Raw genomic sequence first — 72089 nt, 5'->3', positions numbered from 1 at the left:
ATACTATAGATAATTTGCACCTTCTTCCTGCATCAATTCATTCTTTTTCTATTTACTTATTTATATTGTATTTTGATTTGTATTTACATTGATTTTTGATGTATTGATTTTACTGTTAGCAAAATATTATAGATAACTTGCACCTTCTTCTTGCATCAATTCATTCTTTTCCTTTTTACTTATTTATATAGCACACTTACCCTTCCCTAGGAATTAGACATGCATTCAAGAAAGATGGAAAGGAGAACAATTTGAGTGGAAAGTACAATTGAGGCAGAAGGTGTTATAGCTCACATGATAGTGAGTGAGTAAGGATGTATAATCCTCTTAGAGAAAAGAGAGAAGAAATAATTGGAGATAGCATACATGGTTATTATCTATGTAACTAAAATTTTCTGATTGTGTTGAGATAAGTTATACAATATATAATCTGTTTTATATATACATAAATATATAATATTTGTTATATATTTATATGTTGTAAACAGACTAATATGTATTCTGTTATATAATTCTTCTCTGAAAACAGAACATTTCAATTGCATAAATAGATATTTTACCCATGTATACGATAAAGACTTATGGTAGGATACACAATTATATATATAATTGGAGTATAATATGATATATACATACACACACAAAATTGTATATATATATAATATATATATATACACATATAGTCTTCAGTTACATGTATTTACACATATGTGTACATATATGCACACATACATATATATGAGATTATATAGAAACATGCCATTGCTATAGTTTGAAAGCCTAATGAAAGGATTCCCTGCCACTTCCACTTTAACTATCCTGTTACAGAAAATACTGAAAAAACCTGGACTGAATCACTGATGGAAGAACCAATCAGCACTCAGAGGTCTTGGAGTGTTGAGGCTTTATTTCACACTGGCAGACTCAGGGGAGTAATCTCCCAAAAGTCTGAGCCCCAAATAAAGGCAAAGGGAGCAATATATATCTTTCTGCTTCTGTATCTATAACATTCCTTCCTGCACAGCAAGCAAGCAGGGAAGTGGGAGGGAGTTTAGGGAGTGAACCTAGGGAACCGGTGCTCAGTAGAGTGGGAAACCAAGGGAGTGATTTTTGTTGTTGTTTGTGTTGAGGAGGGGGATAAGACAGACTTCGTTTTCGAGGGCATCATCACCCTGGTTTATGACAGGGTCATAATGGCTCCACATATACATGAACTGTATGGAGGAAATGCGTTCCTTCATAAAGTTAATGAACCAGTTTAATATGCAGGGTCCCACTAATAGTTTAAGGAACAGCAGAATCGCTGGCCCAGCAAGGCCAGTTAGAAGAGTTGTTAGCCATGGATTTCATTCAATCCATCCCTGGAACCAAGACCTTTTATTTTCTAACATTTTATTCTTACACTGGATGTTTTCTTTTACTTTGGCTAGAGAGCTCCTAACTATGACAGACTTATTGGCATAAAAACAACAATCTTCTCCAAGGGCTACAAGTAAGCCTCCCTGTGACATGAACAGGAGGTCCAGTCCCCTATGATTTTGCAACACCACTTCAGCCAGGGAATCAATTTGATCTTGCAGCTGAATCATGGTGGTTTCAAGCTGCTCTAAATCTTGATCAACTTCCTCTGTTAGGGCAGTGAACCTTAAGACTACTTTTATTAGAGCCACTGTGTGTACTGCAGCTGATCCAGCCACACTGAAATCAACTAGAGCAGCGATCAGCAAAGGGGCAGCCTGTTCCGCCTAGGAAATCTCACAGGGGGAAAGGAGGTAGCTATCTTCAGGCCCACTATGCACTTTATGACTTTTGTACAGTTAAACATTACAGAGAGGTACTTTAGAAATGCAGGCTGAGACTTGAGTTCAGCTAGGAGAGACAGGTAAGCACAGCAGAACAACTTAACGATTACCCAACAGACAATGGAAAGGGCAACTTTTTTGAAGGATGGTCTAGTCCAGGGGTGCAACAGCAGAGAGTCCAATCCCCAGAATAGGAGACACCACTCCGATGAGAGCCAGGATCCACAACATGCAGGTGTCCATTAGTCAGAGGGCAATTGTCAGATGCGGAGGCAGAGAGGATTCTGGAGGTCTGGCTGAGCCACTGATATGCTTCTTTGTCAGGATGATGGGCCCTTTTCACTCTGAAATGATGGACCCCCAGAGTGATGCCTGCAACCTTGAGGGCAGTAGGAGTAGTTCGAGCAACAATGTGGGGGCCAGTCCACTGAGGTTTGAGGGTTTTTATTTCCCAATCTTTGATCCAGACTGAGTCCCCAGCCTGGAAGGAATGTACTGAGGTTCCTAGAGAGTTCGGGGCTCTTTCTATGCTGCATTGTTGTAGTTTATTTAGGGTGGCTCCCAAGGCTTGGAGCTGCTTTCTTGCTCCTTTATTTCTAATTTGGTGTAGGTTCCCTGGGATGCTTCCTAGACATGGGGAGGACATCCACACCCTAATTCAAAAGGGGAAAAACCTTGAGTTCCAGATGTGCAGTGAGCATGCAGGAGAGCCAGGGGCAGTAAATCTGGACACAGGAGGCCAGTTTCATGGAAAAATTTAGCTAGGTTTCCTTTGAGGGTGCAATTCATTTGCTCTACTTTCCCTGAACTCTGTGGCCTGTACACAGTGTGAAGTTTCCAGGTAATGTTGAGGTATTTAGGTAACATTTGCAATACATCTGCTACAAAGATCAGCCCATTATCACTGTGGATTGTGGACGGTAGGCTTAACCATGGCACAATTTCTCTGAGGAGGGCTTTGGCTACCTCCCAGCTCTGTTCTGTTCTGGTTGGGAAGGCTTCAACCCAGCCAGTGTGTACACTATTACTAGGAGGTATCTGAGTCCCCTGCTTGGCTGGACATCTGTGAAGTCTATCTCAAGCTCTTCAAAGGGGGCAACTCCTGCTCTTTGGACACCAGGTGGGAGTTGTGGCATAAGTCAAACATTATTTCTGGCACATGTTACATACTGTTGTTCACTTACTGCTCGGCCTAACACTGGCAACTGGCTGATGTAGTATTGCTTTTTGAGGAGGGCTTCCAGTGCAGTTTTTCCTAGGTGGGTGAACTGATGGTATTTGCTGACTAGTGGCTTCCCAGTTGCAGTTGGGACAAAGATACATTTGTGTGGCAGCATCCACCATCCGTTTTCAGTTAAAGTGGCTCTTTCAGTTATGGCCTAGTCTTTCTCCTTTTCAGTGTACTTGGATAGAGAGGCCTCTACCAGGGGTGTTCGGGCCATAGTGAGGGAAGGATCTCTCCCTGCCTCCTTACTGGCTGCTGCTTTGGCAGCTTCATTTGCCATTTGATTCCCCTGTGCTATAGGGTTGTTTTTCTTTTGATGTTCTTTGCAATGCAGACTTGTACTTTTTTCTCTACGAAGAGATCGAAGGGACTATTTTATATCTGGCAGGCCTAGGGCTGGTGCCTGTTGTGAAGCAGCTTTTATTTCCAGGAAGATGGCTCTTGCCTCTTTTGTCTAGACAGGGGCTTTCAGTCTGCTCCACACCCCAACAGGAGGTTGCAGAGGGGCCTTGCCATTGTTGAGAATTCAGGAATCCATATTTTTGCAGAACCTGGTGGTCCCTAGGAATTCTCGCATGCCCCTACCCCACCTCATCCTGGGCTGGGGCAAGGAGTAAACGACCATTTTCTTCTTTGACTTCATTGCCTTTTCTTCCTGGGTGAGGAGGAAGTCTAAGTACTGGACTTGCTGTTGGCAGATTTGTGCCTTTTCTTATGAGCTTGGTTTCCTGAGTCTGCCAGGAATTGCAGGAGGGCCTTTGTGCCTTTTGCACAATTTTCCTGGGTGTCACCGGCAAAGAGGAGGTCATCTACATACCACAGGAGGGCGCAGCTTGTGGCATCTCTCAGAAAGCTGGCTAGGTCTGCATCCAATGCCTCTCCAAAGAGAGTGGATGAGTTCTTGGACCCTTGTGGAAGCCGTGTCCAGGTTAACTGCATCTGCCACCCCGTGTCTGGTTCAGTCCATTCAAAGGCAAACAAGAGCTGGCTTTGAGGGGCAAGCCAGAGGCAGAAAAAGGCATTCTTTAAATCTAGGCAAGTGAACCATTTGGCAGTCCCCGGGATCTGGCTGAGGAGGCTGTACAGGTTTGGAACCACTGGTTGTAAAGAAACCATCATTTTGTTAATGCCTTGCAGGTCTTGTACTGGCCGGTACCCTCCTTCTGGCTTCTTGATTGGTAGAAGCGGGGTGTTCCAGGGCGGCTGACAGTCAATTAGAATACCTGCTTCTTTGAGTCTAATCAGGTGTTCCTGGATTCCTGCTCTTGCCTCTTGTGAGAGAGGGTACTGCCACTGTCTTTGTGGCTGGGCCCCAGAGTCAATTGTACAATGACAGGGGCTCAGTTGTGAGCAAGTCCAGGTGGGTTGTCTTCAGTCCATACTGAAGGGAAGGCAGCTCTGAATTCAGGTGGGCTACTTGAGAGGGTCTGGGCAGAGTAAAACCTCTATTCCTCTTCCCTGGGTGTGGTTATTGCCAGTAAGAGCGACCCTGGCTCATCTTGGCCTGGGCTAGTTTGAGGCTGTTGTGTCCAGTTGGTTCAAAGTTATTTGGGCTCCGAGCTTTGAGAGTATATCTCGGACAAGGAGGGAAATGGGGCACTCAAGCAGGTAGAGAAACTCATGTCAAACCTTGTGGCCTCCAAGTTCACATTGGCAGGCTTGGCAAAGGTGTTGCTGGACTGCTTTCGTCCTAGTGGCTCTGAGAATAGTTGCAGTCCTTTTACTGAGAGGGGCTACAGGGAGGGTAACCGCAGAGTGTTCTGCCCCTCTGTCAACCATAAAAATCATGTTTTGGCACCCTACTTTCATTCTGATCTTGGGCTCATGGGGGCCGAGTGCAAGAGAGCCTGGTCCTTGTCAGTCTGAGTCTGCTCCTGCCAGGCTAATGAGCCTTTACCCGTGGGGCTCTTCCCGGCAGTGACTGGGCCTCAGGGCTTTGCCTTGGTTGGGGCATTCATTCTTCAAATGCCCCTTTTTCTTTACAGTAAGCACATTGGTCCTTGGCTAAGGGGGTCCTGGGCTTCTCCCCTCTTGGTGGCTGGCTTCTCTCAGCTTTCTGCCCATCTCTCTCTTTCAAGGCAGCTGCCAGGAGACTGGCCTTTTTCCTCATTTTCCTTTCAGCCTCTCTGTCAGTTTGAACTTCTCTGTTTAGATATACTTTCTTGGCAATTTCAGTCAGCTGAGTGATATTCATCCTTATGAAGCCTTCACATTTTTGGAGGTTTCATCTGATGTCTGGGACAGATTGGGCCACGAATTAGGTGTTGACCATCTGTTGGCTATCTTGTGCCTCATATCAAAAGGGGTACATTTGTGATAAGCTTCACACAGCCTTTCATAATAGCCCCCAGGAGACTCTTCTGGTTGTTGAGTGACTGAAGAAAGTTTAGTCATATTCATAGGCTTTTTGGACCCAGCTTTGATCCCCTGGAGGAGGGCGTCCTGATATTGGTGGATCTGGTGCTGTCCCTTAGGGGTGGTGAAGTCCTTCTTGGGGTGCTCCTCAGGGACAGTAATTTCAGCCTATGCACCCCGACCAAGGACTCCGGCTGCCTCCTCTTTTCCATTGTGAACACGGTGCAGAGAAGCTGTTGACAGTTTTTTTTAGGTTGTCTGATGGATTTGGAAGAGGGATTACATAAGATCAACCAGGGTTTGTGGCTTTTCTGATGAGGTGTCAGTTGTGGAGAAGGGTTGATAGTAAAACATGGATTGGCTGGGCTGGATGGTCCCATACTTATTATATGTCTTTCAGGCCCTGCATCTCTTGCATTAGCAGCTGAAGGGCACCTGCTCCCAGGCGAGAATGCAGTCTGGCTGCTAGTCTGGGGGAGAGTGGGTTCACTGGTTCTGGAGTTAGCATGGAGGCTGATGGCGGCAGGGTATCAGGGACCTGCGGCTGGGTGCTGACAGCCTTGAAGGCACATAAGGTGGGGGCACTATTAGCTCTTCCTCCGGGTCACCAGTAAAAATTTGTGGAGGCTCAGGCTTCTATTGACTCTTTGCAGACTTCTGTTGATTCTTTGCAGTTTTCTTTGTTGAGGTAACTAATACCCTACCTGTCCTTGCCTGTTGCAAGTGAATTGCACCCAAGGGGGAAGAGTCTGGGCAACTTCTAACCAGGTGTTAAGTTTTGGGAGCTGATTAGGATGACCTGGATCTCTAGGCATTACCTGTCTGGCTCGGCGGATTGTTGGGATATCTAGGGTTCCTGCTGGAGGTCACCTACACTAAAGGTGGACAATACAGATTCACACAGGGTTTTCAATCTGCCAGGAGTTAATTTTACTCTGTAGTTTTCTGAAAATCCCTTCCTGAAATTTTTGATCATAGTGCCAAGGACTGTGGGTTTACTATGCCCTGACCCCAAGACATGTTCGTGGACAGTGCTGCGACAACAGACAAGTGAGGGTTTCCTCCTCTAGAGAGGAGACCAGTCAGATGCCCATCCATTCACGCTCCTCGTGCAGACTTTGGCCAACCTTGGCTAAGGTGCACCTGTATAAGTCCCAGGCCAGGTCAGCCAAAGCTAAATCACCGATATGCTGTGACAGCTGACAGCACATGCAGATGAGGGCCCACGCAGATTCTGTAGCACAGGCCATGGAATCACAGATTCAGTGCAGACTGAATGACTTCAGCCACCCTGCACACTCACTCACTCACACACACACACACACACACACACACACACACACACAGGCAGACCAGAGTTTAAACATTCCCCCCTGAGAATGCCTACCTGTGAGACTTCTAATAAGTCTCTGGGAGGTGATCAGTCTCCCCTTCCACCATAAAGGATGGGACTGTCTGGGTCAGGTGCCCCGGGGCCTTACCAGATTCGACGTCAGAACCAGGTCCTCACCTGCCAAGCCTCCTTGAGTCCAGTGGTAACAGCGGAGCGGCGCTGGTCCTGGGCAACCGTGTGGAAGACTGCGAAAAGATCAGGCAGGGCACACCTTCTCCATTGTCATCTCCTGTTCCATCACTGCCCTGCCATTGCCCCAAACCGGTGGCAATGATGGGCCAGCGCGGTTGGGTTTCCTGGTCAGGGAAACAAATGTTATGGAAAATACTGAAAAAACCTGGACTGGATCACCGACAGAAAAAACCAAGCAGCACTAGGAGGTCTTGGAGGATTGAGGCTTTATTTCACACTGGAGGACTCAGAGGGGAGTAATCTCCCAAAAGTCTGAGCCCCGAACAAAGGCAAAGGGAGCAATATGTATCTCTCTGCTTCCGTGTCTATAACATTCCTTCATGCACAGCAAGCGAGCAGGCAAGGGGGAGGGAGTTTAGGGAGTGAATCTTGGGAAATGGTGCTCGGCAGAGCGGGAAACCAAGGGCGTGCTTTTGTGTGTGTGTGTTGAGGAGTGGGGTAAGACAGAGGGGTGCAACCTGGGCTAAATTGCTGTCCTTGTAAATCTTTCCCTATCAATCCTAAAAATCAAGCGCCTCCATAAAGATTTCCTTAATCACTCCAAATGCAGGTGACTTCTCCTTTACTGAATTCCTAATGCATGTGTTACCAGTTCCACAATATTTAGCACCTGATTACATCTGTTTTATTATCCTCCAAGGTCTATTTGTAGCAATTTTTGTAACAATTGTTCCCCAAAACGTTAAACTTTTGTCCCTCCACATCACACATACAACAGATTTTCCATAAAGTCTAGTTAACTTAGGTTTGTGAAAAGTTACAAGTTGCATAATAATGAGTGGATTTACACAATATGTCCCTTTGGTTAAGTAGACTTACTTCTCAGTTAAAATCTTTAGAAAGGGTAACAGTGTATGAAGGATTATAACCCGCTGAGACTTTAGCATAAATCTGTAGACCCTATCTAATCTGTCAAAAAAATAAAAGGAATAAGGCAAGAGAGGATATGAGGACTTCAATCTCCAGAAGACATTTTTTCTCAGTGAAATTTCTTCGCTTAGTTTGACAGTTAGATATTTTCCATACAGAAAAAATATTAGGTGTTTTGAAAACTAAGCATGGTATTTTATGTAAATTTTATACCACTATCTGGCAATTCCACCTGGAAAGAAAGGTAAACATGTTGGCTCAAACAATTACCCTATTATCTCAGAGTAATACTAAAAGTATAAACCAACTTTTTACCCTGACTGATTAGAAATACCTTCACCCATTTTGCTAGCTCCCAGCTCCCCAGAAACACCATAAGGGTCTTGATGCTAGATAATCATATGAATTTGCTTCATACTAGTGTTGCATGGATGATAGAAATTTGTGTTCATTGTTGAAAATTTTCACTCATTTCCTACATAATTAAAGAGAATGAGGTAATTCTTCAAAATTCATCATCTGTGTTGTAAAAAGAGTCAAAGGTTAGGTAAGCATAGATTGAGAGGATGAAAACATTAGAAGTGGTAGTTGGTGTCACTTGAATGCTAGAGTAATCGAGTTCATCAACGCAGGACAAACTGAGGGGCACACCTTGTCTCTGGAGGGACATGATCCCAAAGTGCCAAAATTACTCCTTTTCACATCTATTTAAATAGATCTTAGTCACCTGGCCACATGTAGCTTAGAGGGATGCTGGGGAATATAGTTATTATCTGGGGTGTCGTATGCTCTGACAAAACATGGTGTTCTATTACTAAAGATAGAAAGGGAAATGGAAATGGAGGGATCTACCAGTCTGTGTTACAGAGTATGAACTCTATGAACACAGAGGTTGACTCTGAAAAATGTGAGTGGCCAGTGTTTCAAATCAGTGTCAAAGGTCTGGAGAATTAGAACTTGACCAAGTCAGAATTGATATCTAAAGAAATCCAGTCTGGCAAATAAGGTAGAATAACAAGACATAGTAGTCCTTTTAGATATGTGTCACTGTTCTGGCTCTAAGTTGTCTGTCTTGTTCAGAACAAAATTCCAGTTGTATTATAGTTATCTATTTGCTGTACAACAAACAAATCCAATACTTACCAGCATAAGACAACAAATATTTATTATGTCAAACAGTTTCTATGGGTTAGGAGTCTAGGAGTGGGTGAACTGGTTTGTTCTGGCTAAGACTCTCTTAGGAGGTTTCATTCAAGATTCAACCTGGGCTGCAGTCATTTGAAGACTTGACTAAGATAGGAGAACCAACTTCCAAAATGGCTCACCAATATGGTTATTAGAGGATACAGTTCTCTTCCATATGGACCTCTTCTCATGACACAGTAGGTGGATTAGCCCAGATTGAGTGATCCAAGATAGAGGAGGAAGTCACTGCTTTTAATGACTTAGTTTCTGAAGTCACATACTATCTTTTTTGCTTCAAGCTATTCATCAGTAGCAAGTCACTAAGTCTGCACATACTCAGGGAAGGGGAATTAGACCACACCTCTTAAAGGAAGCGTTATAAAAGAATTTGTGGGCATACTTAAAACCACCTCTCCAGCCAATTACTCAGCCAATTACAACAATCTAGCCTCTAAGTGAGAGGGATGATGAGCTAAAAGCAAGGGATTTAGGCACCCAAAAGCCAAGCTGACTTGAATCCAGGGCAGGAAATTAGCTTCCAAAAGGGAAATAGAGTTTAATTTGCTACCTAAACTAAGGAGTTGATAATCGATGAACATATTCAAGTTTGTTGTAGAGAACAGGAAGAACAGCAAGTTAGTGGATACAGACTTGCCCAGAGAGTAACCCTGTGTATACTGTATACTGGGTCATTTAAAACAATAAAACTAACGGAATGGTTTCCTAATGTAGTTCTAGGCTAGGTCAATGACGAGTCCTGGACAAGAAGCAGCAAGTTCAGTACCTTCAGAACTGGCAACAATGGGACTGGGGAAGTAAGAATTGACAGCGATGACTTTCTAATATACAGATAAGCAAAATGTTGAGATAAATACTGGTACTATAATATACTTGGATGTATGCAGATGCATGATATAAAAGTGCCATTAATAAAATACATTGATAATATGTGAATCTTAATATTGTGTTCATCTTAATATTGTTACTCAAAGGTAATCCAGGGCCATTGGTGACTTTTATAATTAACTCCACCTGGAGTTAGAGAATATAAATAGAATTCACTGAATTAGTAATTACAATTACATGGAAAGAATCTTAGAGTATTGGTACAAAGCAAAATATAGTAGTGTCATGCTGTCCATCCCTTTCCAGGACCTACCCTGGTTTACACATAGTAATAAAGAGTAGTAAGTGATAAGGGGAAGAAAGTTACTACAAATTCCCTGGCTCTCTCATGACCACTGCTTCCTGTCTTGGTTGCATATAGGTAGGATATCCAAATCTGTTGCCACAACGATGCCATCATCACAACTCTACCACCACAATGAGGGGAGAAGAGAGTTTGACAGATTCTGTCACTACTGCTCAGGTAGTGTTGCAATTATTCATGCTATTTTAGCAAATAAATAATATTGTCTAGTGTACATTTTTAGTCTTCATTTATCCACACTCTGTAACTTCAATTTCAACATCTTCTAGTAAATCATCACAACTTTAATGAGGGTAAACCTAGTGGCCAACAGAGGAAGTTTGTAAGGAACTCTCAAGGGAAGGGGTATGTGGAGACAATGAGAGTTCACTAGCCTGTTATATGCATTCAGGGAGTGTGATTCAAAAAGGTTAGCCCCTCCCTAAAAGGAATCATAGCTAATTGTTGTGAGATGAAAAAGATGCAAACAGTATTCTAATCTCTGGAATTCACCTCTTCATTGAAATATTCCCAGAGGATGGTTTCTAGTTTGGAAGAGACCTTAATAATACCTCCATTCTCTGCTGCACAACACATCCTTGATGCAGCCTGATTGAAATAATTTTGTCTAAATATTTTTCGATTGGGCAGAGGTCTTATCTCATTCAAATTTGTTCTGCAATAGTCCACAGAATACAACAGTTTTCTCTTATAACCAAAGAAGGAGGCAGAGAAAATCTGTCAGATAATCAGGGGTCTGAAAATATATTGTGTAAGAAAAAGTTTGAACAAATGTCTTCATCATTTATTTGGTGATGATCACTGCTACTGGCATACATTTTTTCAGTTACTTTGACAAAAAGATGCTTAAATGTTGGTGAAGTAATGGATGAGGAAGGAAATCATGAAAAATATAAATCAAATTCATACTTATGAAATCTCACTTTCAAATCACTGCTCAATTTTTGTTGTCAAAATATTCATGGTAGCACATTCCTTCCTCATTTCTTTTCTTTCTTTCCATCCTCTTGTATCAAGTTCCTGGACTCTGTCCACTAACTTTTATTCTGAATTCCTTGCAGTGTCCTCACAATTGTCTATATATCAAAGGGTGCTACTATTCCCTAGAAAGTTTGGAAATAGCCTGTATGTGAGCAACTTTGTATTTAACCATGTGCCATGAAGAGAAATTTTTGTTTCCTCTTTCTCCTTAATATGTCATTCTTCTTTATCTAGTTGCTTGAATCAGGTTCTCATTCCCTTCCCATTGCTGAAGAACTATATTTTTTATTCCTTTTGCAGTATACATACAGTTGATCTAACAATATCTTTATTCTGATTAAGCTAGAGTCTAGAAAGAGGTGTTTCTCAAACTCCTACACTTTCTTTTCAGTATGACTCCTATAACATATGTATTTGCTCACTTCAGATAGAAAGACAAATACAATACTTTCCTTAAAAGTTATAGACCTAGCCCTTTGGCTTCTACACTCCTTTGGTTCAGGCTAGTGGAATTTTCATCTTTTGGAGTTATTCTTTATAATTCTTGGTTCACTGTCATAGGAAAATATCCTGGCTACTTCCAGTTCAATGTTTTTTCCACATTAAAGACAGTCCTCTTCTTTCCTAAGCAGTTCAGTCTTTGAAATACGTTTGAGAATTGAACATCTGCACTTATTTTTAGTGGCAGGTACAAGGTGGAAAAGAGTGTTTCAAAAGAGCTAAACTTTCGAATCTGGAAGGAGAAAGAACATGTCCAAGAACAGGGCAAATTTCTCTTGTTCCTAAGGTCTGGGGAAATCAGTCCAAGCATTTGTTATCCCATAGGTGCTTTGGCCTTATCTGAGTTAAGGCACAGTGGCAAGGGGAATTATTGGGGCAAGGCAGGACTTGCTAGATACACCTAGAGGAGAAGTAAGGTAAAGATTTATCTTCCCTGGCCACCATAGTAAAAGCAGAGTGGATCCTTTTCTAGTACCCCTCCCCCTACTTTTTGTCACATGACACTCCATAAGACTCCCTAAAAGGCTATTCAACCACCTGCTTGCTGACTGCTCATAACTTGGCACTCTAGCAGCAAACAGGTGTGAGTTTGGGGAAGAGCTAAGTTCTTGAGCCGTAGTACAGTGTACCTATTGGAGCCACTTTCTTCTGAAATAAGCCAGATCTAAGCTCCATCCTTGTTTAGTAAAAGCAGAGACTTAGAGTGGGTATAAAGGAGACATCAGACACAAATGGCTAGAGGTTGGCTAGGAAGACAACTTCCTTTTGCATTTAAAGTCTTTCAGGTCAGTGGTCCCTCATCATCTTTGAAATAAAAACCAAACAGTTTAGTATACAAGGATTTTCATGATCAGGTCTCATCTCAATTCCCCAACATACCTGTTCACCACTCAACCACTGCACCCTAATCTGTAGTATTCCATACTACTTTAAATTCTAGAACATGGCCATGCTGCTTGACACAATCTTTCTACATGGTTCTAAATCTGTCCTTGAGATCCTTGTGCCCTACCCCATTACTTTAATCTGTCTACATCCTACTCATCTCCTAGAATTTAGTTCACATACCACATTCCCAGAAAGCCCTTTCTTGACCTTGCAGGGTACTGAATAATCATTCTTTCCTCCTAAATGTTCCTATATAGTGACCTCTTCTAATCTCTCTTTACATATTTACCACATTAGATCATATTGCCTATTTTTAAAATGACCTCCCATTGGGCCGAGGTCATTTTTGAGAAGGACTGACTTTGTGTAAACCCCAGAACTTTACATATAATAAATGTTAACAAATATTTACTGAACACATGAGAATATAATGTTTAATTGGAAGACAGAATATTGTAAGATATTGGATTCTGATCATGCCTAGAGAATTATTAACAATTGAGATAGTGGATGATAGATCTTAAAACAAATTAAAATTACAAAATACATTTGTTCACCTGCATTAATTGAATTAAATTGAGCATTTGGGAATAAATTAATGGCTTGGTCTTCATATCAAACTAGTATATTCAGTTGCACTTCATTTCATTTTTGTAAAGCATTTAGAATGCAGTGTCACACAATAAGTTATCAATAAAATTATTACCTATATGGCCATTTCATCTATACATTGTAATCCCCTTGAGGGTAAACATTATGCCTTGTAGACTTTGTGGCAGATAGTAGGTGCCTAATATATACTGAATAAATGGAGGAACTGAAAATCAATAATACTTAAAATAATTACCATTTATTGAGTACTTCCTATATGCTCAAAATTTTCTGGGTGTTTTCTTAGATAACTACCTATATTTGTCCTGTTTTGTAGAAGAGGGGCCTGACAGGCAGAGAAATCACATAATTTCCCAACATCAAACACCTGGAGATTACACCATGCACATTGGCTCTTGACTCTGTGTTTCCAACTACCACATCTGTGGACCTCCCTGCAACTATTCCATTATACTCTCTACCTTCCCTCCTGTTACTATGGATGAACTATCCACAGTCCTGTTTCATAATCATTTCCACATTTCTTTTTAGTACATTATCACTTATCTTTGCATCATTAAGAAATATCCCATTGTTTAGTTTGGCCAGTATTTTAAAAAATTTAAATGAATGGAATTATACTTTATGTTATTTTGTGAGTTGTTTTTTCCCATCAATATCTCTAAATTTCATTTCATTTCTGCTATTATGTGTAGATGTACTGCATTCATTTTAAATACTATAAAGCTACAGAATATTCCATTAATTGAGTGAGCAACAGTTTATTCACCTGTGCTATTGTTGATGGATATTTATTTCCAATTCGGAGGTATTAGGGATGGAGCTACAATGCTCATTCTTGTGCAATTATCTCAGTGCATACATGCATGAGTTTGAGGGTACATATCTGGTAGTGATATTGCTAGATCGTAGAATATGTATATGGTCATGCTCACTACACATTGCCTAACAATTTTCAAACTTACTGTATCAATTTACATTTCCACTAGTAGTGCATGGAAATTCCTGTGACTCTGTATTTATGCTAACCCTAGATATTCCCAGAATTTTTATTTTTATTTTTTTTTGCCAACCTTGTAGGCATATAGTGTTTCATAGTTTAGAGACTAGTTATAAGATTGAACACCTTTTCATGTATAAATAATTTCTGTTTTGAACTCTGTGAAGTGCTTAATCATGTCATTTGTCCACCTTTTTCTATTAGATTGTCACTCTTTTCCTACTGATTTTTCAAAGTTCTTTATATATTAATCATATTAGTTCTTTGCTGGTTAAACCTGTTGGAAATTGACTTTTCTACTCTGGCTTGTCTTCTCATTTTCTTTACTTTGTCTTTGATGTTCCTATGCCTTTGGGTTTGGTCAGTGGGAGGCATAAGCAAGAGCTTGGACTACAGAGGAAGAAGGAACCATTGTTCTTTCTATTCTCTACCTTCCCTGCTTCATTGCTTAGTTTTTGGCAACATCTGTGTCACTCCGTGTCACTTAATGACCCCAAGTCTCACTGGGAAACTTCTCCCAAGTTTACTTCTCCCTGGGCTCTGGCAACACTATTTCTTTCTCTTGTTCTTGGAGCTCTGTTGAGAATAACAAATGCCAACTGCTGCTGATCTCTGGATTTCTCACCATCCTTTGTTCATTCTCAGTCTCTCTTTCTTTTGTTTTTTGTCACAAAATGTAATTCTATCTTGTTTTTCTTTTTTTTTTACTTCAAAAGGCATCATTGTTATTGCTGTCACTGTTTTATAGAATCAGTATCAGTTAAGGTTTACATACATGTTTATCATTTTATTTGCCTAGACTTTCCATGAGGGACCACTCCTTCTGTTTTGGAATGTATGCTTTGGAATACCCTTCTCTGAGGATTTATCAGTGGCAAACAATCTCAGTTTTTCACCAGAAATGTCTTTTTCTCACTGTGATTTTTCTAGCAGCAATATGACATGTAATTTACCTACCATAAATTTCTCCCACTTGAGATGTATAAGTCAATGCTTTTTAGTATATTTATAGAATAGTACCACAATTTGTTTATAATAAAAAGCTGAAAACATCCCAGATGTCCTTCAGCAGCATGTGGGTGGCTCTGAGCCTTGACTCTTGCCCACCTTGCCCTCCAGGCTTTGTATATTTTCCTGTTTTAACATACTCCCTCAGAGCAAAAACACCTTTGTCTTGCTTGTACTTTGCATTATCTCTAAATTCTAGGTCTTCCCAGATCTGGCAGTTTCCTTCCTTATTGATAGCATGATATCCTTCCTTATTATAAAATAAATATTTAATTTATTTAAATATTTTTCAGATAAAAATTCCAGTAGTTCTAATTGCTCACAGTAGGAGGGTTAGTCCTACTAAACCACTGCTTCGTTTCCAGAAGTGTCTTATTCTGTCTTGAGCCCATTTAGGTCACCCATATGCTTGTTTGCCCTCTAACTTTTCACCCTTTCCCCACTCTGATGTAAACTGCAAGGAGCTGATGCCTGTAAGCTGCATTTCCCCTGCTCCCTGTCAGCTTGCTTTTCACTGGGGTTAGCCAGAGAGACATTAGTGAGAGAGTATATGGTGAGAGGAAAGAGGCAAGAGGTTTCCCTCTACTTTTTCCTTTCTTAGGCAGCCTCTCCAGTATTAGCTGTGTCTTCCCCATGACTTCAGGTCCCACCACACAACTGACAAATCAAAAACTCTATAGAGTCCAAGAGATCCAAAATAAAAGGTTTATTGAGCATTACAGATGCTAGCCAGAATAAGGACTAAATTCTGGGTCAGAAGCTCCTGCTTCATCAGCAGCAATATCAGTTAACAGAAAAAACTTGTCCACCAGACTCAAGAAATAGGGCACATTTATGCCGGGTCTCAAGGAAAGAAAGTTCTTTAAATTCACATTGGCTATAGATAAAGAAGATGAGCTAATGCAAAGCAGGGAAAGTCCTAGGATGGGAGTTAGTCTGTAGAGGTGACCCATAAGTTGGTTACTGATGATGGTCACCCACTGGTCACACACAAGGGGGATGCAGGTGTCCTGGGATATTTTAGGTGCTCCTTGAAATGACTTCATCCAGGAACATGTCTGATTTAGCCATGGCTTATAGCTGTTGACTGATTATCTTTCCTGTCTCTCTCTCTCATTCTCTGGCCATTATGTCACTTAATGTAGGACATTTAAGAATTTTTTGCCTTGTCACATTGCTTCCATCTTTGGCCTCCTTTAGGTGGCTTCTGTAGTGGTTTTAAACCCTGCTGGACTGGACTTTCTTCCGGGCTCTGGTAATACCACTGTCTTCTATTACTCCTTTACTTATATGGGTGGGAAGAGCTTCTTCCAGTTGCTAATCTCTGGATTGTCTTACTGTCCCCCATTAAGATTTCTTTGTTCATCTATCATCAGTCCCCTATATTAAATTAACACACTGTGAAATACTTAGAATCATTTCTGTTTTCTGACTATATCTTCATTGGTATACCACTAAAAATTTTTACCAGGCTGTGACACAAAACTGAACCCAAGTTTGGCTGACAAGTATTGGTGAAAAGGATTTCATTATTCAGGAAGCCAGCAACCCAGGAAGATGATGGGCTAGCATCCCAAACTATCTCCGAATTGAGTTTAAGATGAGAGGGTTTTAAAGTAAAACTTATTGGGAAACAATGGGGGCTACATGCAGAATCAGCATTTAATCAATGTCTTCAGTAGCTTGTGGGCAGACTTGCTGGGTCAAGGAAACTCTGGGCTTCAAAATTGCCTCAAGAACGGATTGTCCTTATCTGTGGTTTCTAGAGGACTCCAGATGAAATTCCTGGAACTCAGAAATGTCTAGTTAATGTTTCACAAGACAGCATAAAGGTTTGATTTCTTAGCTTGTTTAAAAATGGAGTGAGTTGGGTCTTTTTAACGGCCTCTAATAGAACCAATTCACCCCCACTACTCCACTGAAACTCTTGAGAGACTGACTATACAAACAGACAATGGTCAGATCATATATGACAATAGGACTCTGACCCACCACCAATGTGGCAACTAGTCCAGGAAGGCAAACCACAACCTTTGCAGCAACTGGCCCAGAAAGTCAGGACTTGATCAATGATTGCCAGCTTCCCTAATTTCTGTCCCCCCTTCTAACTCATACCAACCAGAGAAAGCCATAAAGGATCCTAAAACTATTCACGTAGGAGTATCCCATTTAAACTAATCCACTTCTCGCATCTCCTCTAATGCCCACAGCCTCTAATCAAAGCAGTTCTGAAGCCTCCTCTTTTTCTCACTGTAAAACTATCCAACTCTTCTGCAAGATTTAGAGTATCTGCCAAATGTAGGTGATGCTGGCTTCTTCTCTTGCTATTTATTTATTTACTTTTATTCTTTATTTTTTCAGGTATTATTGATATACACTCTTATGAAGATTTCACATGAAAAAACAATGTGGTTACTATAGTCATCCCTGTTATCATGTCCCCCCAATACTTCACTGCAGTCAATGCCCATCAGTGCAGTAAGATCCCACAGAGTCACTATTTGCCTTCGCTGTGCTGCACTATCTTCCATCTCATCCCCACAAAACCATGTGTGCCAAGCATAATACCCCTGAAACCCTTCTCCCTCCTTTTGCACCTGCTCTCCCTCATCCCTCCCCTTTGGTAAATGCTAGTCCCTTCTCGGAGCTCCTGAGACTGTTGCTGTTTTGTTCCTTCAGTTTTGTTTTGTTGTTATACTCCACAAATGAGGGAAATCAATTGGTACTTGTCTTTCTTCACCTGGCTTATTTCATTGAGCATAATATCCTCCAGCTCCATCTGTGTTGTTGCAAATTGAAGAATTTGTTTTTTCTTATGGCTGAGTACTATTTCACTCTGTATATGCATGCACCACCTCTTCTTTAGCCATTCTTCTACGGATGGACACTTAGGTTGCTTCCATCACTTAGCTATTGTAAATAGTACTGCAGTAAACACAGGGGTGCATATGTCTTTTTGAATCTAAGAAATTATATTTTTGGGTAAATTCATAGGAGTGGAATTCTTGGGTCAAAGGGTATTTTTATTTTCAGTTTTTTGAGGAACCTTCATAATGCTTTCCACAATGGTTGAATTAGCTTACATTCCCACTAGAAATGCAAGAGGGTTTCCCTTTTTCCACATCCTAGCCAGCATTTGCTCTTCTTAGTCTTTTTGATACTGGCCATCCTAAATGGTGTGAGGTGATATCTCATTGTGGTTTTTTTTGCATTTTCCTGATAATTAGTGATGTAGAGCATCTTTTCATGTGCCTGTTAGCCATGTGAATTTCTTCTTTGGAGAAATGTCTGTTCATATGATATGCCCAATTTATAATTGGGTTATTTGCTTTTTGGGTGTTGAGGTGTGTGAGTTCTTTATATATTTTGGAAGTTAACCCCTTGTCAGATATGTTATTTACAAATATATTCTCCCATACTGTAGGATGCTGTTTTGTTCTGTTGATGATGTCCTTTGCCGTTCAGAAGCTTTTAAGTTTGATGTAGTCCCATGTGTTCATATTTGCTTTTGTTCCCCTTGCTCAAGGAGATTCATTCAGAAAAAGTTGCTCATATTTATATTCAAGAGATTTTTGCCCATGTTATCTTCTAAGAGTTTTATGGTTTCATGACTTATATTCAGGTCTTTGATCCATTTTGAGTTTACTTTTGTGTATGGGGATAGACAATAATCCAGTTTCATTCTCTTGCATGTAGCTGTCCACTTTTAACAACACCAGCTGTTGAAGAGGCTGTCATTTCCCCATTGTATGCCCATAGATCCTTTAGTGCATATTAATTGACCATATATGCTTGGGTTTATAGCAGAAATCTATAGTCTGTTCCACTGGTCGATGTGTCTGTTGTTGTGCCAGTACCAAATTGTCTTGATTACTGTGGCTTCGTAGCAGAGCTTGAAGTTGGGGAGCGTAATCCCTGCAGCTTTATTCCTCCTTCTCAGGAATGCTTTGGCTATTCAGGGTCTTTTGTTGTTCCATATGACTTTTAGAATGAATTTCTCTAGTTCATTGAAGAATGCTGTTGGTATTTTGATAGGAATTGCATTGAATCTGCAGACTGCTTTAGGCAGGATGGCCGTTTTGACAATATTAATTTATCCTATCCAGGAGCATGGGATGTGTTTCCATTTATTGGTATATTCTTTAATTTCTCTCATGAGTGCCTTTTAGTTTTAAGAGTATACATCTTTTACTGCCTTGGTTAGGTTTATTCTTAGGTATTTCATTTATTTTGATGCAATTGTGAATGGAATTGCTTTCCTGGTTTCTCTTTCTGTTAGTTCATTGTTAGTATATAGGAATGCCACAGATTTATGAGTATTAATTTTGTATCCTGAAACTTTGCTGAATTCAGATATTAGATCTAGTAGTTTTGGAGTGGATTTTTTAAGTTTTTTATGTACAATATCATGTCATCTGCAAAGAGGGACAGTTAACTTCTTCCTCGCCAATCTGGATGCCTTTTATTTCTTTGTTTTGTCAGATTGCCATGGCTAGGACCTCCAGTACTTTGTTGAATAGAAGTGGGGAGAGTGGGCAGCCTTGTCTTGTTCCCTATCTTAAAGGAAAAGCTTTCAGCTTCTTGCTGTTAAGTAAAATGTTGGCTGTTGGTTTGTCATATATGGCCTTTATTATGTTGAGGTACTTGCCCTCTATACCCATTTTGTTGAGAATTTTTTTCATGAATGGATGTTGAGTTTTGTCAAATGCTTTTTCAGCATCTATGGAGATGATCATGTGTTTTTTGTCCTTTTTGTTGATGTGGTGGATGATGTTGATGGATTTTCGAATGTTGTACTATCTTTGCATCCCTGGATTAAATCGTACTTGATCATGATCAATGATCTTTTTGATGTATTTTTGAATTTGGTTTGCTAGTATTTTGTTGAGTATTTTTTCCGCTATGTTCATCACGGATATCGGTCTGCACTTTTCTTTTTTTGTGGTGTCTTTGCCTAGTTTTGGTATTAGAGTGATTTTGACCTCATAGAATGAGTATGGAAGTATTCCCTCTTCTTCTACTCTTTGGAAAACTTTATGGAGGATGCATATTATATCTTCACTAAATGTTTTATAAAATTCAGCAGTGAAGCTATCTGGTCCAGGCATTTTGTTCTTAGGTAGTTTTTTGATTACCAGTTCAATTTTGTTGCTGATAATTGTTCTGTTCAGATTTTCTGTTTCTTTCTCAGTCAGCCTTGGAAGGTTGTATTTTTCTGGAAATTTGTCCATTTCTTCTAGGTTATCCAGTTTGTTAACATATAATTTTTCAAAATATTTTCTAATAATTCTTTGTAATTCTGTGGTGTCCATAGTGATTTTTTCTTTCTCATTTCTGATTCTATTTATGTGAGTAGAATCTCATTTTTCATGAAAAGTCTGGCTAGGGGTTTATCTATTTTATTTATTTTCTCAAAGAACCAGCTCTTGCTTTCATTGATTCTTTCTATTTTATTCTTTTTGATTTTATTTATTTCTGCGCTAATCTTTATTCTGTTCCTCCTTCTATTGACTTTGGGCCTCCTTTGTTCTTCTTTTCCTAGTTTTGTTAATTTTGAGTTTAGACCTTTCATATGGGATTGTTCTTCTTTTTTGAGGTAGGCCTATATTGCAATGTACTTTCCTCTTAGCATGTCCTTCGCTGCCTCCCTCAGATTTTGCAGTGTTGAATTATTGCTGTCATTTTTCTCCATATATTGCTTGATTGCTGTTTTTATTTCATCATTGATTAATTGGTTATTTAGGGAATGTTTTAAAGCTTCCATGTGTTTGTGAGATTTTTCATTTTCTTTGCATAATTTATTTCTAGTTTCATACCTTTGTGGTGTGAGAAACTGGTTGGTACAATTGCAATCTTTTTTAATTTACTGAGGCTCTTTTTGTAACCTAGTATATGATATATTCTTGAAAATGTTCCATGTGCACTTTAGAATAATGTGTATTATTCTGCTTTTGGGTGTAGAGTTCTGTAGATGTCTTTTAGGTCCATCTGTTCTAGTGTGTTGTTCAGTGCCTCTGTGTCCTTACTTATTTTCTGTGTGGTTGATCTGTCCTTCACAGTGAGTGGAGTGTTGAAGTCTCATAGAATGAATGCATTGCATTCTATTACCCTTTTTAATTTTTTTGTATTTCTTTCACATATGTAGGTGGTCCTATTTTGGGCAAGTAGGTATTTATAATGGTTATATCTTCTTGTTGGATTAACCCCTTAATCACTATGTAATGTCTTTTTTGTCTCTTGTGACTTTCTTTGTTTTGAAGTCTATTTTGTCTGATACTGGTACTGCAAACTCCAGCTTTTTCTCCCTATTAGTTGCATGAAATATCTTTCCCATCACTTCACTTTTAGTCTGTGTATGTGTTTGGGTTTAAAGTGAGTGTCTACTAGGCAGCATATAGTTGTGTCTCATTTTTTATCCATTCAGTGACTTTATATCTTTTGATTGGTACCTTCAGACCATTTACATGTAGGGTGATTATCGAAAGGTATGTACTTTTTGCCATTGCAGGCTTTAGATTCATGGTTATCAAGGTTCAAAGTTCTTCCTTACTATGTAAGAGTCTAACTTATAATATGCTACTACAAACACAATAGAAAATTCCTTTTTTCTCCTTCTTTTTTCCCTCCTCCTTTCTTTCCATATTAGGTATCATATTCTGTACTCTTTGTCTATCCCTTAATTTAATTTGTGGATAGTTGATTTAATTTTGTACTTCCTTATTAATGAACTGTTCTACTTTCTTTACTGTGGTTTTATTGCCTCTGATTACATCTATTAAACCTTAGGAACACTTCCATCTATAGCAGTCCCTCCAAAATACACTGTAGAGACAGTTTGTGGGAGGTAAATTCTCTCAGCTTTTGCTTCTCTGGAAATTGTTTAATCCCTCCTTCAAATTGAAATGATAATCTTGCTGGATAAAGTATTCTTGGTTCAAGGCCCATTTAATGTAATGAAGGACTGCATTAAATACATGATGACACTCCCTTCTGGCCTATAAGGTTTCTCCTGAGAAGTCTGATAATAGCCTGATGGGTTTTCCTTTGTATGTGATCTTATTTCTCTCTCTGGCTGCTTTTAATTGTATGTCCTTATCTTTGATTATCGGCATTTTAATTACTATATGTCCTGGTGTTGTCTTCCTTGGGTCCCTTGCGTTGGGAGATCTGTGCACCTCCATGGCCTGAGAGACTATCTCCTTCACCAGATTGGGGGAGTTTTCATCAATTATCTCCTCAAAGATACTTTCTATCAATTTCCCTCTCTCTCCTTCTTTTTCTTCTGGTACCCCTTTAATACCAATATTGTTCTTTTTGGATTGGTCAAACAGTTCTCTCAATATTCTTTCATTCTTAGAGGTCCTTTTATCTCTCTGTGCCTCACCTTTGTATTCCCCTTCTCTAATTTCTATTTAATTTCCTGTCTCCTCCAATGTATACAATGTGCTTTTAATACCCTCCACTGTGCTCTTCAACAATTGGATCTCTGCCTGGAATTCATTCCTGAGTTCTTGAGTATTTTTCTGTATGTCCATGAGCATGTTAATGATTTTTATTTTTAAATCCCTTTCAGGAAAATTCATGAAATCGATTTCATTTGAATCTTTCTCAGGTGTTGTATTCATAATTTTACTTTGAACCACATAACTTTTGCTTTTCATATTTGTATATGGAGTCCTCTAGTGTCTAAAGCTCTACTTGCATTATATGTGTACCAGAAGAAGAGAGAGGGAAATGGATAGAAAGTGTCTTTGAGGAGGTAATTGCTGAAAACTTCCCCAACCTGGTGAAGAAGATATTCTCTCAGGCCATGAGGTTTCACGAATTTCCCAACACAAGGGACCCAAGAAGACAACACCAAGACATAATCATTAAAATGACAAAGATCAAGGATAAGGACAGACTTTTAATATCAACTAGAGAGAGGAAAAAGATCACATGCAAAGGAAAACCCATCAGACTATCATCAGAGTTCTCAACCAGAACCTTACATACCAGAAGGGAGTGGCATGATATATTTAATGCAATGAAGCAGGATGGCCTCAATCCAAGAATACTCTATGCAGAAAGATTATCATTTAAATTTGAAGGAGGAATTAAACAATTTTCAGATAAGCAAATGCTGAGATAATTTACCTCCCACAAATCACCTCTATAGTGTATTTTGGAGGGACTGCTATAGAAGGAAGTGTTCCTAAGGCTAAATAGCTGTCACCAGGGGAAATAAAACCACAGTAAAGAAAGTAGAACAATTAATTTCTAAGCAGATGCAAAGTCAAATCAACTACCCCCAATTCAATCAAGGGATAGACAAAGGGTACAGAATATTATACCTAAAATATAAAGCATGGAGGATGAAGAAAAAGGACTTAAAAGAAATAACCTTTAGGTTGTGTTTGTAATTACATACTAAGTGAGTAAAATTACACTGTTACATAGTAACAGAATTGCTCTTGAACCTTTGTTAACCATGAATCCATAGCCTGCAATGGCAATAAATACTTACCTATCGATTATCACCCTAAATGTAAAAAGTCTGAATGCACCAATGAAAAGATATAGAGTCACTGAATAGATTAAGAAACAAGATCTGTCTATATTCTGCCTATAAGGGACTCACTTCAAACCCAAATATATACACAGCCTGAAAGTAAAGGGATTGAAAATAGGTATTTCATGCAACTAAAAGTGACAAGAAAGCAGGAGTTGCAGTACTTTTATCATACAAAATGGACTTCAAAACAAAGAAAGTCACAAGAGACAAAGAAGGACATTGCGTAATGATAAAGGGGTCAGTCCAACAAGAGGATATAACCATTATAAATATCTATGCACCCAACACAGGAGCACCTAAATATGTGAAACAAATACTAACAGAATGAAAGGTGGAAATAGAATGCAATGCATACATTTTAGGAGACTTCAACAAACAACTCACATCAAAGGACAGATTAACCAGACAGAAAATAAGTAAGGAAACAGAGGCATTCAACAACACTTTGAACAGATGGATCTAACAGACATCTACAGAACTCTCCACCCAAAAGGAGCAGCATAGACATTCTTCGCAAGGGCACATAGAACATTTTCAAGAATACATCATGTACGTTGCCACATAAAGAGCCTAAGTAAATTCAAAAGGATTGAAATTGTACCAACCAGCTTCTCAGCCCACAAACGTATGAAACTAGAAATAAATTACACAAAGAAAATGAAACATGGATCTTAAAAACATCCTCCTAAATAATCAATGGTTCATTGAACAAATTAAAACAGTGATCAAGCAATATATGGAGACAAATGACAACAATAATTCAATACTGCAAGATCTGTGGTACACAGCAAAGGCTGTGCTTAGAGGGAAGTATATTGCAATACAGGCCTACCTCAGGAAAGAAGAACAATCTCATATGAAAAGCCTAAACTCACAGTTAAGGAAACTAGGGAAAAGAACAAAGGAGGCCTAAAGTCAGTCAATTAGAGCAGTAATTAATAAAATCGAGAGGAGTAAAAGAATAGAAAGAGTCAGTGAAAGCAGGAGCTGGTTCTTAGAGAAAATAAGCAAAATAGATAAATACCTAGCCTGACTTATAAAGAAAAAAAGAGATTCTACAAACAGAATCAGAAATGAGAAAAGAAAAATCACTACTACAGACACCACAGAAATACAAAACATTATGAGACACTACTGTGAAATATTATATGCTAACAAACTGGATAACCTAGAGGAAATGGACAACTTTCTAGAAAAATACAACCTTCCAAGGGTGACCCAGAAAGAAAAAAAAAACGAGAACAGACCAATGATCAGCAATGAAATTGAATTGGTAATCAAAAAACTACCTAAAAATAAAATTCCTGGACCAGATGGATTCACCACTGAATTTTATCAAACATGTAGTGAATTCCTAATACCTATATAAATACCCAATACCCTAATACCCAATAAAGTAAGGGGTATTTCACTACCCACCTCAAAGCTTTACTACATATCCACAGTAATCAAGAAAATTTGGTACTGGTACAAGAACAGAACCAAAGATCAATGGAACAGAAAAGAGAGCCCAGATATAAACCCGCACATATATGGGCAATTAATATATGATAAAGGAGCAATGGACATACAGTGGGTAAATGACCACCTCTTCAACAACAGGTGTTGGCAAAACTGGACAGTTACATGTAAGAGAATGAAACTGGATTACAGTCTAACTCCATACACAAAAGTAAACTCAAAATGGATCAAAGACCTGAATGTAATTCATGAAACCATAAAACTCTTAGAAGAAAACATAGGCAAAAATGTCTTGAATATAAACATAAGCAACTTTTTCCTGAACACATCTCATTGGGCAAGGGAAACAAAATAAAATTGAACAAATTGGACTACAGCAGGCTAAAAATCTTCTGTACAGCACAGGAAATCATCAGCAGAACAAAAAGGCATCCTACAGTATGGGACAATATATTTGTAAATGACATATCTGACAGTGGGTTAACTTCCTAAATATATAAAGAACTCACATGCCTATACAGCCAAAAAGCAAATAACCTGATTAAAAGATGGGCGGAGGATATGAACAGACACTTCTCCAAAGAAGAAATTCAGATAGCCAACAGGCACATGAAAAGATGCTCCATATCACTAATTATCAGAGAAATGCAAATTAAAACCACAATGTGATATCACGTAACACCAGTTAGGATGGCCAACATATTAAAGACTAAGAACAACAAATGCTGGTGAGGATGCAGAGAAAGTGGAACCCTCCTACACTGCTGCTGGGAATGTAAACTAGTTCAACCATTGTGAAAAGCAATATGGAGGTTCCTCAAAAAACTAAAAATAGAAATAGCATTTGACCCAGGAATTCCACTCCTAGGAATTTACCCAAAGAAAACAATAACCTCTCAGATTCGAAAAGACATATGCACCCCTATGTCTATCGCAGCACTATTTATAATAGCCAAGATATGGAAGCAGCCTAAATGTCCATCAGTTGATGAATGGCTAAAGAAGTGGTGGTACATATACACAATGAATACTATTCAGCCATAAGAAAGAAACAAATCCTACCATGTACAACAATATGGATGGAGTTAGTGGGTATTATGCTCATTGAATTAAGGCAGAGAGAGACAAATACCAAATGATTTCCCTCATTTGTGAAGTATAACAATGAAGCAAAACTTAAGGAACAAAATACCAGCAGACTCACAGACTCCAAGAAGGGACTAGTGTTTACCGAAGGGGAGAGTTTGGGAAGGGCAGGTGGGGAGGGATGGAGTAGGGAATTTTGCGGGATCATGATTGGCACACATCGATTGTGTGGGGTCACGGGGAAGACAGTGTGTCTCAGAGAAGACTAAATAGAGACTCTGTGACATCTTTCTACACTGATGGACAGCGACTGCAATAGGGTGTGGGGGATGACTCGATAATAAGGGTGAATTTAATAACCACATTGTTTTTCGAGTGTATATCAATGACAACTTAATTTTAAAAAAAAGAAAGAATAAAATGCCTAGGAACAAAGCTAACCAAGGAGATGAAAACTATAAGACACTCTATTTCGTCTTTAGAAAAATGTCTATTTAGGTCCTATGGTCTGAAAACTATAAGTCACTGGTGAAAGAAATTGAGAAGACACAATCTAATTGAACTCTATCTTAAGCTCATAGACAAGAATTAATATTGTCAAAATGGCCACCCAGTTTAAGGCAATTTACAGATTCAATGCAATCCCTATCAAAATACCAATGGCATTTTTCAATGAACTAGATAGGATAATTCTAAAATACATATGGAACCAGAAAAGACCCCAAATTGCCAGAGCAATAGTGAAAAAGAAGAATAAAGTTGGGGGTATTACACTTCCTGACTTCATGCTGTACTAAAAATCTACAGTAATCAGAACAGTATGGTACTGGCACAAGAATACATGCATAGACCAGTAGAACAGAATAGAAAGTCCAATATAAACCCACACATACATGGCCAATTAATATACAATAAAAGAAACATGAATATACAATGGAAAATATAGTCTTCAATAAAGTGTTGGGAAAATTTTACAGCTACAGGGAAGAGACTGAAACTGGATTTCTATCTAATTTCATACACAAAAGTAAACTCGAAATGGATTGAAGACCTAAATGTGAGACATGAAACCATACAACTCTCACAAGAAAACAAAAGTGAAACTCTTGAATATAAGCATGGCCAATTTTTTCTGGACATGTCTCCCTGGGCAAAAGAAAGAAAAGCAAAAATAAACAAGTGGGACTTCATCAAACTAAAAAGCTTCTGTAGGGCAAGGGACACCATCAACAAAACAAAAAGATAACCTACTATGAGAGAACATATTCATAAATGATTTATCTGATAAGTATTTAAAATTCAAAGTAAATAAAAAATTCATATTCCTCAACACCAAGAAAACAAATACCTCAATTACAAAATGGGCAGGGGACCTGAATAGACAAATTTTTCTAAAAAGAAATACAGATGGCCAATAGGCACAAGAAAAGATGCTCCACATTGCTAATCATCAGGGAAATGCAACCCAACCCACAATGAGATACCACTTCATAACTGTTAGATTGACCACTATCTAGAAGACAAGAAATAACAAGTGTTGTTGAGGATGTGGAGAAAAAGGGATCTTCCTATACTATTGTTGAGAATGTAAATTGGTGCAGCCACTAGGGAAAGCAGTATGGAGGTTCCTCAAAAAACTAAAATAGAAGCACCATATCACCAATTAACTCTATTTCTAGGACTTTACCCCCCCAAAAAAACAAAATCACTGATTCAAAAAGATATATGTTCCCCTATGTTATCACTGCACTATTTGCAATAGCAAAGATATGGAAGCAACCAAAGTGTGCATCAATAGGTGAATGGATAAAGAAAATGTACATATACACAATGGAATATTATTCAGCCATAAAAAGATAGAAATTCTGCCATTTGTGACAATATGGATGGACATAGAGGGTATTATGCTCAGTGAAATAAGCCAGGTGGCTAAAGACAAATGCCATATGATTTCACTTATATGTGGAATCTTAAAACAGAGCCAAACAAAATGAACAAACAGCAGTAGACTCATGGTTGCTGAGAAGTGAGTGGTGGTTAACATTGGGGTGAGGTTGGGATGGGTGGGTGGGGTGGGTGAGAGAGATAAAGAGTCACTGAATCTCAATCATTGTATAGCTTGGTCACAGGGTTGGAAGTACAGCATGGAGAATAAAGTCAATCGCTCTGTAATATCTATATTGACAGGTAGTAACTACACTAGTTAGGGTGAGGATTTAATAATATTTGTTACTATTGAATCACTGTCTTATATACTTGAAACCAATATAATATTGTACATCAACTACAGTTCTATTAAGTAAGTGAATAAATAAATAAAATGATGGGATGGACAGCCCATCCTTAAATTCTAATAAATAAATGAATGAATAGGTGGATGGATGATGAAGGCAGGAAGCCCAGGAGGGTGAGCTCTCATGCTCATACCACTCTTGCAGCATGCATAACAAGCAGAAAGAAATAAGGTAAGGCTCATCTTGACAAGGAAAGACACTTTTCACGTATGAATTTTGTCTACTGCTTTTAAGAAAAAGAAGGAAGATTAATCCCTGCGACACCAACAACTCACTAACCAAAGCTTGCAGCCAATGAGAAACCTGTAAAACCTCAAAATCTTCTTCTTCAATGAACTTCTGTTCAAAGCAATCCTCTGAAATTTCCTCCTAAAATCTAATAAAGCTGACCCTCCCTTTACCTCTTTGAACATGCCAATGGTTTTCCACAGTTTTCTTGTCTCAAATTTCAATTCCTCTGCTATCCCTCAATAAAGTAATTTTGCTAGTAAAATAATTATTTTATTTTTAAGGTCAGCATATGTTAAAAAACAAAATTCATCCAAGTAAATTTGTTGATCTAATTGGCATTATTAAGATTCATGAATCAAGCAGCATCCTATCTAGCAATTATAGATGGCCCAAGGAGGTATACAGAATGAAATATTTTTGTAGGAAGGAGAGTAAGGCCAGGAAGTTATTGGCAAAAGATTTTTATAGGAAGGAATGTAGGGCCAGGAAGTTATTCGCAAAACAAAAGAAGGAAATTCTTCAGGCTTGAACACCTTCTTTTTGTGGGGAGGGGAACAACAGGGCCTTACCTTGCAGATTACCCCACTAGTGCTGATCATGAAATTTCTGATTAACTGTCAAGAAGTCATATTCTGGGATATGTTGAAACTGTAATTAAGTCTTGGTTTGTGGTTGTGGGGAGTGAATTACTCCAGTTTGGCTAGTTTTTTTTTTCTTTTTCAACAGTAGAGTATATGAAATTAACATCAAAAGATAGTTTCCTACAGAATTTCTATGAATGCATTGTCTGCAGTAGGTTCCATTAAAAATAGAGGAAAGGGGGAGGATGAAGATGATGGTGTGAGTAGGTCAGTGGAAATCTCCTCCCAAAACCACATATATTTTCGAAAATACAACAAATACAACTATTCCTAAAAGAGAGACCAGAAGATACAATAAAACAGCCAGGTTACATCTACATCTGCGAGAACTCAGCATCTCATGAAGTGGGTAAGATACAAGCCGTGACCTGGCAGAACTGAACCTGACCAATTCCCCACCCCAGCTCACCAGCAGGAAGAAAGGAATAGGAGTGGGGAGGGAGTGGAAGCACAGGACTGCTAAATAACCAGCCCTAGTAATCCACACCAGGAGCACAGACACACATTGCATGGTGTGCTGATAGTAGGGAAACAGAAAAGTAAAATCTGTGAGTGAGTCCCCCCCACAGCCAGCTCCCCTGGGACAAAAAAAAAAAGCAAGTGCTTTTTGAAACTCTTAAAGGGGCAGGGGCCTCACAGCTGGATGGAATCATCGCAGCACACTCAGCCCAGCAGGATGGGAATCCTGAGGAACCTCAAGTTCCCCAGTCCCCTGGGTGGTAACACAGCCCTGAATCCCCTCATGGCAATAAGCAACCAACCATTCGTTCCCCCGGCCATTGCAACCCCGCCACAGTGGCTGAGCAGACAGAGAGTGGCTGCACACACAACAGCTTCCCAGAGTCTCCTCCTGGTGTACATCTGCACAGGCAAGACCCAGAGGCTGCTGCTAGGGCACAGCTACTTAGCGCTGACAGAGAAAGCCTGGCCGAGGTGCAAAGGGGTGCTGTTTTCACAGGAGAGCACATCCAGTGCACCTGCCACTCCCCACAGGGCTCTGGGCTACCCTGACAGCTTCCCTGACTATGGCAGCTCAGGGGATTAATGTGGATGCTACTTCCGGTGTGCAGGTAATGAACACAGGTGGTGGAGAAGGGCAAGGTGACCAGCAATCAGGAAGGGACTTTGTTTTCCCAGATGATACAGTAACAACCTACCTGTGACTACCTCTATTGCCATGAAAAGGCAGAAGAATTTGGTCCAGTCCAGAATTACCAAGACAAACCCTGAGAGAGGGCCTGGGGAGACAGATATAACCAATCTTCCTGAAAAATTTTTCAAAGTAAAGGTCATAACCATGCTGATGGACCTGCAGAGAAATATGCAAGAGCTAAGGGATCAAGTCAGGAGGGAGAACACAGAAATAAAACAATCTCTGGAAGGATGTAAGACCAGACTGGATGAGGTACAAGAGAGAGGGTTAATGCAAAAGAAACCAGAGAACAGGAATACAGAGAAGCTGAGGCAGGGAGAGATAAAAGGATCTCCAGGAATGAAAGAATATTAAGAAAACTGTGTGACCAATCCAAATGGAACAATATTCACATTATAGGGGTACCAGAAGAAGAAGAGAGATAAAAAGGGATGGAAAGTGTCTTTGAAGAAATAACTGCTGAAAAATTACACAAACTGGAGGAGGAAATAGTCTCTCAGACTATGGAAGCCCACAGATCTCCCAACAAAAGGAACCCAAAGAGAACAAAAGCAACACATATAATTAAAATGTCAAAGATCAAAGACAAGGACAGAGTATTAAAAGCAGCTGCAGAGAGAAAAAAGGTTGCCTACAAAGGAAAACCCATCAGGCTATCATCAGACTTCTCAAGAGAAACCTTATAGTCCAGAAGAGAATGGCATGATATATTTAATGCAATGAAACAGAAGGGCCTTGAAACAAAAATACTGTATCCAGCATGATTATCATTTAAATATGAAGGAGGGATTAAACAATTCCCAAGCAAGCAAAAGTTGAGGGAATTTGCCTCCCACAAACCACCTCTACAGGATACTCTAAAGAGACTACTCTGGATGGAAGCACTCCTAAGGCTAAATAGGTGACACCAGAGAAAATAAAATCACAACAATGAAAGCAGACCAATCAAATACTAAAGGCAAAAAATAAAATCAACTATGCACAAAAGCAGTCACAGGAAACACAAAAGAGTACAGAATAAAGCACATAACATATAAAGAATGGAGGAGGAGGAATAAGAAGGTAGAGAAATAATCATTGGACTATGTTTGTAATAGCTTAATAAGCGAGTTAAGTTAGTTGTTTATATAGTAAAGAAACTACTCTTGAGTCTTTGGTAACCACGAACCCAAGGCCTGCAATGGCAATAAGTACATATGTATCGATAATCACACTAAATGTAAATGGACTGAATGCACCAATCAAAAGACACAGAGTAATAGAATGGATAAAAAAGCAAGACCAATCCATACGCTGCTTAAAAGAGACTGACCTCAAACTCAAAGACATACACAGACTAAAAGTCAAGAGATGGAAAAAGATATTTCATGCAAACAATAGTGAGAGAAAAGCAGGTGTTGCAAAATAAATGATGCAAAGAAAATGTTTATAGAAGGAAGACCTTATATCAGACAAAATAGACTTCAAAACAAAGAAAGTAACAAGAGATAAAGAAGGAAATTACATAATGATAAAGGGGTAATTCCAAGAAGAGGATGTAACCATTATAAATATATATGCACCCAATACAGGAGCACCAACATATGTGAAACAAATACTAACAGAATTAAAGGAGGAAATAGAATGCAATGCATTCATTTTGGGAGACTTTAACACACCACTCACTCCAAAGGACTGATGCACAAGGCAGAAAATAAGTAAGGACAGAGAGGCACTGAACAACACACTAGAACAGATGGACCTCACAGACATCTACAGAACTCTGCATGCAAAAGCAGCAGGATACACATTCTTCTCAAGTGCACATGGAACATTTTCCAGAATAGACCACATACTAGGCCACAAAAACAGCCTCAGTAAATTCAAAAAGATTGAAATTCTACCAACAAACTTCTCAGACCAAAAAGGTATAAAACTAGAAATAAATGATGCAAACAAATGAAAAACCCCACATACACATGGAGGCTTTCAACATACTCCTAAATAACCAATCAATCAGTGACCAAATTGAAATAGAGATCAAGCAATATATGGAGACAAATGACAACAACAACAACAATAGCACAAAGCCCCAACTTCTGTGGGATGCAGCAAAAGCAGTTCTAAGAAGAAAGTACATAGCAATCCAGGCATGTTTTTAGAAGGAAGAACAATCCCAAATGAATAGTCTGAAGTCACAATTATGGAGACTATAAAAAGAAAAACAAATGAGGCCCAAAGTCAGGCAGAAGGAGGGACATAATAAAGATCAGAGAAGAAATTTAAAAAATTGAGAAGAGTAAAACAATAGAAAAAATCAGTGAAACCAAGAGCTGGTTCTCTGGGAAAATAAACAAAATAGATATGCCCCTAGCCAGACTTGTTAAGAAAAAAAGAGAATCTACACACATCAACAGAATCAAAAATGGCAAAGGAAAATTCATGAGAGACCCAAGAGAAATAAAAAGAACTATTAGAGAATACTATTAAAATCTATATGCTAACAAGCAGGAAAACCTAGAAGAAATGGACAACTTCCTAGAAAAATACAACCTTCCAAGACTGACCAAGGAAGAAACAGAAAATGGAAACAGACCAATTACCAGCAAAGAAATTGAATAGCTTATCAAAAAACTACCCAAGAACAAAACACCTGGACGAGATGGATTCAACGCTGAATTTTATCAGACGTATAAAGACATAACACTCATTATCCTTAACGTTTTCCAAAAAATAGAAGAGGAGGGAATACTTCCAAACTCTTTCTGTGAATCCAGCATCACTCTAATACCAAAACCAGGCAAAGACCCCACCAAAAAAGAAAATTACAGACCAATATCCCTGATGAACGTAGATGCAAAAGTACTCAACAAAATAATAGCAAACCGAATTCAAAAATACATCAAGAGGATCATACAACATGATCAAGTGGGATTCATCTAAGGGATGCAAGGATGATACAACATTCAAAAATCCATCAACATCATCCACCACATCAACAAAAAGAAAGACAAAAACCACATGATTATCTCCATAGATGCTGAAAAAGAATTCGACAAAGTTCAACATCCATTCATGATAAAAACTCTCAGCAAAATGGGAATAGAGGGCAAGTATCTCAGCATAATAAAGGCCATATATGAGAAACCCACAGCCAACATTATACTTAACAGTGAGAAGCTGAAAGCATTTCCTCTAAGATCGGGAACAAGAGAGGGATGCCTACTCTCCCAACTGTTATTCAACAAAGTACTGGAAGTTGTAGCCATGGCAATCAGACAAAACAAATAAATACAAGGCATTGAGATTGGTAAAAAAGAAGTCAAATTGTCACTATTTTCAGATGACATGATATTGTACATAAAATACCATGCCCAAGCTACTAGAACTAATATCTGATTTCAGCAATATTGCAGGATACCAAATTAATACACAGAAATCTGTTGCATTGCTTTACACTAACAATGAACTAGCAGAAAGAGAAGTCAGGAAAACAATTCCATTCACAATTGCATCAAAAAGAATAAAATACCTAGGAATAAACCTAACCAAAGAACTGAAAGACTTATACCCTGTAAACTATAAGACACACTTAAGAGAAATTATAGAGGACACTAACAAATGGAAACTCATCCCATTCTCTTGGCTAGGAAGAATTAATACTGTGAAAATGGCCATCCTTCCTAAAGCAATTTACAGATTCAATGCAATACCTATCAAAATATAAACAGCATACTTCAATGAACTGGAACAAATAGTTTTAAAATTCATGTGGAAACAGAAAAGACCCCAAATTGCCATAGCAATCCTGAGAAGAAAGAATAAAGCAGGGGGGATCTTGCTTCCCAACTTCAAGCTCTACTGCAAATGCACAGTAATTAAGACAATCTGATACTGGCACAAGAACAGAGCCACAGACCAGTGGAACAGAGTCCAAATATTAACCCAAAGACATATGGTAAATTAAAATAGACAAAGGAGCTATGGACATACAATGGGGAAGTGACAGCCTCTTCAACAGCTCTTGTTTACAAAACTGGACAGCTACATGTAAGAGAATGAAACTGGATCAGTGTCTAACCCCATACACAAACGTAAATTTGAAATGGATTAAAGGCCTGCATGTATGTCATGAAACCATAAAACTCTTAGAAAAAAGCTTAAGAAAAAATCTCTTGGACATAAACATGAGCAACTTCTTCATGAACATATCTTCCTGAGCAAGGGAAACAAAAGCAGAAATGAACAAGGGGGACTATATCAACCTGAAAAACCTTCTGTACAGCAAATGACACCACCAGTAGAACAAAAAGGCATCCTACATTATGGGAGAATATATTCATTAATGTCAGACCCGATAAAGTATTGACATCCAAAATACATAAAGAGCTCATGCACCTCAGCAAACAGAAGGAAATAATCCTATTAAAAAATGGTCAGAGGAGCTGAACAGACAGTTCTCCAAAGAAGAAATTTAGATGGGCAATAGACACATGAAAAGATGTTCCACATCGCTAGTCATCAGAGAAATGCAAATTCAAACCACAATGAGATATCACCTCACACCAGTAAGGATCACCACCATCTAAAAGACAAACAACAACAAATGTTGGTGAGGATGTGGAGAAAGGGGAACCCTCCTCCACTGCTGGTGGCAATGTAAATTAGTTCAACCATTGTGGAAAGCAGTATGGAGGTTCCTCAAAAAACTAAAAATAGAAATACCATTTAACCCAGTAATTCCACTTCTTGGAATTTACCCTAAGAATGCAGCAGCCTAATATGAAAAAGACATATGCACCCCTATGTTTATTGCAGCACTATTTACAATAGCCAGGAAATGGAAGCAACCTAAGTGTCCATCAGTAGATGAATGCATAAAGATGTGGTACATATACCCAATGGAATATTATTCAGCTATATGAAGAAAACAAATCCTACTATTTGCAACAACATGGATGGAGCTAGAGGGTATTATACTCAGTGAAATAAGCCAGACATAGAAAAACAAGTACCAAATGATTTCACTCATCTGTAGAGTATAAGAACAAGGAAAAACTGAAGGAGCAAAACAGCAGCAGATTCACAGAACCCAAGAATGGACTAAAAGTTACCAAAGGGTAAAGAGACTGGCGAGGATGGGTGTAAAGGGAGGGATAAGGGAGGGATAAAAAGAAAGGGGGCATTATGATTAGCATGTATAATGTTGGGCAGGGGACACGGGGAGGCCTGTATAACAGAGAGAAGACAAGTAGTGATTCGACAACATCTCACTATGCTGATGGACAGTGACTGTAATGGGGTATGTGGCGGGTCTTGGTGATGGGGGTATTCTAGTAAAAATAACGTTTCTCATGTAATTGTAGTTTAATGATACCAAAATAAAAAAAATAGAGGAAAGAACTTGTAGATTTCTTGCATGATTAAATAAAAAAACATTGAAATTTTATAGGAGAAATATTCTTTTCTTCCTCTACCCTATGCTTTCTACCCCCTCTTATACAACAGTATTTGTTATACAGTGTTTGAATAATAAGGTTGGGGCTAAATTCCTAGAAAAAAGTATTGGCAAATTATTTGGTTTGTTTGAACAATGTACTGGCTGATTATAGATTGTAGTCGGAATTCTGCCAATAAAATGGTATTTGGGGGAAGAAGTCAGAAACTGTAATTGTAGAGTTAATTGAATTTGTTCTATGGTAAAGAAATTTAAGTAAATACAGATGGGAGTTTCCTAACTGCATAAAATTTCTTGTTGTATCACACAAAAAAAGAAATCCCTTATTCAAGAAAAGATGCCCCTAATAGATAAATTATTTCAGAAGCTTTAAGTACATTTCTTAGCACTAGTTTTTCTGTTACAAATAATCAATCTTTTACATCAGAGTAATACATTAAAATGAAGCACATTACACCCACTAAAACAACCATTTACGAAAATACACTTAAAATTAGTTTAAAAATTGAGTAATTAGCCCCATGCTGAGATAACATTACATTTGCCTCTATTGCCTTCAGCTTATGGCCTAGTATTATTGCTGGTATTTTCATTAGCTGTTATATGTAAATTGGCTACTAAAGAATGCTTTATGTTTTCAATTATGTTTTAATATAAAAGAGGACATTTTTGTCTTCCCATACTGTAAAGAATAGTAGTTTTAGACTAACAATGTAACTTTCTTGTACTTCAATTACTGTGACAGGTTAAATCATAGATACAAGAACAACCTTCTCTGAGATGATATATGTTATCTTTTTAAAAGAATGGCACACAAGAAATTCTTAATATGTTGTGTGAATATTCAGCCTAATCAATTCGCTGTGGAAACTGTTTTGAGGTATATACATTTTAGTCCCTTAGAAAACTACTAGGAACTCTTTGCATCTGATTACACCTCGTAACAAAATTTTCAGTCCCATAAAGATGAGAGGGCAGAACTAAGATTCTTCTGTGACATAGGATTAACATAAGGGATGAACAAAACTAGTTTCACCACCTTTCATACTACACACATTCCATTCAGAATATTTCCAGAATATTTCCAAAATTGTATGTCACTTCTGCCTTATTCTCTGTAGGGGAAGAAGTTGAGGAAGTTATATAAACCTCTTTGCCTCAGTTCCACCATATATAAAATAAGGCAAATGATAGGACATACCTCATAGGATTGTCTAAAAAATAAATAAGTTATCATGCATAAAACAACTATCCTGGTACCATGAACACTCAGTGTTGTCAGTTGTTATTGTTATGCTCATGCTATAGGTTGTATATAAATATAATTTATTACTGATAATGTTAACCCCAATAACTTGGTTAAAGAGATGCCTACCCGGTTTTTACTTTCCATGCCTTATCTTAGAGGCAAGTCACTAAGTTCAGCCCACACTCAAAGAAAGGAGAATTAAGATCTACCTCTTGGAAGAGGGGCTATCAATAAATTTAAACATGTATACTAAAACCACCACAGTACTTAATAAATATTTTGAAGGAGATACTTGGAGGCTTAAAAAATATCCTATTTCTCCTCATTGTTTCAAACACAAATTTAACATTTATCCATGGGTCTTGTGTGCAGCAATTATTGTGGTGTTCTAGTGGTGATTTCCATTCCCCTCATTCCTTTTTCATATGTTAATATAGATGGTTCCCTTAATTTACCATGCTGGTGTGTCTTTGGTCATGTACTCACTCTGCCTGACCTTGTCCTCCTGCTCCATAAATTCCTCAACAGCAAATACCTTCTTGTCTTCTATCACTCAGTACAAGAGTTACCTCTCTGGAGAAGCCTAGCTATCCCTTTTCTCATCCAAAGTACAATTTGCCACCTTTTTAATTTCTGAGGTGCTGCTATATTTCAGACTATCATATGACTGATGTATATTTATTATTAAACTTTTAAAAATGTTTCTCTTATAATGCTCCCTGAAAGTCAGGAAGAGTTTCATTATTCATCTCTAACCCTAAGTGCCTAGTGCAAAATCTGGGACATTATAGGCAAGTCAGGAAATGCTTGTTAGATGAATGAATGCATAAAAAAAGCAGCTGGGAAAATTTGATCTTCAGTTTTTAAGGCAATTATTCACTAAATAGACCCAGACTTGAACACAGCATATCACAGAACCCACTTTATTCTTTAACAGCTTTGTAAAATAATACAAGGGAGACCTTAAACACTTTCTTCCATCCTCCTCTTCCCCTTTATCCTGTCTCAGTCTCATCTTCCATTCTACCATATTCCACCTGAAACCATCATTTCAATCAGCAGACTGCAATTGGTTAGGGAAAGAGGGGGGCAGCAAGAGTTACTCATGAAGGAGATCAAAGAGGAGCGACCAGACAGGCAGGAGGAATAACTGGAGAGAAGAATGTCATGGAAACCAATTAATTTGACTTAAGAAGGGATTTATATGTCAGAGAAAAGGCATAAGAGCTGAAGCACAGCATTAATTTAGCAACAGTGAAGTTATTGATGACCTTCGTCAAAGCTGTTTTAGTGCAACTATGGAGGCAGCAGTCATGAATTTAAGTTAGCTAATGTATGTCATTAAAAGAACTTGGCTGTCAAGGAAAGGAAAGAGAATGAGAACAAGAGGAGGAGTGAGCTAGAGGCAGATACACAATTATAGGAGTAATTATTTTTTAATTTTTGTTTTATTTTGTTTTACTAAAACCAAGTCTGAGGGAAATAAGCCATGAGGTTGAAGGTACCTGAAAGAGCAAAGGGGAAGAATTGGATATAGAGTGAAGGGGCCAAAAGCAGGCTGCCCCAAGTTGTGCCACTGTGACATGAAGATTATTTCAGAGCAGAAAACCATCAAGACCCAAAAGACTTAGAAAGTTTATCTTCTCCCACTCCACAACTGCATAAAAAAGCATTTAGATAGAGGAACTGTTCCAGCAGGACAACTATCAGCATAGCTAACTACATTATAATGTGACCTAGATGCAGTAGATAGTGAGGGATGTATGTGGCCAAGTCTCTTAAAATTTGTGGCCCAGCAAACATTTGTTTACCAAACATTTACTCTTTCATATTCTTGTGAACTGCTTCCCTTTTCCTTTGAAGTCTCAGGCCCCTATCCCCTTCTCCTTGATTCAGGATGACATAAATACCTCATTGTCCTTGACTGTCTTTGGAATTTATGTCTCTGGATTCCCCATACATACAAAGTTGAACTTGGGTTTTTTCTTCTGTCAGTCTGTCTCATGTCAGTTTGACTCTTAAGCCAGATAGAAGAACTGCAAGGGGTAAAGGAAATGTCTTCCTCTCCAACAAGAGCAAAGACAGAGATCATAGACATCAGGCACCCGTGCTGAGAGAACCTCCAGGCCCATACTCCTTAAAGTCTCTGTCCCTATGACAACTTCTCAGGATGAGGAAGGAGGAGAGGTCAGCTCCTCTTATACTCACTCACATAACTTCTGCTCATTCTCCTCTTTCATTTTAGAAGAAGAATATCATACTACAGGTTGGGGGTTGTAAGGCCCATGAAAGGCATGAGTCATTCTTTTTGAGCACACACACACACACCCTTTGAAGAAAACACATTTTTGGCCTTATGTCTGGCATGTATCCCTGGTATGTCCCAGAGAATGGCTTAGTTTGGAAGAAACAGTAGAATATCACATCTAAGTTTCTATTTAGCATTTTTCACTCACGTAAGTTATGCAAGTTCAAAAATGAGAAAACATGACTTCCACTTATTAACACTTTTGAGGCTAGATTTGAAGTTATTGTAAATCAAGAGAAAGAAGCTTTCTGGCTGTTTTTTCAATTGCAACTTAACCAGCTTGTTAGACACAGAGTATTCCATCCTTCATGTGCTAGGCTAAATTTTGTTTTATGACTTAAGTTAGGGCTGAAGTTTTGGGATGCACGTTTTTGGAGACATATGTTATCTGTTTTGTCTTTTGGAGCTAAGTTTAGTTTTCTTGTCATTTTTGAGGCATAAGTAAACCTGGAGATAAGAGGTTACTGAATATGGTATGTGCAATGTGTAGGCTATGGCACTGCTTATGCTCTCTTAAAGATTTTTCTACCATAAGGAAAATCATACTCAGAAGATATTTGAAAACATGATTGCATCTGAGAAATAACTTTGTGTACTTAATCACATTTAAATTGCTGATAGTAGTACATGTTCAGAGTAGTGCAATGAAATGTAGGCATATCTGGGGAAAACAGTTTTCAGACAAAATTGGAAACACCTCTCTTACCAAATACATTCAAGTACTTTATTACAGTCATTTCTCTAAACTTCCTAACTATATTGTTTTGCATAAGAACACTATATTGCAGGATTACATTATTAAAGTAATTATTTGCATAATTGGACCAATCTTCATTTAAAACATTTCCTAAATATGTGTTTACAGAATCTATGTAACAGTATTATTTTTATATGGTCTGTTTCCTTCCAGTTTTTGATTATTAAAAATGCATTTAAATGTTTGTTATATATTTTGCTGTGTTCTGTGTTTTAAATGTAAATGTGTTCTGCACAATGGACAGATATTGAATACAGCGCCTATTCTGCTTTCTTGTCTTGTTCAATTTCTTTAGAAAGCTCCCTGTAATACTTTGCATTCAGGTTATCTGACAAATAGATTAAAAGTGTTTGAGTGAGAAATGGATAGAGTGGGGAGGATAAGGAATATAGTAGAAGGAAAAATGTCCCAGAAGGAAGAGAAAAAATGTTTCTTACAAGGATTTATGATTTTCTCTTTTTCCTTTTTGTTTTCTTTATTTTGGGGACAATTTTTAAATGTTGAAAAATACAGGAAATAAATAACTGAATAGTCTAACAAGTATCCATGTACACCATTCCCAGAATTAACAAATGTTAATATCTTCTTCTTTGTTCTTCAGATATTTTTATGTAAACTGATATACATTACAAATAAGATTAACATCTTTTTGTTCTCATTTCCTTTCCCTTTTTCAACAGGTATGTAGTAATTGAACACAGTTTACTTACTCATTGCCCTGCTGAAGAACACATAGCTTAATTCTACTTTTTGCCATTAAGAACAATGGCACTATGTGATATTTCTTGGTGTGCAAATGCAAAAGTTTCTGTACAGTATATAACAGCAAGAATTTATAGGTTTAAGGAATGACAATTTTCATTTCTAATAGATATTTTCAAATTGCTCTCTAAGTAGTTCTACCAATTTACATTCCTGTGAATAGAGTGGGAGAGTTCATGTGCTCACACATTATTTTCACAAATACTTTTCTTTTAGCCTATTTGGTGGCTGAAAAATGGTATTTTACTATTTTTTAATTTCCATTTCTCTGACATTTAGAGAGATTATCATTTTGTTTTACCTTTAGTGGCCATTCAGGTTTTCCCTCCTTTGCATTTTCTGTTTATTGCATGCTTTGCCTGTTTCTCTATTCTATTATTTAACTTTCCCTAAGTCCATTTAAAATTCTTGATACTTCTACTTTATCTTTGTATTTGTAGTAAACATCTTTTCCAAATCTGTTTTGAGTCCTTCAAAGAAGTTTTCAGTATCTCTTTTCATATGTAATTTGTGTTTTTGTGTGATCTAAGATTTTTTCTTAATGATTTTTTTTGTGTCTTATGAAAGAAATCTTGCTTTTCCTGAGAGTCTTATCACAATCTCCTATATTTTCCTCCAATAATTTTGTTTTCCTTTTAATCTTTTTTAATTTCTCTTAATTTACACTTTAAAAAAATCCAGCTGGAATTTATATTGTATGTATGGTCTGAAATAGGAATATGCTTCTATTTATTCCCTGATCTGAAAGGCCAGTTGTTGAAACACCATTTATTGAAGTGTCCATCTGTACTGATCGGAAATGCTGCCTTCAAGCTTCATATATACTTAAATTTATGTGTGTTCTCTTTTCTTTTTCATTAATCTATGTTGGTTCCTATACAGAAAGCACACTTTCAATTATGAAAAAAGCTCTTTAAGAAGTATTGATATTCAGCATGTTATTTCCTTCCTGCCTCTAGTGCTTTTTCATTTTATGCAAATTGTCTTCAATACTGCTACAGCTCTAGATTTCCCTATTAATTTTTCCAGTAGTTTATTATGCATCATTTTTAAACATAACATATTTAAAAGGACTGTTATTGAAGTATACTTGACATACAATATACTATTATTTTCATTTGTACTTTACAGTGACTGGATATTTTTATACATTATAAAATGATCCCCATGATAAGTCTACCACCACACAAATTATTGTAATATTATTGACTATATTCCTTATGCTGCATTTTATATCCCCATGACTTACTTATTTTATAACTGGAATTTTGTACAATTTTAATCCCCTTCACCTATTTCTCCCACTACCTCCTCTGGTAACCAGTGGTTTGTTTCCTATATCTCTGCATCTGTTTCTGTTTTTTTTTAAGATTCCACAGATAAGTGAAATCATACAGTTATTTGTCTTTGTCTGACTTATTTCACTTGCATAATACCATCTAAGTTCATCCATGTTGCCGGAAATGGCAAGATTTCATTCTCTTTTAGAATTATTTTTCATGGCTCAGTAGTATTCCATTGTGTATAGACTGCATCTTCCTTATACATTCATCCACTGATGGGCACTTAGGTTGCTTCTGTATCTTGACTATTATAAGAAATGTTGCAATGAGTATATGGATGCACATGTCTCTTTGAATGGTTGTTTTCATTTGCTTTGGATAAATACCCAGAAGTGGAACTGCTGGATCATATGGTAGTTCTATTTTTAATTTTTTGAGGAACCTCCTTATTTGTTTCCCATAGTGGTAGCAACAATTCATATTTTCATCAACAGTGCATGAGAATTCCTTTTTCTCCAGATCCTTGCTAACAAAAAATTATTTTTTGTATTTTTGGTAATAGCCAATCTGACAGGTATGAGGTGATATCTCATTGTGGTTTTTCATTTGCATTTCCCTGATGATTAGATATGCTGGGCATTTTTTCATGTGCTTATTCATCATCTGTGTCTTCTTTGGAAAAATGTGTATTTAAGTTGTTCAGGAGGAAGAATTTTCCTCTACCCTTCAAGGTTCTATCTGATCTAAGAATCAAATTGACATGAGACAGATTAACAGACAAAAGCACTTTTATTATGGACATTCATATGGAGGCCTGATAATGAAATTGAGACCCAAAGAGATGACCCAGACAGGCAGCTTTTGTATGTTTCAGACAAAGAAACATAAATCTGTGAAGAATTTACAGGACAAAGAAAACATGTTTGGGAGCTTCAATTAGTAAGGAATCCTAAACAGAATTTAGGCTGGTGATAGTAGATTAGTAAAAAATCACAAGGTTTGTTTATAGAGACTTTTTTTGCTCCTGAATTCCCCTTTCTCTGATGATAAGGAGTCTATCTACTTTCTAGAGAAGGGAAGTTACCTTTCCTATGGGAGATTTATTTCCTGGTTTCATGGCCATGGGGATAGGGGAGTGTCAGAGAATCCCTCTTGCCTCTGTTGTTTCTCCAGTCACTTTTAATTCAAAGTAATCAGTATGCCATGTGGAATATCTTGGGGTGACTTGCCCAAAGTCTTTTGCTTATTTTTCAGTTGGGTTGTTTAGTTTTGACATTAGTTCTGGAGGTTCTTTACATGCTTTGTATACTAACCCATTATTGGATGTTTGATTTGCAAATATCTTCTCCCATTCAGTAGGTTGCCTTTTCACTTTGTTGATGGCTTCTTTTGCTGTGTAGAAGCTTTTTAGTTTGATGTAATCTCATTTGTTTATTTTAACTTTTGTTCCTTTGCCAGAGGAGATGGGCCCAAAAAGAATATTGCTAAGACCAATGTCAAAGAGCATACTGACTCTTTTCTTTTAGGAGTTTTATGATTTCAGGCCTTACATTGAGGTTTTTAATCAGTTTTGAATTTATTTTTGAATCTGATGTAAGATAGTGACCCAGTTTCATTCTTTTGCATGTAGCTGTCCAGCTTTCCTGTCACCATTTGTTGAAGAGAATGTGTTTTTCCCATTGTATATTCTTGCCTCCTTTGTTTTACATTAATTGATCATATAGGCATGGGTTTATTTCTGGGCTCTATATTCTATTCCATTGATCTTTGTGTCTCTTTTTGTGCCAATATCATTCTGTTTTGATTTCTATAGCTTTGTAGTATAGTTCAAAATCAGGCTGTGTGACACCTCACTTACCATGATGTCTTAACTGTCCATCCATATAGTTACAAATAGCAAGATTTCATTCTTTTTTAGGGCCAAATGATATGCCATTGTGTGTGTGTGTGTGTGTGTGTGTGTGTGTGTGTGTGTGTGTGTTTGTGTGTCTGTAGCACTTTTGTTTACCCATTCATCCATTGATGGACATTAGGTTTTTTTCATGTCTTTGCTATTGTAAATGATGCTGCAGTGAACATGGGAGTACATATATATTTTTTAATTAGTGTTTTCATTTCCTTTGGATAAATACCCAGAATTGGAATTGTTGAATGATATGATAGTTCTGTTTTTAATTTTTTGAGGAAACTCCATAGTGTTTTTCATAGTGGCTGCAACAATTATATTCCCATCAACAAAGCACAAGGGTTCCCTTTTCTCTGCATCCTTGCTAACACTTGTATTTTCCTGTCCTTTTGAAGATAGCCATTCTAACATATGTGAGGTGGTTTTGATTTGCATTTCTCTGATGATTAGGGATGTTGAGCATCTTGTTATGCCCCTGTTGGCCATCTGCATGTCTTCATAAAAGTTTCTCCTCAGGTCTTCTGCCCATTTTTAAATCAGAAATTTTTCTTTTGCTAATGCATGTATGAGTGACTTACATATTATTTTGGATTTTAACCCTTTATCAGATATATCATTTGCCACCATTTTCTCTCATTCAGTAGATTGTCTTTTCATTTTGTTGATGGTTTTCCTATGATTTACAGAAACATTTTATTTTGATATAGTCCTACTTGTTTGTTTCTTTCTTTTGTTGCCTTTGCTTACTCTGTTACATCCAAAAAATCATTATCAAGACTAACATCAGGAAGCTTACTACCTAAGTTTTCCTCTAGGAGTTTTCTGTTTGTTTGTTTTTTGGTCTTACATTCAACTCTTTAATCTATTCTGAGTTAATTTTTATGTCTGGTATAAGATAGTGGTTCAGTTTCATTCTTTTGCATGTGGTTGTACAGTTTTTCCAACACCATTTAATGAAGGACTGTCCTTTTTGAATTGTATATTCTTGGATCCTTTGTCATAAATTAATTGATCAAATATGCATTGGTTTATTTCTGGACATTATGCTATGTGAAATGATTCAAACATAAAAAGATAAATACCATATGATCTCACATGTATGTGGAATCTAAAAAACCAAAACCAAAACAAAGAAACAAACAAAACCTGAGTTCATAGTTGTAGAGAACGATTGGCAGTTGCCTGAATCAGGAGGGGCTGGGGTGGGGGACATTGGGTGAAATGGGGAAAGGAGGTCAAAAGGTGCAAATTTCCAGTTATAAAATGAATATGTCATGATGATGTATTGTACAGTATGGTGACTATAATTAATGATTCTGTACTGCATATTTGAAAGTAACTAAGAGAGTGGATCTTTAAATTGGATCTGTTTTGTTCCATTGATCTCCATATCTGTTTTTATGCCTATACCATACTGTTTTGATAATGAAGTCATGGAGCATGATACCTCCAGCTTATTCTTTCTCAAAACTGCTTTGGCTTTTCAGTGTCTTTTGTGGTTCCATGCAAATTTTAGGCTTATTTGTTCTATTTCTGTGAAAAATGCGATGTTGAGGGGGAAAAATTAGTGAGAATATTTGATCTCTTGATCTGCATGATGGTTACATTGACTGTCTACACATGTCAAAATTCTTCAAGAGTTGTGCATTTTGTTGTATATTCCTTGATAAAAATTTTTTAAAGTGCATGAATGTAAAAAATATAAAGAAGAATGCCATAGGAATTTTGATAGGGATGGCATTGAATCTGTAAATTGTTTTATGTAGTATGGACATTTTAACAATATTCTTCCAATTCATGACCACTGAATATTTTTCCATTTATTTGTATCTTCTTCCTTTTCTTTCATTATTATCTTGTAGTTTTCACCAAACAGAGCTCTCACCTTCTTGGTTAATGTATTCCTAGGCATTTTACTCTTTTTGATGCAGTTATAAATGAGATTATTTTCTTAATTTCTCTTTGTGACTGTTCCTTATTAGCATATAGCACTGCAGTATTTTACCTTCCTAGTTAAATTTATTCTCAAACATTTTATTCTTTCTCATGATATTATGAATGAGATTGATTCCATAATTTGTTTTTCAGATGGTTTATGGTTAATGTATTGAAACAGAACTGATGTTTGCATGTTGATATTATATCCTGAAATTTTACAGAATTTTTGTATTACTTCTAACAGGTTTTTTAAAACATAGATTTAATATTTTTTGATATGTAAGATCATCTTTTCTGCAAACATGTACAATTTTACTTCCTTCTTTTTGCTGCCTTCTATTTCGTTTTCTTACCTAATTGCTCTGGCTAGGACTTCCAGTATCATTTTGAATTGAAGTGGTTATATTTAGCATTCTTGCCTTGTTCTTGATCTTAAGGGAAAAATTTCAGTTTTTTCATAATTGAGAATGAATAAGCTATGGACTTTTCATATATAGTCTTTATTATTTTGAGATGCTTTTCTTTTATTCCTAAGTTTTGACAGTCTTTACTATGAAATGGTATTGTATTTGGACAGTTAATGTTTATTCACCTATTGAGATGATCATGTGATTTTTATCTTGTATTATGGTAATGTAGTTTATCATATTACTTGAATTTGTATGTCAACCATTGTGAGATCTTAGGCATTATTCCCACTTGATCATGGTGCTTAATCCTTTCAGTGTGCTGTTGGATTGAGATGGCTAGTGTTTTGTTGAGCAATTTAATATCTATCTTCATCAGGCATATTGGTTGATAGTTTTCTTGTAGTGTGTTTGCCTTCTGTATCAGAGTAATACTGACATCATAAAATGAAATAGGAAATTTTTCTCCTTTTTCCTGGAGGAGTTTGACAAGGATCAGTGTTAATTGTCTTTAGATATTTGTTAGAATTCACTTGTGAAGTTCTCGTTCTGGAATTTTTATCATTCACAGGTTTTTGATTCCTGATTTAAACTCCATACTTGTTATAGGCTTGTTTAGATGTTCTATTTCTTCATGATTTAATTTTGATAAGAATTTATCCTTTTTTGGTAGGTTATTCTGGTTGGTGATGTACAATTGTTCATATTAGTCTTCCCTGAACTTTTTACTTTCTGTGTCCTCAGTTGTTATGTTTCTTATTTCTTTCTGACATGATATATTTATATCTTTTTTCTTATTCTCACTGTGTTTGTAAATTTTGTTTATCACATCTCTTAGATTTGTTTTTTCCTATTTTTTCTGATTTCTATTTCACCTATTTCTTCTCAATTCTTTATTAATTCTTTACTTTTGTTATTTAGGTGCTTAGTTTTTTTCTTTATTTTCTAATTTCTTGAGGTGTAAATTTAGGTTGTTTATTTGATAGCTTTCTTTTTTAAGGTAGTACTTTTTCGCTGCATCTCATATGTTTTGAAAGGTGTTTTCATTTTCATTTGTATCATTGTTTTTTCTAATTTCCTTTCTGATTTCTACTTTCACTTAATGGTTGTTCAAGAGTGTGCTCTGTAATTTCCACATATTTATAAATTTCTGGTGTCTGTCTTGGATTTTCAGTTCCATTCCATTGTGTTTCAAAAGATAGATAATATTTCACTATTCTCAAACATTTTAAGGCTTATTTTGTGATGTATCATGTGAAATATCCTGGAGAAATATGTGTATTCTAGTGCTATGGGTGGGATATTCTGCATATATCATTTAGGTTCATTTGATTAATTCTGTTATTCAAGTAATCTCTTTCCGTATTGATCTTCTGTCTGGATGTTCTGTCCATTAGTAAAAGCTAGGTATTGATGTCTTTTACTATTATTGTAATGCTTTCTATTTCTCCATTTCTGTCAATGTTTGCTTTATATATTTAGGTGTTCAGATATTGTATGCATATATCTATGTATCATCTGTCTATCTATTTATAATTATTATATCTCCTTGGTTTGCTGACCCTTTTATCTTATATAAAAATTTTTTTCATAATATTTTTATCTTAAATATGTGGGGTTTTCTTTGTGTAAATCTAACCACTCTTGGTCTCCTTTGATAACTGTTTGCATGGAATATATTTTTCCTTCCCTTCACATTCAACCTATTTGTGTGTTTAACTCTAAAGTGTATATCTTTTAGAAAGCATACAATTTGGTCATTTTTTTTAAAACCATTCAGCCATTCTTTGTCTTTTTATTGGAGAGGTTAACCAATTTCCATTTAAAGTTATTTTTGTCAGGAAAGAATTTGCTATGGCCATTTTCTTAGGGTTTTTTCATTGTTATTAGTCTTTTATTCCTTTCCTCCACTTTTGTTATCTGCCTTTGTGTGTGTGTATGTGTGTGTGTGTGCATGTGTACGCTTTTGTTCCTTTTTCTTTGTGAAACTTTTAGTGCTTTTGTTTATTATTTCACTGTTACTTACATATCTTGTGATTGTAATGCCCATTTAAAACTGAAAACAACCTAAGGTCAAGCACATACAAAGCTCTACTCTTAAAATTCTCCCCCTCTTACACTCCTTTAATTGTTGTCACAATTTACATATTTTCATATTATATATATTTTAAACTTATTCTTAGTTATTATTATTTTGTCTTTTCACTTTTATTCTAGAATTAAATGTGATTAGTTAACCACCACTAAAATAATACATATTTTTGAATTTGTGTATATATTTTCCACTGTGAGTCTTCCACATTCTATGATACTTTGTTCCTTTTTAGTATGTTTTCATTTCAGTTTGGAAAATTCCCTTTAGCACTTTTCATAAGAAACATAGAGTGGTAAAAACAAAGAAATAAAAGACATCCAGATTGGTAAGAAAGAAGACTAACTCTCACTATTTGCAGATGACATGATATTGTATATAAAAACCCTAAAGACTCCATTCTAAAACTACTAGATTTAATATCTGAATTGAGCAAAGTTGTAGCATACAAAAGTAATACACAGAAATCTGTTGCATTCCTATACACTAATGACGAACTAGCAGAAAGAGAAATCAGAAAAACAATTTCATTCACAATTGCTTCAAAAATAATAATATACCTAGGAATAAACCAAACCAAGGAAGTGAAAGACCTATACCCTGAAAACTACAAGACACTCTTAAGAGAAATTAAAGAGGACACTAACAAAATAAATTCATCCCATGCTCTTGGGTAGGAAGAAATAATATTGTCAAAATGACCATCCTGCCTTAAGCAATCTATAGACTCAATGCAATCCCTATCAAAATACCAAGAGCATTCTTCAACGAAATGGAACAAATAGTTCTAAAATTCATGTGAATCCACAAAAGACTCCAAATAGCAAAAGCAATCCTGAGAAGGAAGAGTAAAGCAGGGGGATCTCACTTCCCAACTTCAAGCTCTACTACAAAGCAATAGTAATGAAGACAATTTGGTTCTGGCACAAGAACAGACCCACAGACCAGTGGAAGAGAATAGAGAGTCCAGATATTAACCCAAACATACATGATCAATTAATATATGATAAAGGAGCCATGGATATACAATGGGGAAATGACAACCTCTTCAAAAGCTGGTGTTGGCAAAACTGGACAGCTACATGTAAGAGAATGAAACTGGATCATTCTCTAACCCCATACACAAAAGTAAACTCAAAGTTGATCAAAGATCTGAATGTAAGTCATGGAACTATAAAACTCTTAGAAAAAAACAGGCAAAAATCTCTTGGGCATAAACAGGAGCAACTTCTTCATGAACATATCTCCCCATGCAAGGGAAACAAAAGCAAAAATGAACAAGTGGGATGATATCAAGCTGAAAAGCTTCTGTATAGCAAAGGACACCATCAATAGAACAAAAAGTCATCTGGCAGTATGGGAGAATATATTCATAAATGATATATCTGATAAAGGGTTGACATCCAAATTATATAAAGAGCTCACACACTTCAACAAACAAAAAGCAAGTAATTCAATTAAAAAATGGGCAGAGGAGCTGAATAGACACTTCTCCAAAGAAGAAATTCAGATGGCCAACAAGCACATGAAAAGATGCTCCACATCCCTAATTATCAGAGAAATGTAAATTAAAACCACGATATCACCTCACGCCAGTTAGGATGGCCACCGTCCAAAAGACATACAACAAAAAATATTGGCAAGGATTTGGAGAAAGGGGAACCCTCTTCCATTGCTGGTGGGAATGTAAATTAGTTCAACCACTGTGGAAAGCAGTATGGAGGTTCCTCAAAAACTAAAAATAGAAATACTATTTGACCCAGGAATCCCACTCTTAGGAATTTACCCTAAGAATGCAGGAGCCCAGTTTGAAAAAGATATATGCACATCTATGTTTATCGTAGCACTATTTACAATAGCCAAGAAATGGAAACAACCTAAGTGTCCATCAGTAGATGAATGGATAAGAAGATGTGGTACATATACACAATGGTATATTATTCAGCCATAAGAAGAAAACAAATCCTAGCATTTGCAACATGGATGGAGCTAGAGGGTATTATGCTCAGTGAAATAAGACAGGTGGAGAAAGACAAGTATCAAGTGATTTCTCTCATCTGTGGAGTATAAGAACAAAGAGAAAACTGAGGGAACAAAGTTGCAGCAGAGTCACAGAATCCAAGAAAGGACTAAGAGTTGCCAAAGGGAAAGGAACTGGGGAGGATGGGTGGGAAGGGAGGTATAAGGGGAAAAAAGGGGCATTACTATTAGCAGACATAATGTAGGGAGGACAGCAGGGAAGGCAATACAGCACAGAGATGACAAGTCGTGATTCTATAGCATTTTAGTATGCTGATGGACAGTGACTGTAATGGGGTATGTGGTAGTGACTTGATAATGGGGGGAGTCTAGTAACCATAATGTTGCTCAGGTAATTGTACTCTAATGACACCAAAATAAAAAAGAAAGAAAGATTGAGTGGTGATTAATTCTTTCAGCTTTTGTTTGTCTGCAAATATCATTCCTTCATTTTTGAAGCATAGTTCTGCCAAATATGGTATTCTTTTTTTTTTAATTTAACAAATTTTAATTGGAAACAGTTTATATGTGTGCTCAAGGAAGCTCAGATAGGTAAATCACAACAAACATCACACACATGCCTCTGCATAAATTAACACGAAGCGATACTCAAGATACTTGGAATAGAGAAAGCCACAAATAAGTACAGTGAGAGTCCACTGTTAAACATTTTTTCTAAACTATATATTTATGTAGTATTGTATTTGCAAATATATTGTCTTTGTAGCATTAAAAACAAAATTAATGAAAATGTTCAAAATGCTTTTATTTACTAAGTCACTTTGAGATTGCTTTCTGTAAGACAATTTCAACAAATAAAATGTTCAGTGAAATACGATAGTATACAATGTACTTGTCTATAGAAAAAGGTCTTATATACGAGTTAAGGAACAAAGATATTTCTTTTAATTGAATGTAGGTTTTAGAAAAACATTCATTATGCATTACTACCATAATAAAAATGGATTTTGTAAGATTAGCTCAAGTCCAGTGAAATTTTAAGAGGTGAACCAAAAGTTTTTTCAGTCATATTCAGAAAATCTAATGTGTTTACTTGCTTGTTGAGTCTTTGCAAGTCTAATCTTTTCAGCTTTGGTGATTAACTTCTCAGTGCCTCTTTTCTTTTCACGAGGCTGATTAAGTTTGGCCTGCCTATCTACCAGAATCTTTTGCCAGTATCTCTGTTCATGATCACCAGAAAGGATCTCGAGTTTCCAGCAGTGTTTCTTTTTAATTTCCATATATGCATTTATTACTGCTTGAGCATCCTCAGGAGTTTTAAATCCAGCATGGCATTCTGTATCTCCTTCTAGCAAATCAACATAAACAACTTCTGAGATAGCTGCCAAAGTATCCGTGACTTGTTTTCTGCCAGGTAGAGGCTCGGTGCTTATTATCTTCACAATCACACCACTCATAAACTGTGGTCCTGCTGCATTAACCTTCTCCTGGGGACAACACTCTTCACTGTTTGCTGCTTTCTCATTATTCATTCCAGACTTATTAGGTACTCCATGGTCTTTTTCCCTTTCCGACTCTGATTTTATTTGGGATATTGTTTTTTTTAAGGAAGCCATGCTGGCTTTTTGCAGTGCTAAATACTCTTTTTTCAAATCTATGCATTCACTCATATATTTAACATGTAGATGTTTCTTCAAACTGCTAGAGCTCCTCTGGAAATACGGTATTCTTGATTGGCCGTTTTCTTTTAGCACTTTTGACCTGCAAGGTTTCTGCTTAAAAATCCACTGAGAGTCCTATGGGTGTCTCCCTTGTACATGACAAGTTGTATTTCTCTTGGTACTTTAAAAATTCTGTCCTTTTCTTTGAATTTTGGAAACTTGATTATAACGTGTCTTGGTATAGAAATCTTAGGATTTAAGGTTTTTACTATAATTTTGGCATCTCCAATTTAGATGCCAATTTTCTTCCTACGATTAGGGGAATTTTCTGTTATTATTTCTTTGAATAGTATTTTTTGGTCCTTTCTCCCTCTTTCCTCCTCCTGGAATTCTCATTACACATAATTGGTCATTTTGATGATGTCCCATAGTCCCTTAAGCTTTAATTGCTTTGTTTTATTTCTTCTTGTTCCCTGAGAATTTTTTTCAGGTTCAGTGATCCTTACTTCTGCTTGATATACTATGATATTGAAATCCTTCAGTCATTTTTTCAGTTCACTTATTGTATTCTTCAACTCTATGATTTTTGTTGGGTATTTTTTAAATATTTTGTGTCTCTTAAAATTCTCATTTTGTTTATGCATTTTTCTGTTGACTTCTATGTGCATCTTTATGTTGTCACTTTGAATTCTCTGTCACATAAATAATATAAATCCATTTTGTTATTTTTGTTTCTGAAGATTTATTATTTTTTTCCTTCTTGGGAACATTGGAAACATCTTTGCCTGATACTTCATTTTCCTGTGTCTGTGTTGGTTTCTGTGCATTATATAAAATAGGCTCCTCTCTCAGTCTTTATTGACTGGCCTCATAGAGCCAGAAATTTTGGGGACCTGTACCAACTCTTTTTCTCCTAAGAGAGAAACAGGCAGTTGGGTTTTTCTTGTTGTTTTTGCTCTCATTAGTTTGAGAAAGTAGGAGGCTCTATGGTGCCTAATAGTCTAAACCATTGTCTCTGTTTTCCCCCAGGCAGCTAGTCTATGACAGACCTGTCAAAGCTCCAAGAATGACAAGTTAGATGTCCCTTCATTGTATAGCCTTAGAGAAGTTGGGGTATTGGACACATGAACCAAGTATTTCCCTCCCTAAGGGAAAGCTGAGAGCTGGGACTTTTTATCAACTCAGTCTTTCCTGAACAGGGGGAAGATATATGGCAACTATGAGCCCAAACTGCTTCAATCTGCTTTTTCAATTCTCTCTCAGGTAGTTGGACTAACTGTCTCACCAGAACTCCAAGACTGGTAAGATAGATTCTAATTATTTGAGCAGCATTGGAGAAGTTGGGGAGCTGGACATATGGAACAGCTCTTTCCCTAGAGGGTAGCTGAGAGTTTGGATTTTTTATCCATTTACTTTTTGCTGTGTAACTTGAAGATCTATGGTATCTACCAATCCAAGCTTCTATCTCTGTTACTCCCGCATGGGTACACTAGGCCATATCTATGACAGCTTCAAGACTTTCCATACAGAAGCTATTTCTCTTGGGAACCCCCTTGGTAAAGTTGAGGAACTCTATATTAAAACCAATCTTCTCCAAGCCCTTGGAGAAATTTGGAGCTAGTGGAATCTCTTCCTGATTCCATGACACTGTACCAAGTACATGAATCTGATGAGATAATATCCTGAATCTCTCTACCCAATTCAGTAGGTTTGGTTTCATGTTCACCTGGGATGAAGATGTATTTCAATTAGTTTCCTGATTTTTCACAAAGAGAATTTGGCTACGAGTTAGTTCTAAATCAGTGTATTTGTTGGGGAAGGAGTGTCCAAGGTTTCCTAATCTGTCATTTTCCTACCAACTCTATGATAGTTACTTCACAGTTATTGTATGAGATTGATATTTATATTTCATAGATGTGTTAACTTAGGTTAAGAGACTCTGAGTAACTAGATAGACCAATATATAGTTAATAAGTATTCAAATTTGGATTTGAAACCAGTACTGTCTAAAGATATAAATTAGAGTGGTTGCAGGGAAAATAGAGAGGAAAGAACAGATGTGAAAGATGTTTCATAGAGAGGATCAGTAGGACTTTATGAATGGTTGCTATGTGGGGAAAGGAAAGAGTTGGTGCTTTAATTCATTCAAATATTTATTAATTCATTTTTATTGAGTGTTTGCTACATCAGGCACAGTGCTAGATGGTGTTGAGAAAGCAAGGAATAGTTCCCACCTGCATAGAGCTATATATTTGTAGCAAGGGTAGTTGGGCCAAGGGTGATGCCATTAACTGTCATAGGAATGTACTAGTAAAGGCAGATTTTAGGGGAAGAGGGATTTTACGATGAGTTTGAGGTTCCATGGTAAAAAATGAGGAAGATTTCTCTATTAAGAGGTTGTAAATTACAGACTGAATTAAGGATATTCAACCTAGAGATATATAATGAGGAGTTATCAATGTATGGTTAACAAAGGTATGAAAATAAATAAGATAATCAAGATAATATGTAAACTTAGAAGAGCTCAGTGCCATAATCTTGGAAACAACATTCAAGATGGCAAGCAAAGTTCACTGAGCTAGATAACTGAGAGAGTTATTTTCTGGAATTCAGGGGGAGGGATAGTTTCATGAAAGAGAGGGAAACTCATTAGTGACAAATACTGCAGGGAGGTCAAGGAAAACAGGAATTAAGTGTATGAATTGGATTTGACAATCAGATGGTAATAGGTAATCTGTTTGACAATCATATCAGTATCATCATGGTTATCCAATTAAACCTCACACCTTATGTTTTCTGTAATACTGGAAGAAATGCTGTGTGCAAGAATGATACTCAACAAATATTTGTCTAATTAATGAATAACATGGCCACTCTACTTGTGTTGACACTAAAAAGGAAAAATGAGGATTCTGCAGAAGCAGTTCAATTTTAAGCTTCATTATATAAACGTTGATGAATGAGTAAACTAGAAATATCAATCTTCCCCAAAAATAACAAATATGGAAATATTCTTTTAGGAAAATTAACTATTTTTTATTTTACTATAAATAATTCAACTTTACTTGCAATTCAGCTGTAAAATCTCTCATTTGTGTACCATTTACAAAATTTCCTATCATTTTGTTGTACATAAACTACATTAGTTTTCAGGATAGTTATGGAAGGAATGAAATTCCAATTTTACTAATAAACACATGAAGACTTGAGAAGTTATGCTATTTGTGAAGTCATTCAGCTAGTAAATGTTAATAATGTACAGCTCACACTTAAGTACTCAAGTATAGAACTCTGTTTACTATAAAACCTCTCTCTCTTCCTTTATTCTATAATCAGATGTCTATATTGAATTTAATTTTAAGGTATTATGATTATCTCTTCTGCAATTCTAGATGAATATAAGTGATTCCTTATACAACTTTTCCATTTCATTCATATTATAGAACCTCAGTGAAATTTGAACCCATTATTTTGATTAGATGAAATGAAACCAACACTTATTTAGCCTTGGCAATTAATGAAAAATTGTTAAACATAGATCTTTGAATTTATCAATATATAAGTTCAATTATTTTATAATACCTGAGAAATTTGGTTTTCCCTTAGTAAGTAGAAGAACAAAATAGATCACAAGGGCAGCAAACAGCTAAACAAAATTGAAAAGAACATGCACACAAGGTGAAGTATACCACAAAGCTATAATTAAGATGGTCACCTTATTTAGTCATTCTCACATATTAGAAATAGAGACATGTTCATAATTCCTTGAAAGAGTGATGCATGTTATGTGTGCATCAAAGAGAAATGAGGCCTCTCAATAAAATGATGAAAAAGAGAGTCTGGAAACAAAGGATAATAGCTATCATGAGATAAGATAAAAAGATCCATTCTGGAGGACAGATTCAAGATGGTGGCATGAGAGGTGAGACAGAGACTTCCTCCCAAAGCCACATATAGTGTGAAAATATAGTTAATACAACTAGCCCTAAAATAGCAACAGGAAGGAAGGCTGCACCAGACTGCATACACACCTCACGAACAGAGTAGAACTCATGAAAAAGGGTAACATACAAAAGCCTTGATCTGGTGGAACCCGAGCCCTTTCCCCACTCCAACTCACCAGCAGGAGGACGAGAAGCAGAGCAGGGAGGGCGGGGAATCCTAGAACTGTTGAACACTCAGCCCTGGAGTTCTGCTTTGGAGCACAAACCTACCTTGTTTGGTGCTCTGGAGGTTGATGGGATTGGGGAGCTGGGACAGGTGGAGTGCTTGAGAGACTGAGATTGCAGCTGTTTGTGGAGGACGGGATCCACATCTGGCTGCTATGGGACAAAGGAAAGGCAAGCAGTCTGAGAGGCTTCCCAGCAGTGAGAGGGCTGCTGAAGGAGCAGGGATTGCACAGAACTTGCTGTTCGGAAGAAAGGATAGGTGGACAAGGTTGTCTTGGCGTGCTCTGCTCAGCAGGTTGGGAACTTCCAAGAGCTTCTGGAACTCCAACCCCTGGCTGCTTACTTAGCTCCGAGGCCCCCCACTGTGACATGCAGCTGGCTGTGCCTTCTTCCTGGCCTGCCTGAACCTGCTCACAAACTGGCAATCATTGTGCTGGTGTCAGGCCAGCTGGACAGAGGCTCCACCTATGATATCTACAGATGCCAAGCACAGAGGCTTACACTTGTGTGCTCAGCCCACTGGCTTTGATACTGGAGACAGGCACTGCAGCTGGGAAGGAGGAAACATCTCTTTCCTCCCCCACCAGACACCAGTGCCATTCCCGTATGACACCCAACCTCACTCTAGGGGCTGAGAAGCTTCAGAGACTAGAGCTTCTGGGCATTAGAAGGCAAAACATAGAATTATGAAACATCAGAGGACCCTGGTACAGACCAAAATCTCACAAACCGCAGTAAAAGGGCCAAATGAAACTGAACTCACCAATCTTCCTGAAAGAGAGTTTAAAATGAAAGTCATAAACATGCTCATGGAGGTACAGAAAAATATTCAAGAACTCAGGGATGAATTTAAGACAGAGATACAATCATTAAGAAATTCCATATATGAAATGAAACATACAATGGAGGGATTTAAAAGCAGACTAGATATAGTAGAAGAAAAGGTAAGTGGAATAGAAATTAGAGAAGGGGTATACAAAGAAGCTGAGGCACAGAGAAAAAAAGGATCTCTAAGAATGAAAGACTATTGAGAGCACTATGTGACCAATCCAAATAGAAAAATATCCACATTAGAAGGGGTACCAGAAGAAGAAAAGAGAGAAAAAGGGGTAGAAAATGTCTTTGAAGAGGTAATTGCTGAAAACTTCCCCAATCTGGGGAAGGAGACAATCTCTCAGGTCATGAAGATTCACAGATCTCCCAACACAAGGGACCCAAGGAAGACAACATCAATACATAATAATTAAAATGACAAAGATCAAGGATAAAGACAAACTTTTAAAAGCATCTAGAGAGAAAAAAGATCACATACAAAGGAAAACCCATCAGGCTATCATCAGATTTATCAACAGAAACCTTACAGGCCAGAAAGGTGTGGCATGATATATTTAATGCAATGAAGCAGAAAGGCCTCAAATCAAGATTATTCTACCCAGGAAGGTTATAATTTAAATTTGAAGGAGGGATTAAACAATTTTCAGATAAGAAAAAAGCAAGAGAATTTACCTCCCACAAACCACCTCTACACTGCATTTTGGAGGGACTGTTATAGATGGAAGTATTACTAAGGCTAAATAGATGTCAACAGCAGCAATAAAACTGCAGCAAAGAAGAACAATTAATTACTAAGAAGATCCAAATAAAATCAACTACCCCAAAAGTCAATCAAGAGATAGCCAAAGAGTACTGAATATGATACCTAAAATATAAAGAATGGAGGAAGAAGAAAAAGGAAAAAAAAATAACCTTTAGATTGTGTTTGTAATAGCATAAGAAGTGAGTTAAACTGTTAGTAAGGGAATTACCCTTGAATCTTTGGTCACCACGAATCTAAAGCCTGCAATGGCAATAAGTACATGCCTATCGATAATCACCTTAAATGTAAATGATCTGAATGCAACAGTCAAAAACATAGAGTCACTGAATGGATAAAAAACAAGACCCATCTGTATGCTGCCTACAAGAGACTCATTTCAAACCCAAAAACATACTCAGACTGAGAGTAAAGAGTGGAAAAAGATATTTCATGTAACCAATAGGGAGAAAAAAGCAGGAGTTGCAGTACTTGTATTAGAAAAATTAGACTTCAAAACAAAGAAAGTAACAAGAGACAAAGAAGGACATTACATAATGATAAAGGGGTCAGTCCAACAAGAAGATATAAATATAATGAATATCTGTGCACCCAAAAAAGGATCAACTACATATGTGAAACAAATACTAACAGAATTAAAGGGGGAGATAAAATGCAATGCATTCATTTTAGGAGACTTTAATATACCACTCACTCCAAAGGACACATCAACCAGACAGAAAGTAAGTAAAGAGACAGAGGCAATGAACAACATATTAGAACAGATGGACCTAACAGACATCTACAGAACACTTCATCCAAAGGCAACAGGATACACATTCTTCTCAAGTGCACATGAAACATTCTCAAGAATAAATCATACATTAGGCCACAAAAAGAGCCTCAGTAAATTCAAAAAGATTGAAATTGTACCAACCAGCTTCTCAGATCACAGAGAAACTAGAAATAAATTACACAAAGAAAATGAAAAAGCCCACAAACACATGAAGGCTTAATAACATGCTCCTAAACAACCAATGAATCAATGGCCAAATAAAAACAGAGTTCAAGCAATATATGGAGACAAATTACAACAATAATTCAACACCACAAAATCTGTGGGACACAGCAAAGGCTGTACTAAGAAGGAAGTATACTGTAATACAGGCCTACTTCAGGAAATAAGAGCAATCCCATATGAACAGTCTAAACTCACAATTAATGAAACTAGAAAAGGAAGAACAAATTAGGCCAAAACTCAGTAGAAGGAGGGACATAGTAAAGATTAGAGCAGAAATAAATGAAATCGAGATGAATAAGACAATAGAAAGAATCAATGAAAGCAGGAGCTGGTTCTTTGAGAAAATAAACAAAATAGATAAACCCCTTTTCAGACTTATCAAGAAAAAAAGAGAGTCCAGACACATACACAGAATCAGAAATAAGAAAGGTAAAATCACTAGAGACACCACAGAAATATAAAGAATTATGAGAGTATACAATGAAAAAATATATCTCAACAAACCGGATAACCTAGAAGAAATGGACAACTTTTGAAAAAATACAACCTTCTAAGGCTGACCCAGGAAGAGACAGAAAAGCAGAATAGACCAATTACCCTCAAGGAAAGTGAACTGGTAATCAGAAAACTTCCTAAGAACAAAAATCCTGGACCAGATGGTTTCACTGCTGAATTTTATCAAACATTTAGGGAAGACCTAATACCCATCATCCTTAAAGTTTTCCAAAAAGTAGAAGAGGAGAGAATATGCCCAAACTCATTCAATGAGGCCAACATAAATCTAATACCAAAACCAGGCAAAAACACCACTAAAAAAGAAAATTACAGACCAATATCCCTGATGAACATAGATGCAAAAAATTCAACAAAATATGAGCAAACCAAATTCAAAAATACATCAAAAAGATCATTCATCATGATCAAGTGGGATACATCTCAGGGATGCAAGGATGGTATGACATTTGCAAATTCATCAACATCATCTGCCACATTAAAAATAATGACAAAAACCAGATGATTATCTCCATACATGGTGAAGAATCATTTGAAAAAATTCAGCATCCATTCGTGATAAAACTCTCAATAGAATGGGCATAGAGGGCAAGTGCCTCAACATAATAAAGGCCATATAAGAAAAACCCACAACTACCATTATACTTAACAGCAAGAAGCTGAAAGCTTTTCCTTTAAGATTGGGAACAAGACAAAGATGCCCATTCTTACCACTTTAATTCAACATAATACTGGAGGTCCTAGCAATGGCAATCAGACAACACAAAGAAATAAAAGGCATCCGGACTGGTAAGGAAGAAGTCAACTGTCCCTGTCTGCAGATGACATGATATTGTATATAAAAAACCCTAAAGAATCCACTCCAAAACTACAAGATCTAATATCTAAATTTAGCAAAGTTGCCAGATACAAAAGTAATACACAGAAATCTGTTGCATTCCTATACACTAACAATGGACTAACAGAAAGAGATATCAGGAAAATAATTTCATTCACAATTGCATCAAAAGAAAGAATAAAATACCTTGGAATAAACCTAACAAAAGAAGTGAAAGACCTATACTCTGAAAAATACAAGACTCTCATGAGAGAAATTAAAGAAGATACCAATAAATGGAAACACATCCCATGCTCATGGATAAGAAGAATTAATATTGTCAAAATGGCCATCCTGCCAAAAGCAATCTACAGATTCAATGCAATCCTTATCAAAATACCAACAGCATTCCTCAATAAACAAGAGAAAATCATTCTAAAATTCATGTGGAACCACCTAAGACCCCGAATAGCCAAAACAATCCTGACAAAGAAGAATAAAGTAGGTGGAATTATGGAACCTGGCTTCAAGCTCTACTACAAAGCCACAGTAATCAAGACAATTTGGTACTGCCACAAGAACAGACCCATACACCAATGGAACAGACTAGAGAGCCCAGATATAAACCCAAGCATATATGGCAAATTAATATACAATAAAGGAGCCATGGAAATACAATGGGGAAATGAGAGCCTCTTCAACAGCTGGTGTTGGCAAAACTGGACAGTTACATGTAAGGGAATGAAACTGTATTATTATCTAAGGCCACTGACAAAAGAAAACTCAAAATAAATCAAAGACCTGAGTGTAAGTCATTAAACCATAAAACTCTTAGGAAAAAACAGGCAAAAATCTACTGGACATAAACCTGAGCAACTTCTTCATGAACATATCTCCCTTGGCAAGGGAAACATAAGCAAAAATGAACAAACTAAAAAGCTGTTATATATTTTGGATGTCAATCCTTTATCGGATCTGCCATTTATGAATATATTCTCCCATACTGTAGGTTGTCTTTTTGTTCTATTGATGGTGTCCTTTGCTGTACAGAAGCTTTCCAGCTTGATATAGTCCCACAGCAGCAGAATCACAGAACACAAGAATGGACTAACAGTTACCAAAGGGAAAGGGACTGGGGAGGGTGGGTGTGAAGGGAGGGCTAAGGGAGGGATAAAAAGAAAGGGGGCATCATGATTAGCATGTATAATGTGGGGGGGCACACAGTGAGGGCTATACAACAGAGAGAAGACGAGTAGTGATTCAATAACATATTATTATGCTGATGGACAGTGACTGTAATGGGATATGTGGTGGGGACCTGATAACAGGGGTAGTCTAGTAACCATAATGCTGTTCTTATAATTGTACATTAATGAAAAAAAAAGGTCCATTCTCATGTGTAAGTCATATTCAAATCTGTACCTTCCAATTACATGAAGAATCATTTTCACCTCCAGGGTGATAGTTTGGAAATCTAAAAGGTGTATTCATTTTAACCCATTTTGTAATTCTTGTAGGAAGTCAATTAGTTCATATTTCTTGAAAATAGTAAGAAATTTAGACTTTTGAATTGTTATTCCATAGCCACAAAAGTATACATTAAATGCAAAGGACAAAGGTGGAGCCAAGATGGCAGCGTGAGTAGGACAGTGGGAATCTCCTCCCAAAAACATATATATTCTTGAAAATACAACAAATACAACTAATCCTAAAAGAGAGACCAGAAGACACAGGACAACAGCCAGACTACATCCACAAGTGCGAGAACCCAGCACCTGGTGAAAGGAGTAAGATACAAGTCCCGGCCCGGCGGGACCCGAGCGCCCCTCACCCCAGCTCCCGGCGGGAGGAGAGGAGTTGGAGCAGGGAGGGAGAGGGAGCCCAGGACTGCTAAACACCCAGCCCCAGCCATCCGCACCAGAGCGCAGACACAGTGCATGTGTGGAGTGCTGGAAACTAGGGAAACAGGACAGCAAGACCTGTGAGCAGGTCCCGAAGCTGATGCCCCTGTGACAAAGAAAAGCGAGTGCTTTTTGAAACTCCTAAAGGGACAGGGACGTTACAGCTGGACGGAAGCATCCTGGGTCACAGTCCAGGAGGGAAATTCACAGTTCAGCTGGAAATTCCAGGGAACTCTGGGTGCACTAACCCCCTGGGCAACAACTCTGAGACCCCTCATGGAGGTAAACAGCCAAACAGGCCCCCCGTCTGTAATCCCTCCAGGGTCCAGCCAAAGCAGAGCAGCAGCCTGAGGCTGGACACGCCCACAGGAAGGGAGCATCCTCTATACCCGCCGGGTAAGGTACAGAGACCCAGTCTACATGCAATTGCCCAACACAAGCCACTAGGGGTCACAGTTGTCCCAGTAAAGAGGCCAGGAGCAAGAGGAAAGCCTTAGCTCTTCCAGCTGACAGAAAGCCAATAGCTCACCACTGCACCTATCAACATGAAAAGGCAAAAAAATTTGATCCAGACAAGACTAACCCAGACGGCTTCAACATCTGCTACGTCTTCCCCTGTAAAGTAACCCAGGGAGATAGATTTAACTGGTCTTCCTGAAAAAGAATTCAAAACAGAAGTCATAACCATGCTGATGGACTTGCAGAGAAATATGCAAGAACTAAGGAGGGAGAATACAGAAATAAAACAAGCTCTGGAAGGAATTCAAAACAGAATGGAGGAGAAACAAGAGACCATTAATGGACTAGAAAAGAGAGAACAGGAATGAAGAGAAGCTGATGCAGAGAGAGATAAAAGGATCTCCAGGAAAGAAAGAATTTAAAGAGTACCGAGTGACCAATTGAAATGGAACAATATCCGCATTATAGGGGCACCAGAAGAAGAAGAAAGAGAAAAAGGGATTCAAAGTGTCTTTGAAGAAATAATTGCTGAAAACTTCAACAAACTAGGGGAGGAAGTGGCCTCTCAGACCACAGAGGTACACAGAACTCCCATGACAAGGCATCCAAGGAGGGCAACACCAAGACACATAATAATTAAAATGGCAAAGATCAAAGACAAGGACAAAGTATTAAAGGCAGCCAGAGAGAAAAAAAGGTCACCTACAAAGAAAAACCCATCAGGCTATCATCAGACCTCTCAACAGAAACACTACAAGCAAGAAGAGAATGGCATGATATACTTAAAGCAATGAAGCAGAAGGGCCTTGAACCAAGATTACTGTATACAGCACGATTATCATTTAAATATGAAGGAGGGATTAAACAATTCCCAGACAAGCAAAAGTTGAGGGAATTTCCCTCCCAGAATCCATCTCTACAGGGCATTTTACAGGGACTGCTCTAGATGGGAGCACTCCTAAACAGAGCACAGAACAAAACACCCAACATATGAAGAAGGGAGGATGAGGAATAAGAAGGGAGAGAAATAAAGAATCATCAGACTGTGTTTATAATAGCTCAATAAGCTAGATAACTTAGACAGTAAGACAGTAAAGAAGCTAATCTTGAACCTTTGGTAACCACAAACTCAAAGCCCGCAATGGCAATAAGTACATACCTTTCAATAATCACCCTAAATGTAAATTGACTGAATGCACCAATCAAAAGACACAGAGTAATAGAATGGATAAAAAAGCAAGACCCATCCATATGCTGCTAACAAGAGACTCACCTCAAACCCAAAGACATGCACAGACTTAACGTCAAGGGATGGAAAAAGTTATTTCATGCAAACAACACAGAGTAAAAAGCAGGTTTCGCAATACAAGTATTAGACAATATAGACTTCAAAATAAAGAAAGTAACAAAAGATAAAGAAGGACATTACATAATGATAAAGGGCTCAGTCCAACAAGAGGATATAACCATTATAAATATATATGCACCAGATACAGGAGCACCAACATATCTGAAACAAATACTAACAGAATTAAAAGAGGAAATAGAATGCAGTGCATTCATTCTAGGAGACTTCAACACACCATTCTCTCCAAAGGACAGATCCACCAGACAGAAAATAAGTAAGGACACAGAGGCACTGAACAACACACTAGAAGGGTTGGACCTAATAGACATCTACAGAACTCTACATAAAAAAGCAACAGTATACACATTCTTTTCAAGTGCACATGGAACATTCTCCAGAATAGACCTCATACTAGGCCACAAAAAGAGCCTCAGTAAATTCCAAAAGATAGAATTCCTACCAACCAATCTTTGAGTCCACAAAGGCATTAAACTAGAAATAAATGGTACAAAGAAAGCAAAAAGGCTCACAAACACATGGAAGTTTAACAACACACTCCTAAATAATCAATGGATCAATGACCAAATCAAAATGGAGATCCAGCAATATATGGTAACAAATGACAACAACAACACAGAGCCCCAACTACTGTGGGATACAGCAAAAGCAGTCTTAAGAGGAAAGTATATAGCAATCCAGGCATATTTGAAGAAGGAAGAACAATCCCAAATGAATAGTCTAACATCACAATTATCGAAATTGGAAAAAGAAGAACAAATGAGGCCTAAAGTCAGCAGAAGGAGGGACATAATAAAGATCAGAGAAGAAATAAATAAAATTGAGAAGAATAAAACAATAGCTAAAATCAGTGAAACCAAGAGGTGGTTCTTCCAGAAAATAAACAAAATAGATAAGCCTCCAGCCTCACTTATTAAGAGAAAAGAGTAAACACACATCAACAGAATTAGAAATGAGTAAGGAAAAATCATGATGGACCCCACAGAAATACAATGAATTATTAGAGAATACTATGAAAACCTATATGCTAACAAGCTGGGAAAATCTAGTAGAAATGGACAACTTCTTAGAAAAATACAACCTTCAAAGACTGACCCAGAAAGAAAGAGAAAATCTAAACAGACCAAATACTAGCAATTAAATTGAAGCGGTAATCATAAAACTACCAAAGAATAAAACCCCCGGGCCAGATTGATTTACCTCGGAATTTTATCAGACATACAGAGAAGACATAATACCCATTCTCCTTAAAGTTTTCCAAAAAATAGAAGAGAAGGGAATACTCCCAAACTCATTCTGTGAAGCCAACATCATCCTAATACCAAAACCAGGCAAAGACCCCACCCAAAATGAAAACTAAAGACCAATATCACTGATGAATGTAGATGCAAAAATACTCAACAAAATATTAGCATAGCGAATTCAAAAATACATCAAACGGATCATACACCAAGACCAAGTGGGATTCATTCCAGGGATGCTCAGATGGTACAACATTCGAAAATCCATCAACATCATCCACCACATCAAAAAAAAAAGGAAAAAACCACATGATCATCTCCATAGATGCTGAAAAAGCATTTGACAATATTCAACATCCATTAACGATAAAAACTCTCATCAAAATGGGTATAGAGGGCAAGAACCTCAACATACTAATGGCCATATATGATAAACCCACAGCCAACATCATACTGAACAACAAGAAGCTGAAAGCTTTTCCTCTGCGATCGGGAACAAGACAGGTATGCCCACTATCCCCACTGTTATTCAACGTAGAACTGGAGGTCCTAGCCACGGCAATTAGAGAAAAGAAAGAATTACAAGGAATCCATATTGGTAAAGAAGAAGTTAAACTGTCACTATTTGCAGATGACATGACATTGTACATAAAAAACCCTAAAGACTCCACTCTGAAACTACTAGAGCTAATATCGGAATTCAGTAAAGTTGCAGGATACACATTAACACACAGAAATCTGTGGCTTTCCTATACACTAACAATAAACTAATAGAAAGAGAAATCAGGAAGACAATTCCATTCACAATAGCATCAAAAGAATAAAATACCTAGGAATAAACCTAACCAAGGAAGTGAAAGACCTATACCCTGAAAACTATAAGACACTCTTAAGAGAAATTAAAGAGGTCACTAGCAAATGGAAACTCATCCCATACTCTTGGCTAGGAAGAATTAATATCGTCAAAATGGCCATCCTGCCCAAAGCAATATACAGATTCGATGCAATTCCTATCAAATTACCAACAGCGTTCTTCAATGAACTGGAACAAATTGTTCAAAAATTAATAGGGAAACACCAAAGACCCCAAATAGCTAAAGCAATCCTGAGAAGGAAGAATAAAGTGCAGGGGAATCTCACTCCCCACCTTCAACTCTACTACAAAGCCGCAGTAATCAAGACAATTCGGTACTGGCACAAGAACAGAGATACAGACCAATGGAACTGAATAGAGACTCCAAACATTAACCTAAACATATATGGTCAACTAATATTCGATAAAGGGGCCATGGACATACAATGGGGAAATGACAGTCTCTTCAGCAGATGGTTCTGGCAAAACTGGACATCTACATGTAATAAAATGAAACTGTATCACTGTCTAACCCCGTTCACAAAAGTAAATTCTAAATGCATCAAAGACTTGAATGTAAGTCATGAAACCATAAATCTCTTAGAAAAAAACATAGGCAAAAATCTCTTAGACATAAACATCAATGACCTCTTCTTGAATATATCTCCCTGGGCAATGGTAACAAAAACAAAATGAACAAATGGGACTATATCAAGCTGAAAAGCTTCTGTACAGCAAAGGACACCATCAATAGAACAAAAAGGTATCCTGCAGTATAGAAGAATATATTATAAAATGACAGATCCGATAAAGGGTTGACATCCAAAATATATAAAGAGCTCACATACCTCAACAAACAAAAAGCAAATAATCCAATTAAGAAATGGGCAGAGGAGCTGAATAGACAGTTCTCTAAAGAAGAAATTCAGATGGCCAACAGACACATGAAAAGGTGCTCCACATCACTCGTCACCAGAGAAATGCAAATTAAAACCACAATGAGTTATCATCTCACACCAGTAAGGATGGCTACCATCCAAAAGACAAGCAACAACAAATGTTGGCGAGGTTGTGGAGAAAGGGGAACCCTCCTACACTGCTAGTGGGAATGTAAATTAGTTCAACCATTGTGGAAAGCAGTATGGAGGTTCCTCAAAATGCTCAAAATAGAAATACCACATGACCCAGGAATTCCACTTCTAGGAATTTACCCTAAGAATGCAGCACTCCAGTTTGAAAAAGACAGATGCCTCCCTCTGTTTATCGCTGCACTATTTACAATAGCCAATATATGGAAGCAACCTAAATGTCCATCAGTAGATGAATGGATAAGGAGGGTGTGGTACATATACACAATGGAATATTACTCAGCCATAAGAAAAAAACAAATCCTACCATTCGCAGTAACATGGATGGAGCTAGAGGGTATTATGCTCAGTGCAATAAGCCAGGCGGTGAAAGACAAGTTCCAAATGATTTCACTCATATGTGGAGTATAAGAACAAAAGAAAACTGAAGCAACAAAACAGCAGCAGAAACACAGAACCCAAGAATGAACTAATAGTTACCAAAGGGAAAGTGACTGGGGAGAATGGGTGGGATGGGAGGGATAAGGGCGGGAAAAAAGAAAGGGGGCATTACAATTAGCATGTATAGTGTTGGGGGGGCACGGGGATGCTGTGCAACACAGAGAACACAAGTAGTGATTCTACAGCATCTTACTATGTTGAAGGACAGTGACTGTGAACAGGGATGTGGGTGGAACTTGGTGAAGGGGGGAGCCTAGTAAACAAAATATCCTTCATGTAATTGTAGATTAATGATTCCAAAATTAAAAAAAAAATTAAAAAAAGAAATAAATGCAAAGGGCAGTTTCAGCTGGCCAAAATAAAAGTTAATTTTGCTCTTTGGTATTTGGCATAGGAGCATTGTAGAATACAACTCTTATGCCTAGTCTGTTTTATAATTTTTCTCAACTCTTGCCAACTAATGCTTGTCATAATCCTACTGACTTAATGTGAAAATGCTACACATTGTGAGAGTATATTTGAAAGAGAAGGAAATTTAAATTTAATACAATGTCAATGTTGACATTCCTTCTAAATTTAGGAAGGGATATTAGATTTTAGAGTGACCCCAGTTGTTTTTAAGCTGGAAATATCAAACTTTCAGACTATATTTTGTTTTATATCATTATTATTTAGACTATTATAACAGCTTTATTATATGTGTGTATATATATATATACATATACATAAACTTAGTATTCATTTTATGTAGAAAGATAAATTATTTTCTTTTAAATATTTATTAAACATACTGTCACATAAGAGGACATCTACTGATAGTGTAACAAAATGTTAGAAATATATTAAGGGAATAATATTGTCACTTTGGCTATGTCTTCACTGAAACAACTGTATACTGTTAAGAGGCAAACTGGATCAGGGCACTAGGTTATTAAATATCAGTTTCTCTAAGACTTCTAACAACCAAATAACATTATCCACTTAAATGTATTGGTGATTGTTTGATAATTTGCTATTATATTATAAAAACACAACCTGAATCTAGCTAGATAGAGAAATAGTCTCGATTTCTTTGAATATCATGTTCTGTGTTGTTGGAACATTATTTCTTAAAGAAGAAATATGTCAGTGGAACACATTTGTTAAGGTAAGTATAATTAGTATAATTAGTATAACATTATCAGTCTATTTTTCAGCCTTTCTAACACTGTGGGTATCACTTAAAATGTTAAGATTTAACTTGTTACTTTTCACACTGTTTAAATTCTCCACCATATTAAATAACATCTCATCTATTTGCTTGGAAAAGATGCTCTTTATTGAGTCAGTCACTTATTCAGCAAATATTTATTGAGTATTGGAATGGTGTGAGCAAAAGTGGAATATTATCAGGACATAAGGCCAAAGGTAATGGGTGGGTCAGGTACTGCAAAGCCAAGTAGGCCTTTCCAAGAATTAGGGTTTATACTCTGCATTAAGTAAAAATTTCCATGGTTTCCAGCAAAATAATTACGTTAATGTGTTAATATTATCTTATTATTTAATGAAAAGCTTTGCTCTGAACAACCGGCCAAATGGAACGGCTATTAAGTGGGATAGGAGAGAATTTCAGTAGATCAAGTTTTCGGGGAAGATAAGAGGCTTAGTTTGAGCTCATTAAATTTGAGTTGTGTTAGACATTTGTCTGCCAGTGGGTTCCAGCCTCAAGCAAGTTCACTATGGATTCAATGAGGCAGAGGAATGACAATGGAACATTCTTGGGGTGAAAATGTTATATCCAACTTTGTTTCCGTAGCACCAGGTCAGTCATTAGAATCCCATCCTCTCAGAGTGAGTCTACATGTAGCAAGCTGGTCTCTACTTCTGGGCCTCTCTATCTGCACAGCCATCTCAGTCTCTGTCCTCAACACTGCCACCACTCCAGTCTCTGCTCTCCTGCAGCCATGCATCCATGCAGCCATATCACTGTATCACCCAGAGCACAGGGCAGAGCTCTTTATATAGAGTCAATAACAATGTTTTGCCCATATGTGTGTACTGAGCTAGCCAACAGGGCCAGGTGAGAATCCTGGCTATAGGGACCTTCACTTTATCCACAATATCCAAGTGAGACTTCTAATAGGTTATTAGACATATGAGTGTGGTGTTAAGGAAGAGGTCCAGGCTGGACATATAAATCTGAGACTTATCACATTAATGAGGTAAAACTGCAGTTCAGTTCTGGCATTAACCAGAGTTATAACAGCCCACACAAGTTAAGGGAACAGTTTTCAATAAGACTGCTGTGTATGAAGTGAAGGGTCCTGTGGCAAGGATTCTCACCTGGCCCTGGTTGGCTGGCTCACTACACACGTGTGGGCAATACATCATTAATGACTCTATATAAAGAGCCCTGCTCAGTGCTCTGGGTGACATGGTGGCATGGCTTCAAGGCTAGAGGAGAGCAGAGCAGAGCCTGAACTGGTTGCAATGCCAAGGACAGAAGCCCAGAGGATGGATGTGTGGGTAGAGAGGCCCAGAGGCAGAGACCAGCCTGCTGCATGCAGACTTGCTCTGAGTGGATGGAATTTTAGTGATTGATGTGCCACAGTGGGGAAAAAGTTGGGTATAGCCCTTTCACCCCAAGAACATTCTACTGTCATTTCTATGGTCACACTGAATCCATAGTGAACTTGTTTGGGGCTGAAACCCATTGGCAAGACACAGCCATCATATCAGTTGCTAGCCATAATTTTGAGTCCCCAGGCTACTCACACTGTGCCCAGCTGGCTACTAATTTGGGGCTTCCCATGATGTCTTCAGGTTTCATAATTTGCTAGAATGACTCAGAACACAGAAGAGTACTATCCTTAAAACTGTAGTTTATTATAAAGGGTGTATTGCAGCGGGTTTCAGCCCCAGACAAGTTCGCTGTGGATTCAATGTGACCAAAGAAATGACAGTAGAATATTCTTGAGGTGAAAGGGTTATACCCAACTTTATTTCCACAGTGGCAGGTCAATTACTAAAATCCCATTCACTCAGAATGAGTCTGTGTGGAACAAGCCCATCTCTACCTCTGGGTCTCTCTACACACACAGTGATCCCAGTCTCTGTCCTCAGTATTGCCACCACTCCAGCCTCTGCTCTTCTCTCCTGCAGCCTTGTAGCCATGCCACTGTGTGACCTAGAGTATTGGGCAGGGCTCTTTGTATAGAGTAACTAACAAGACATTGCCCACATGTGTGTAGTGAGCTAGCCAACCAGGGCCAGGTGAGAATCCTGGCCACAGGAACCTTCATTTTATCCACAAAGGGTAAAAATCAGGACCAGCCAAATGAAGAGATAGGTATGTCTAGATCTGGAACAGTACTCAACATAGTGTTTCCGTGCCCTACCTTTGACAAAATCTGGGTATGTCACCTCTCAGCACATCAGTGTGTTCACCAACAAGGAAAATTTGCAGTCATTGTTCAGAGTTTTACTGGGGTGGCAAAATTAAAATTAAGTATGATTGACTTAATGCCCATGTGAATGAACTGAAACTCTGTCCTTCCTCCTCTAACTAGATAGATAGGTAAGTAAAGCTGATATCATGTGGTTCAAAACTGTAGGGAAAATAGAAGTTCCTATGACCAGGATCCTCACCTGACCCTAACCTACTTGATGATGTAATTGGCCTACTGCATAGACTTACACACCTTTTGGCAATGAGCCATTATTGTCAGTGTTACTATATAAAGGGCTCTGCCCAGAGGCAGAAACAGAGATGGATTGAGAACTTGTCACAGGCAGACGTGATTCTAACATTCAACCTGCCACTATGAGAATAAAGCTTGTTATAAACACTTTACTCCCAACATTCTGCTGTTATTTGGTCTCACTGAATCCAGAGTGAATTTTCCTAGGGGCAATCCCCTCAGGCAGCTAATCCTAAGGTTGATCTCTGGTGTGGCCTACCTCCATTCTGAACCATTTCATTAAGTTATCTGGAGGCCCACTATGAATGACCTCATTAACATAAATTAACTTGGCCCAGCATGAATAACAAAGTTCTACCATTTGGAAATTCCAAGGATTTAGAGGTTCCCTTCCAAGAATGAGGAACAAAGACAAGACAAATTATTATACAATGGCAGTATTTAAGATCATGGCACTGGATGAGATTGCCTAGAAAATTGTGTAGATAGAAAAGAGAAGAGGTCCAAGGACTGATTGGTAGGGTACTCCAGTGTTAAGAGGTCAA

At 37.5% G+C, this 72089-nt stretch overlaps 1 protein-coding gene across 1 annotated transcript; it reads right to left on the bottom strand.

The window, feature by feature from the left end:
- Positions 1–51683: 51683 nt before the first annotated feature.
- On the bottom strand, positions 51684–52431 carry LOC118934475 (la-related protein 7-like). Its single transcript, XM_036929977.2, has one exon. The coding sequence runs from the start codon at positions 52429–52431 to the stop codon at positions 51823–51825; it is 609 nt and encodes a 202-aa protein (XP_036785872.2). The 3' UTR covers positions 51684–51822.
- Between the last annotated feature and the right edge of the window lie 19658 nt (positions 52432–72089).

Source organism: Manis pentadactyla, chromosome X (assembly GCF_030020395.1).
Source record: "Manis pentadactyla isolate mManPen7 chromosome X, mManPen7.hap1, whole genome shotgun sequence".
Lineage (NCBI taxonomy): Eukaryota > Metazoa > Chordata > Mammalia > Pholidota > Manidae > Manis > Manis pentadactyla.
Note: the sequence above shows the minus strand (reverse complement) of the source record. Positions and strands in the feature narration are given on the sequence as shown.

Bases quoted from the DNA above. Each gene is read 5' to 3' on its own strand.
- LOC118934475 (XM_036929977.2), bottom strand. From the start codon at position 52,431: ATGAGTGAATGCATAGATTTGAAAAAAGAGTATTTAGCACTGCAAAAA.